Here is a 72,089-nt window from a genome sequence, read left to right on the forward strand (position 1 = left end):
ACAAAAAGTGACTAACAAAAAAAGAGTTGTGTTACACTTACCACGTTGGCAACCCACTTGAATCAAAATGCAACACTTCAAAATGTAGCGATCTGTTTTCTACAAAGGTTCCTCTAACCAGTGATGTACACATTATTCCCAGATTCCATGTGGTTTTTGAGCTGTTAGTTTAACAGGACGTGCAACCTCATCTCCCTCCTCTCGGTACAATTGATTTCAACGTGATATCGATGAGTGATGACAAATAAGTGTTGCGTTCCTTTGTTTAGCGACCCCTAAATTTAAATGCATCACTCCAAAATGTAGCTGACTGTCTTCTGCAGGTTGTCCTCTAATCAGTGAGGAAAAATATATCTCCCATTTCAATGTGTTTTTTTTAGTTGTGTTAGTTTCAACAGCACATACAACCTGATTTCCCCCATAATCGATATCAGTGATTTATTGCTACTTGTCAAAACAACAGCGTTTCTGGTGCTTGTGCAGTTTATAAGGTGCTTGTTTAAAAATATCCAAGTAATATGATTGTTGTGGCAGATGTTTGTGTACATAGCACATTTTATGTTTAGGTTTTCAATATATCACAAACTGACATTGTTGCCCTGCTTTTAGAATATCAGGGTTCATTCTCAGATGTGCCAAACCAAATGTACTAGAGCATGACATTGGGGACTGGGCCCTGATCCATCCACATGCCTATCTAGTAAACCCTGAAAATAGAGAGAAGCTCCACAGTGGTTTGCTTCCTGTCTTTAAGTTTGGTGTGGGTTCTTATTTTGTTTGCCTCTTCTTGAGCAGATTTAGTGGGTCACATGGTGGGTGTCTTTTAGGTCCCAGTTGTTGTTACTAGTCAACTTTCAGTGGACACCCCCATAGTGTCTATCAGAACCCCTCCTAAAACCCCACCTGTTTAGTTGTGGTTGTTGTTAGTTCCTCTTCTGTTTGAGCAATTTAGATTTTTCTTTCTGGGGAACGTAACAACAAACAATGTAGTAAAACAAGCTTATATTTTGGGTTGGATGTTGCATCCAATTGTTAATATTTTAATAATTTCCTTAGAATGCTCATTAGTCTTTCAGTTGTTAGTCTTCTGTTTTTTATCCTCTTATGTTTGTTGTGTACTAAATATTTCTGTTTATTTTCATTGTTTTTTCCTGTGAAGCCATTGCGTTGCATCCATGTCTGAAATGTGCTGTATAAATAAATCTTGATTTAATTTGAACATAATGTAAAACAAATGAACCCAATGACTGACCAAAGAAGACTCTTGCCAAAACAATTTACAAATATGTGCAAAAGCAACACATTTCTTGGTCCATCTTAGTATGAAAAACTATCACTTTTCCAGCCTGCTGAAGGCGTGGTGGAGTGGTAAACACCACCCCCGGCTCTTCCAGGGCTTGAGGTGGTCTCCCACAGCTCTGATTATGTCATGTTCTGTGGCCTTGCTGTTCCATTTCTTGACTGCCCCTGCAACACAGAAATAAACACATTTAATCATGTTAAATAAAACACTCAAAGTAATGGTTATGGAGCATCTATGGCCTCAGTTACACCAGGCACCTAAATGTGACTTCTGTTATCTGATCACTCTAAGTTGCATTAGGTCTGGATGCACAAAAGTCACAATGTACTGCATTAGGTTTAGATCTGCCAGGATGGGCATTGTGTTCGGAATTTGAGTCTGGTCACGAATATGCATCAGCAATGTAAAGAGATGGGGTGAATGAGTGGGGAAAGTACATTTGACACAAATGACCTTCATAATATCAAAGAACAAATGTGTGTGTCTGAGGGGAAATTAACTTTCATACAGCCAAAAGGGGTGAGAAATTACACCAATATCAGTGGACAATTTGCACTAATGTAAATAAACATAGATGATGGAACATATTCCCTTTTGCTGATGTGATGAACCGCTAAGGAGACATATCTACACCATCTAAACATTTAGACACCATCTAAACCATGTGTGACCTCTCACCTCTCTGGCTGTAGAAGTGTTCTTCCTAACCAGTCCCTCAACAGCTCTCTGACTGAGCTCCACCCTCACTGGGTCTTCAGAGGAGAGGAAGGCTGAGGAGGGATGGAAGGATGAATGGATCAGTCAGTCAAAGTGTCTCCTTCAACATGGTGAGCCTTATGAGTCTAATCTGGTCTCCTTCAACATGGTGAGCCTCATTATGAGTCTAATCTGGTCTCCTTCAACATGGTGAGCCTCATTATGAGTCTAATCTGGTCTACTTCAACATGGTGAACCTCAATATGAGTCTAATCTGGTCTACTTCAACATGGTGATCCTCATTTATGAGTCTAATCGCGTCTCCTTCAACATGGTGAGCCTCATTATGAGTCTAATCTGGTCTCCTTGGACATGGTGAGCCTCATTATGAGTCTAATCTGGTCTCCCGCAACATGGTGATCCTCATTATTAGTCTAATCTGGTCTCCTTCAACATGGTCAGCCTCATTATGAGTCTAATCTGGTCTCCATCGACATGGTGAGTCTCATTAATTGTCTGATGAAAAAGAAAACCCACACACTGATCAGTATCAATCAGGCTTTTGTTTTCTTTCAAGTTATTAACTAATGATTAACACACACAAGTTCTCAGATGTGTGAGTGCTTTACCTATTTCTAACAGTATCATTTCAAATGGAGAAAACATCTCAGCAAAATGGAAACAATGTGGGAGGATTAGCAAATCCTGTTTCACTATCGAAATTACAAACCACATGCACAAGTGCATTGGACACGCCTATGAAGCCAATACTAATCTCATCATGTCTGCATTGGACACGCCTATGAAGCCAATACTAATCTCATCATGTCTGCAGTGGACACGCCTATGGGCCGGCAAGTAGCCTAGTGGTTAGAGCATTGGGCCAGAAACCAAAAGGTTGGTGTATCGAATCCCGAGCTGACAAGGTAAAAATCTGTCGTTCTGCCCCTGAACAAGGCAATTAACCCACTGTTCCCCGGTAGGCTGTCATTGTAAATAATAATTTGTTCTTAACCGTCTTGCCTAGTTAAATAAAGCTTAAATTAATAAAATAATGTTTAAATGTAGCAGAATTAAATACCCACAACATTCATTCTGGGGGAACTAGATTGACTCAGTTCACAGACTGTCAGCCAGACAGTGATTGTGCATCAATATCATTAGAGTAACAACCAAATAAAAGAGACAAACAGGGAATGTTCAATGACCCAAAAAGACACTATAGTTGATTGTGTGAATCCACTTTATTTCCTATCATAAAGAACAGCTGTGGAAATGGGCCGTGGATTTAGACGTCCATCTGACTCCACAACAAGACATGACTGAATAGTTCAATAGTGTCTAATCCAAATAAATCAGCACAATGTCAGGTGTTAGTGCAGGGCTGGAACAGAAACCTGCACACCCAGTAGCTAGATCTCTAGCAGCAAGGTTGGCCATGCATTTTGTAGGTCTCTGCATCGTTGCTTTAACAGTATTGGTGTAGTCATACAACTTATTCTAACAGTAAACCAATAGCATATTCAGAGCATTTAGAAAGTATTCAGACCCCTTGACTTTTCACACATTTTGTTACGTTACAGCCTTATTCTAAAATGGATTAAATAATATTGTTTTCCTCATTAATCTACCCCATAATGACAAAGAGAAAAACAGAAATACCTTATTTACATAAGTATGCAGACCCATTGCTATGAGACTCGAAACTGCTTTCAGGTGCATCCTGTTTCCATTGATCATCCTTGAGATGTTTCTACAACTTGATTGGAGTCCACCTGCGGTAAATTCAATTCATTGGACATGATTTGGGCACACACCTGTCTATATAAGGTCCCACAGTTGACAGTGCATGTCAGAACAAAAACCAAGCCATGAGGTCGAAGGAATTGTCCGTAGAGCTCCGAGACAGGATCTGGGGAAGGGTACCAAAAAATGGCTGAAGTATTGAAGGTCCACAAGAACACAGTGGCCTCCATCATTCTTAAATGGAAGACATTTGGAACCACCAAGACTCTTCAAATCTACTAATTATATGCATTTTCTAGTTTCTGGGCAGGAGTAGTAACCAGATTAAATCGGGTACGTTTTTATCCGGCCGTGAAAATACTGCCCCCTATCCCAAACAGGTTAAAACATTCTACATTGTGACATCATTAAAATACTCCTTCTACAATGTTAAAACATTCTACATTGTGACATTAATTCATTGATATCATGAAACAACTCCATGTATTTTCTGATGTTTAATCAGAGATCTTTTATCAGAGTATCTCTTGTCACATTGATCACAGCTATGAGGTTTCTCTCCTGTGTGTGTTCTCTGGTGTTCAATAAGATGGCTAGATGTAACAAAACTCTTCCCACATTGACCACAGCTATGAGGTTTCTCTCCTGTGTGTGTTCTCTGGTGTACAATAAGACTGCTAGACTTAGTAAAACTCTTCCCACATTGATCACAGCTATAAGATTTCTCTCCTGTGTGTTTTCTCTGGTGTGATAACAGGCTGCCTAAGTGAGTAAAACTCTTCCTACATTGAGTACAGCTAAGAGATTTCTTTCCTGTATGTGTTCTCTGGTTTACAATCCATTGGCTAGATGTAGTGAAAATCTTCCCACATTGAGTACAGCTATATGGTTTCTCTCCTGTATGTGTTCTCTGATGAATAGTCAGACAGCTAGATATAGTAAAACTCTTCCCACATTGATCACAGCTATAAGGTTTCTCTCCAGTGTGAATTCTCATGTGTACTTTTAGTGATTTTAATCTGAAGTAACTCTTCCCACAATCAAAACAGTGGTGAGATTTCTCTCCAGTGTGAATTCGCAGGTGTACTTTTAGTGAATTTGATCTTGAGAAACGTTTCCCACAGTCAGAGCAGCAGCAGTATAGTTTCTCTCCTGTGTGTACTTGCTGGTGTATTTTAAGTTCTGATGAAGATTTGCAACCTTTCCCACAGTCAGAGCAGCAATGAGATTGATCATCTGTGGGTCTCTGCTGGTGTTTCTGGAGGTGTTCTGATGTGGAGAGACTCTGCTCTGCCTTGTCAGCATCATGATCTTGTTGAGGCTCCCCAGAGGATCCACGATAGCCACATCTCTCTCCTGTGTGAACAACAAAGTCAGACAGATGGTTAAAGGCCACAACAGCAGAAATCCACTGTAAAAGGTGATGCTGTCTTAAGAGAAGAAGTAAGGCTTCTCTCCTCTGTGTGTTCTCTGATTACCCTTTTAGCTCAGCTGTTGATAAAAAACTAAATCTACAGTCAGATCAGTGATAATGCTTCTCTTCTTTATGATTACCTTGGTGTCTTTTTAACTGGGCCAGTCGAGAGAAACTCTTTCCACAGTCAGAGCAGGAGTAAGGCTTCTCTCCTGTGTGTATTCTCTGATGAACTGTCAGAGACCTTGATGTTGTGAATCTCTTCCCACAGTCATTACAGGGATACAGATTCTCTCCAGTGTGTGTTTTAAGGTGTATTTTTAGCTTTGATAGAATTGGGAAAATCTCCTCACAATGTGGGCAGTGGTGAGACCTCTTAGCTCTGTGATCTTCCTGCTGTTGCTCTCTGGGATGTAGAGAATGGAGACCATGTTGAGACAATCTCCTCCTCCTCTTCTTCTTTAATGTTGACATTCAGCTCCAGTGTTTGACTGCAGTCTTCCAGCTTCACTGATTCCATCTCTGGATCCTGCAGTGCAAACTGGGCTCCACTGTCACAATCAGGACCCAGTGACTGTAGGTTTGGACTCAGTGTGGAAGGAGAGTGGCAGGCTGGGATTGTCCTCACTGTTGACGTTACCGACCTCAGACTGTAGTAATAAAGAGAAAAGGACAGCACAGTTGTTGCGATTTTCCTTATTCTAAAGAATGGTGTGCACCTACCGGAACTTCCTGTTCCCCCCCACTACTACAGTGCAACAGCGACATCTATTGGACTTCATCCTGAAGTGATTTGTCTGTGTTTCTAGTCTAGAGGTTAACTGATCATTTCATGGTATGACTGTAAACACTGATAAAGTATCATATACATCATGTTGGTATGACTGTAAACACTGATAAAGTATCATATACATCATGTTGGTATGACTGTAAACACTGATAAAGTATCATATACATAATGTTGGTATGACTGTAAACACTGATAAAGTACCATATACATCATGTTGGTATGACTGTAAACACTGATAAAGTATCACATCCAAATAATCTCAAAATTAAAATTAAAGTATTATATGGCATTTTAAAGATACTCTACTCGTTAATCCAATCACATTGTCTTATTTCAAAAAGGCTTTACGGTGAAAGAAAAACAGATTATTTTAGCATCTCAGCAAAAAAAAAATTAAAAAGCCATTTTCCAAGCACGATAGCCATCACAAAACCAGATATTCAGCTAAAATTAAGCACAAACCTTTGACAATCTGAATCAGATGACACTCCTAGGACATCATGTTAGACAATACATGCATTTTTTGTTCGATCAAGTTTATATTTACATCCAAAAAAACCAATTTCTACATTGGTGCGTGACGTTCAGAAAATGTTTTCTCCCCACAACATCCGGTGAAAAGGCACATTTAATTTACGGAAGAACTCATAAAACGTTGGGGAAAAAAATGACAACAATTATTTAAAGAATTAGAGATAATCTACTCCTTTATGCAACCACTTTGTCAGATTTCAAAAATAACGTTACGGAAAAAGCAACATTGTTCAATATTGTGAGTCCAGAATTTAGCCTTCAATGCTAAGCTATACAGTTAGCCTTCAACCACGGCGTCGACAAATCTCTAACAATATGTTGGAAATATTTACTGACCTTTTGCTGATCTTCTGGCGGAATGCACTCGGATGGGCTCCCACTTCCACAAGAAAAATGTTCATTTGTTCTGCAAAAGTCCATCATTTATGTCCAAAATAGGTCCGTTTTGTTGACCCGTCCAGAACTACATGTTACCATGCCAATGTGGCGTGGACGCAAATCCGTAGACGAAATGGCCAAAAAATTCCATTACCGTTTGTAGAAACACGTCAAACGATGTTTCCAATCAATCCTTTAGGGTATTTTTTAACGTCAAATGGGGATAATTTAACAACGGGGCTGTAGGTATTCAGTCATACAAGAACAAATAAAAACAACAGCTAAGTCACGTGGATGCGCGTCATAAGACACCTGTTCTCTGATTGGCCAGGGATTGAACGAGACAGAATTTTCTGCCCGGTAACAGATGACGGATTGAAAGCAGTTCCTAAAGATTGTTGACAGCCAATGGAAGAGTCAGGATTCACGTTGCACCTACGATGTCATTGTAGTTTTTTCAAGGTGATTCAAAAGAAAAACTACATTTCGAATTTCTCCCACTTCCTGATTCAAATTTTTCTCAGTTTTTTTTGCCTGCCATATGAGTTCTGTTATACTCACAGACACCATTCAAACAGTTTTAGAAACTTCAGAGTATTTTCTATCCAAATCTACTTATAATATGCATATTCTATTTTATGGGCCAGAGTAGTAACCTGAGGAGGAGAATCACTTAGCCTTTCAACTAATTTTCAAATGATAGGATGCCTATTTAAAAACACTTTTTCAACATTTCAAGATAGCAGTTAATAAGATCAAACTGAACTAAAGACAGCTGTATCATTTTTTTATTCATTTTGACATATTGTTTGGGACCACTTTTTTTGCTCTGTTTGAAGGCTGTCAGCTTCTTCTCAGGAAGAGAATCCCTTAGCCTTTCGACTCATTTTGGGTTAGTTCGACTAATTTTGGGTTAGTTCTCTCAAGAAGAACTAACCCATCTCAACACGACAGAAAGTAAGACAGGGAAACCAATCTCAACATGACAGAAAGTAAGACAGGAGAACCTATTTCAACATGACGGAGAGTCAGTCAGGAGTCCCTGACCTTATCTTCTCTCAAGATGTCTGGTAGGCCCATTTAAATACCTTTTTTGGACATTTCAAGATAGCAGATGTTTGAGTTGGGTCTATTAACACAGCTGTGAGTTGTTATTTTTTTCATTTTTTCATTTTTGACAAAATGAGCACTGCTGGAAGTGACAGATTTTGACTCATATTGAGTGATAAGACTGAGCTATTTAAAAACACTTTTTCAACATTTCAAGATTGCAGTTAGTTCAGTTTGATCTTATTAAAGACAGCTGTATATTATTTTTTTGGACCCCAAAATATTCTATGTTCACGCCCACTTTTTTTGCACTATGTTCTCCTCCTGAGAAGAAGTTGACAGCCTTCAAACATAGTGCAAAAAAAGTGGGCGTGAACATAGAATATTTTGGGGTCCAAAAAAATAATATACAGCTGTCTTTAATAAGATCAAACTGAACTAACTGCTATCTGGTATACTTTTATTTACAAAGCCATTTTGGGTTTACTACCTTTTTATTTGGGCATTTTTATTGTTCAGAAATGTGGTGGGTACTCTCTTCGTTCGCGGGACTTTATCCGAACTGAATTTGGTAAAAGGGCTTTTATGTACTCTGCGCCATCGTCTTGGAATGCCTTACAAAATACTTTTAAACTGCATGAACTTGTCCCGATTGGTATTTTTAAATCACGGATGAATGATCTGGAGACTGATTCCCTGACCTGTCAATGTTTTTAATTTGCTGTTTTTGATTTTGTTATATTCTTTGTTAATTCTATGGTTTTTACTAGATTACTTGTAGTTGTTCATGTTGTTTGTCTGTAATTTTTGTAATGACTTGGCGCTGCCTATCTTGGCCAGGACGCTCTTGAAAAAGAGATTTTAAATCTCAATGAGCCCTTCCTGGTTAAATAAAGGTTAAATTAAATTAAATTAAAAAAATCTTCAAATGTTGTAGGGAACACAGTCTATATATCCTGTTGTATATTTTATTATAGGGAACACAGTCTATATATCCTGTTGTATATTTTATTATAGGGAACACAGTCTATATATCCTGTTGTATATTTTATTATAGGGAACACAGTCTATATATCCTGTTGTATATTTTATTATAGGGAACACAGTCTATATATCCTGTTGTATATTTTATTATAGGGAACACAGTCTATATATCCTGTTGTATATTTTATTATAGGGAACACAGTCTATATATCCTGTTGTATATTTTATTATAGGGAACACAGTCTATATATCCTGTTGTATATTTTATTATAGGGAACACAGTCTATATATCCTGTTGTATATTTTATTATAGGGAACACAGTCTATATATCCTGTTGTATATTTTATTATAGGGAACACAGTCTATATATCCTGTTGTATATTTTACCAAACTAATGTTCTTTCTTTTTTTTGCGTCTTCTACTGTTTTAGTGACAGGCCCGTTTTAGTGACAGGCCCGTTGTAGTGACAGGCCCGTTGTAGTGACAGGCCCGTTTTAGTGACAGGCCCGTTTTAGTGACAGGCCCGTTTTAGTGACAGGCCAGCTTTAGTGACAGGCCAGTTTTAGGGGTGTGAATACTTTCTGAATGCACTGTGTATCAGTATATTAGACTCTCTCTTGATGCAGTGATGTTGTTTTCATCACTTCTGGTTTAACACTGCCATCAGGTGGTGATTGTCCAAACTGCATCCCTGTTAAGATATAAAAAGCAAGAGAGATTGGGGGGAGAGAGAGCAGAGAGAGAGAGAGAGCAGAGGGAGAGAGAGAGCAGAGAGCAGAGGGAGAAAGAGAGCAGAGAGAGGGAAGAGAGCAGAGAGAGAGCAGAGAGAGAGAGTAGAGAGGGAGAGAGAGGAGAGCAGAGCAGACAGTAGAGAGAGCAGAGGACAGAGATGGCAGAGAGAGAGCAGAAAACAGAGAGAGAGAGAGAGCTGTGTGAGAGAGAGAGATGACAGAGAGAGCAGAGGGCAGAGCAGATAGAGCAGAGAACACAGAGAGACAGCTGTGAGAGAGAGGCAGAGAGCAAAGAGAGCAGAGAGAAGAGAGAGCAGAGGGAGAGAGAGAGCAGAGGGAGAGAGAGAGCAGAGTGAGAAGAGAGCAGAGAGAGAGAAGAGAGAGGGCAGAGAACAGAGAGCAGACAGAGAGCAGAGAGAGACTAGAGAGTGAGAGAGGGCAGAGAGAGAAGAGAGCAGAGAACAGAAAGTGAGAAGAGAGCAGAGAGAGCAGAGGGAGAGAGAGCAGAGGGAGAGAGAGCAGAGAACACAGAGAGAGCAGAGATCAGAGAGAGCAGAGATCAGAGAGAGCAGAGAGAGCAGAGAGTGAGAAGAGAGCAGAGAGTGAGAAGAGAGCAGAGAGTGAGAAGAGAGCAGAGAGTGAGAGAGCAGAGGGAGAGAGAGCAGAGGGAGAGAGAGAGCAGAGAGAGAGAGCAGAGAGAGAGAGCAGAGAGAGAGAGAGCAGAGAGAGAGAGAGCAGAGAGAGAGCAGAGAGAGAGCAGAGAGAGAGCAGAGAGAACAGAGAGCATCGAGAGCAGGAAAAGCAGAGAGCAGAGGGAGCAGAGAGAGAGCAGATAGCAGGCTGAGAGAGAGAGCAGAGAGCAGGCTGAGAGAGCAGAGAGAGCAGAGAGAACAGAGAGAGCAGAGAGAGCAGAGAGAACAGAGAACAGAGAGAGAGAGGGAGAGCAGAGAGCAGAGAGAGAGAGAGCGGAGAACAGAGAGCAGAGAGAGAGAGAGCGGAGAACAGAGAGCAGAGAGAGAGCAGAGAGCAGAGAGAGCAGAGAGCAGGCTGAGAGAGCAGAGAGAGACTAGAGAGTGAGAGAGAGAAGAGAGGGCAGAGAGAGCAGAGAGCAGAGAACAGAAAGTGAGAAGAGAGCAGAGAGAGCAGAGGGAGAGAGAGCAGAGGGAGAGAGAGCAGAGAACACAGAGAGAGCAGAGATCAGAGAGAGCAGAGAGAGAGCAGAGAGAGAGAGAGCAGAGGGAGAGAGAGCAGAGAGAGAGAGAGCAGAGAGAGAGAGAGCAGAGAGAGAGAGAGCAGAGAGAGAGAGAGCAGAGAGAGAGAGAGCAGAGAGAGAGAGCAGAGAGAGAGAGCAGAGAGAGAGTGAGAAGAGAGCAGAGAGTGAGAAGAAAGAGGGCAGAGAGAGCAGAGAGAGCAGAGAGGGCAGAGAGAGAGCAGAGATAAGAGAGAGAGCAGCAGAGAGAGAGCAGAGAGCAAAGAGAGAGAGAGCAGAGTGAGAAAGAGAGAGCAGAGAGTGAGAAAGAGAGCAGCAAAAGCAGAGAGCAGAGCGAGAGAGCAGAGAGAGAGCAGAGAGGGAGCAGAGAGAGAGCAGAGAGAACAGAGAGCATAGAGAGCAGGAAAAGCAGAGAGCAGAGGGAGCAGAGAGAGAGCAGATAGCAGGCTGAGAGAGAGAGCAGAGAGCAGGCTGAGAGAGCAGAGAGAGAGCAGATAGCAGGCTGAGAGAGAGAGCAGAGAGGGCAGAGAGCAGAGAGAGCAGAGAGAACAGAGAGAGAGAGGGAGAGCAGAGAACAGAGAGAGAGAGAGCAAAGAGGGCAGAGAGCAGAGAGAGCAGAGAGAACAGAGAGAGAGGGAGAGCAGAGAACAGAGAGAGCAGAGAGAGAGAGAGCGGAGAACAGAGAGCAGAGAGAGAGCAGAGAGAGCAGAGGGAAAGAAAAGAGAGAGAGAGCAGAGAGAGCGAGAAGAGAGGGCAGAGAGAGAAGAGAGCAGAGAGAGAGAGCACAGAGAGAGAGCACAGAGAGAGAGAGCACAGAGAGCACAGAGGGCAGAGAGAGCAGAGATAAGAGAGAGCAGCAGAGCATTGAGAGCAGTGAGAGAGCCGAGCGAGCAGAGCAGAGAGCGAGCAGAGCAGAGAGAGAGCAGAGAGTGAGAGAGAGAGAGAGCAGAGAGTGAGAAAGAGAGAGCAGAGAGAGAGAGCAGAGAGGGAGCAGAGAGAGAGCATAGAGAGCAGGAAAAGCAGAGAGCAGAGAGAGCAGAGAGAGAGAACAGAGGGAGCAGAGAGATAGAGAGCAGAGAGCAGTGAGAGAGAGATAGAAAGCAGAGAGCAGAGAGCGAGAGCAGAGGGAGCAGAGAGAACAGAGAGCATAGAGAGCAGGCAAAGCAGAGAGCAGAGAGAGAGAGCAGAGAGGGAGCAGAGAGAGGGAGCAGAGAACAGAGAGCAGAGAGTGAGAAGAGTGACCTTGCATCACAACACTCTGTTGCTATAGTGACCCTACATCACAACACTGTTGCTATAGTGACCCTGCATCCCAACACTGTTGCTATAGTGACCCTGCATCACAACACTGTTGCTATAGTGACCCTGCATCACAACACTGTTGCTATAGTGACCCTGCATCACAACACTCTGTTACTATAGTGATCCTGCATCACAACATTATGTTGCTATAGTGACCCTGCATCACAACACTCTGTTGCTATAGTAACCCTGCATCACAACACTCTGTTGCTATAGTAACCCTGCATCACAACACTCTGTTGTACATATTTAATTGTTTTGTATTTCATTTCATATTTGACAGAGACATGATGTAAAATCAATAACTAAACTGTTTATACAATTAACACGTCTTTTCTTGTTTCAAGTATGTTTTATTATGAAAAGTACAATATAACCATGTATACTTGTACAACTATGGAGCGTATGTCCACATATAATTATACAATTTGTTATTCAACATAAAAGACAACAAATGATCACATTGGTATTTTAACAGTGTTATTGTAAGAGGTCCTGGGTCAAGGTCCTCACAATTATAGGAAGACGCGCGCATGTGTGTGTGTGTGAGAGTGTGTCCAGTGAGTGTGTGTGTGTGTTTGAGTTTGTCCAGTGTGTGTGTGTTTGTCCAGTGTGTGTGTGTGTGTGTGTTTGTCCAGTGTGTGTGTGTGTGTGTGTTTGTCCAGTGTGTGTGTATCCAGTGTGTGTTTGTGTGTGTGTGTGTGTGTGTGTGTGTCCTGTTTGTCCAGTGTGTGTGTGTGTTTGTCCAGTGAGTGTGTGTGTGTCCAGTGTGTGTTTGTCCAGTGTGTGTGTGTGTGTGTGTGTGTGTGTGTGTGTTTGTCCAGTGTGTGTGTGTGTTTGTTTGTCCAGTGTGTGTGTGTGTGTTTGTCCAGTGTGTGTGTGTGTGTTTGTCCAGTGTGTGTGTGTGTGTGTGTGAGTCCAGTGTGTGTGTGTGTGTGTGTGTGTTGTCCAGTGTGTGTGTGTGTGTGTCCAGTGTGTGTGTGTGTGTGTGTGTTTGTCCAGTGTGTGTGTGTGTGTGTGTTTGTCCAGTGTGTGTGTGTGTGTGTGTGTTTGTTGTGTGTGTGTGTGTGTGTGTGTCTTTGTCCAGTGTGTGTGTGTGTGTGTGTGTGTTTGTCCAGTGTGTGTGTGTGTGTGTGTGTTTGTCCAGTGTGTGTGTGTGTTCAGTGTGTGTGTGTGTGTGTGTGTGTGTGTCCAGTGTGTGTGTCCAGTGTGTGTGTGTGTGTTTGTCCAGTGCGTGGGTGTTTGTCCTGTGTGTGTGTGTGTGTGTGTGTGTGTGTGTGTGTGTGTGTGTGTCCTGTGTGTGTGTTTGTCCAGTGTGTGTGTGTGTGTGTGTGTGTGTGTGTGTCCAGTGTGTGTGTGTGTGTGTGTGTGTGTGTGTGTGTCCAGTGTGTGTGTCCAGTGTGTGTGTGTGTGTCCAGTGTGTGTGTGTGTGTTTGTCCAGTGTGTGTGTGTGTGTGTGTTTGTCGTGTGTGTGTGTGTGTGTGTGTGTCTTTGTCCAGTGTGTGTGTGTGTGTGTGTGTGTTTGTCCAGTGTGTGTGTGTGTGTGTTTGTCCAGTGTGTGTGTGTGTGTGTTTGTCCAGTGTGTGTGTGTGTGTGTGTGTGTGTGTGTGTTTGTCCAGTGTGTGTGTTTGTCCAGTGTGTGTGTGTGTGTGTTTGTCCAGTGTGTGTGTGTGTGTGTGTTTGTCCAGTGTGTGTGTGTATGTGTGTTTGTCCAGTGTGTGTGTGTGTGTGTTTGTGTGTGTGTGTGTTTGTCCAGTGTGTGTGTGTGTGTGTCCAGTGTGTGTGTGTGTCCAGTGTGTGTGTGTGTGTGTTTGTCCAGTGTGTGTGTGTGTGTGTGTGTGTGTGTGTTTGTCCAGTGTGTGTGTGTTTGTCCTGTGTGTGTGTGTGGGTGTTTGTCCTGTGTGTGTGTGTGTGTCCTGTGTGTGTGTGTGTGTCCTGTGTGTGTGTGTGTGTCCTGTGTGTGTGTGTGTGTGTGGGTGTTTGTCCTGTGTGTGTGTGTGTGTCCTGTGTGTGTGTCCTGTGTGTGTGTGTGTGTCCTGTGTGTGTGTCCTGTGTGTGTGTGTTTGTCCAGTGTGTGTGTGTGTGTGTGTGTGTGTGTTTGTCCAGTGTGTGTGTGTGTGTGTGTGTGTGTGTGTGTGTGTGTGTGTCCAGTGTGTGTGTGTGTCCAGTGTGTGTGTGTGTGTTTGTCCAGTGTGTGTGTGTGTGTGTGTGTGTGTGTGTGTGTTTGTCCAGTGTGTGTGTGTTTGTCCTGTGTGTGCGTGTGTGTGTGTGGGTGTTTGTCCTGTGTGTGTGTGTGTGTCCTGTGTGTGTGTGTGTGTGTCCTGTGTGTGTGTGTGTGTGTGTGTCCTGTGTGTGTGTGTGTTTGTCCAGTGTGTGTGTGTGTGTGTGTGTCCAGTGTGTGTGTGTGTGTGTCCAGTTATTATTTCAGTGACACTGAGTCGCCAACATAATGAACCCTAAACCCTGGATAGAGGGGCTCAGTGAATGTGGAGGTGAATGTGATCAGGTGGGTCAGTGTGTCAGAGGAGGCTCTATAGAAGGACAGAGTGCCGGCTGGCCAGTCCAGATACACTCCTACTCTGTGGGAGCTGGAGGAGGGGACGTCTATGGTAGTGGGATTATTATTATGCCTGGCAGAGTAACTGTTGTCAGAGCAGAACAGACTCCAGGACTTGTCATTGTATCCAAGCCAACAGTCCTTACCCCCTCCTCTCCTGCTGATTCCTTTATATGTCACTCCTATAAGAGCCCCCCCACTCCACTCTACCTCCCAGTAACAGCTCCCAGTCAGACCCTCTCTACACAGCACCTGTCCACAGACCTCAAATCTCTCTGGGTGATCAGGATACGGCTGCTCCTCTCTCCTCCATGTCACCTTTCTGTTCTCCTCAGACAGAGAGAGGAGTCTGTTCACTGTGTTTAGGTCCAGTGTGAGATCACAGACATCTGATGGATGAAACCAGACACAATATTAGAAATCATCATCATTCACATTAGAATGTTAACTCACTTTTCACTAATTCATTTAATGTAGATGTTTCTAGGTATCAAAAGGAGAAGTTAAGGTAACTTGAGACTTGTTGAATGATCATATGTTATACTGTATGGTAATATAAAACACACTTATTCCCATTAATTACACACACACACACACACACACACACACACACACAGGCACACACACAGACAAACACATTGTCATATCAACTCTTTGTAAACTTTGGTTTAACTGATTTCTGTTTCTGTAGAACTACGGCTGATATTTAATATGACCTTTAATTAATATAATAAGTCAGTAATGATGGTGGTCTTTGACTTAACTTGAATTAAGACTTATTCTTAGTCATATTCTTCACAGCAGTCAACACTCACATTTTCTAAGTCCAGGTTTCATTGTGTTCTCTCCACCATGTTCCACACTGTAGCGGTAAGCAGAAAAACAGACAGTCATTGAGGGATACACCTGAACTCACACACACACACACACACACACACACACACACACACACACACACACACACACACACACACACACACACACACACACACACACACACACAGACACAGACACAGACACAGACACAGACACAGACACAGACACAGACACACATCACTTTGTCCAAGTGGTGGTCAGAATGTTTGTCTTAACTAGCCTGAAAAGTCAAACATGTCTGATATGAACATTGACATAAACCCTCAACATACTTGAGTTTCTCCAGTCTGAAGTGTGGATCCTCCAGTCGAGCAGAGAGCAGTCTGACTCCTGAGTCTCCTGGGTGATTGTAGCTCAGGTCCAGCTCTCTCAGGTGTGAGGGGTTTGACCTCAGAGCTGAGACCAGAGAAGCACAGCCTTCCTCTGTGACTAGACATCTTGACAGCCTGCAAAGAGAAAAAGATTAACATTTTCATATATCAGTGTCATGAAACCTGCCATTTCTATTCATAAATTGGTGTATCATTATTATAAATGATCAGAATACTACTTGTAACAAATAAAAATGTAAAAATATAATACAAATATTTGAGTAGACTGACCAGACCAGTTTAAAAACAGTATCAGTCAAAAGACAGACAGTGAGGTATCAGATTTAGATTGTATTGAGTATACAGTCCACACCATATATATTTTGTCAGTGAAGATAACATTTTAAATGTGTCTCTAAACTCCAACATTTTGGATTTCAGATCAAATGTTTCATATGAGGTGACAGTATATAATGTCACCTTTTATTTGAGGATATTTTCATACATTTCTGTTTCACCATTTACAAAAATCAAAGCACTTTATGTATCTAGTCCCCCTATTTAAAGAAGTCATATGTTTTCTGACCAATTCACTCATAGTGGCTTAAAGTAGTCACAAGTTGAGTATTTTATCCGATATTCCTTGAACGCAGCGACTACATCAAGCTTGTGACTCAAACTCGTTGATCGATTTTGCAGTTTGTTTTCGTTGCGTTTTGGGTTGTGTTTTGCCCAATATTAAAATGGTGGATGGTGTAACGTCTGCTTCCAGCTCACACTCTCAAACACGTAGATCCCCCTGAACGCAGATCAGAATTCTAATCACCTGTTCACACACCTGTATGTCATTATCAAACTCTATTTAGTTCAGTTCTTTGCGCCCCCATCATTGTGAAGTGTTGTTTGTTTTGCGACACAAGGCTATTCGGAGCGCTGAGTTTCCTTTAATTTACTCCTCCCGTGTATGATGTTGTTGCCTGCCTCCCTAACAACGCCTTTTGCCTATTCCCTGCCTGTACCTTAGCCTATTGGATTTCCTGTTATCAACCTATTCCCTGCCTGTACCTTAGCCCATTGGATTTCCTGTTATCAGCCTATTCCCTGCCTGTACCTTAGCCTATTGGATTTCCTGTTATCAACCTATTCCCTGCCTGTACCTTAGCCTATAGGATTTCCTGTTATCAACCTATTGCCTGATCTCCCGGACCACGGCCTTTTCCCTGCCTGTTGCCTTTTTGGACCCTTTTTGATCTTCTGCCTGCCCCTGGACCTGTGGTCCTTTACAATAAACAACTGCTGAGCCCTGGACCTGTGGTCCTTTACAATAAACACCTGCTGAGCCCTGGACCTGTGGTCCTTTACAATAAACACCTGCTGAGCCCTGGACCTGTGGTCCTTTACAATAAACACCTGCTGAGCCCTGGACCTGTGGTCCTTTACAAAAAACACCTGCTGAGCCCTGCACTTGAAACCAGCTCTCTGTCTCCCATCGTGTTCATTTCAGATGGTTACTGGAGTCATTTTATTTATAATTGAGTAGATAACAGGTTTCTAAACACTACAAAATTAAACCTGATGATTCCATTATTCATGAATGAAAGTTACAGAGGCTACAACAAAACATGCTAACCTCTCACCATTACCAATAACAGAGGCTACAACAAAACATGCTAACCTCTCACCATTACCAATAACAGGGGATACAACAAAACATGCTAACCTCTCACCATTACCAATAACAGAGACTACAACAAAACATGCTAACCTCTCACCATTACCAATAACAGAGGCTACAACAAAACACGCTAACCTCTCACCATTACCAATAACAGAGGATACAACAAAACATGCTAACCTCTCACCATTACCAATAACAGAGGCTACAACAAAACATGCTAACCTCTCACCATTACCAATAACAGAGGATACAACAAAACATGCTAACCTCTCACCATTACCAATAACAGAGGCTACAACAAAACATGCTAACCTCTCACCATTACCAATAACAGAGGATACAACAAAACATGCTAACCTCTCACCATTACCAATAACAGAGACTACAACAAAACATGCTAACCTCTCACCATTACCAATAACAGAGGATACAACAAAACACTTGTTGACCAACTACAGGAATACTGACCTCAGAGTCTCCAGTCTGCAGTGTGGATCCTTCAGTCCAGCAGAGAGCAGCTTCACTCCTGAATCCTTCAGGTCATTGTTACTCAGGTCCAGCTCTCTCAGGTGTGAGGGGTTTGAACTGAGAACTGAGGCCAACACTTTCCAGGATGTGTCTGTGAGTTTACAGCCAGTGAGTCTGCCAACACAGAAGAAATACAATGACAGATAGGTTGTATTAAAATGATACGCTTAGCTTTCTCTGTTTACACTGTACCCGTTTACAAATAATGTGTTGGGTTTGACCCCCGAGCTGAGACCAGAGAAGCACAGCCTTCCTCTGTGACTAGACAGCCTGACAGCCTGCAAAGAGTCAAATCATATTAAAACCACACTGATATTCTTTGGTGGTGAAAATAGTGGCAGTATATTTTTTTCTACAATTTCAGATACATCCGTGTCCTGAAACCTGCCATATCTGTTCGTAAATGAATGTATCATTATTATAAATGATCATAATACTACTTTTAGATAGAGACATTTAAATGTGTCTATGTACTCCAGCATTTTGGACTTCAGATCAAATGTTTCATATGAGGTGACAGTATATAATGTCACCTTTTTTTTTGAGGGTATTTTCATACATATCTGTTGCACGTTTTGAAATTAAAGCACTTTATGTATCTAGTCCCCCATTTGAAGAAGTCATAAGTATTCTGACCAATTAATTTATAGTTTATTAAAGTTACAGGAATACTGACCTCAGAGTCTCCAGTTTACAGTGGGGATTCCCCAGTACAGCAGAGAGCAGCGTCACTCCTGAATGCTTCAGGTTAATGTTACTCAGGTCCAGCTCTCTCAGGTGTGAGGGGTTTGACTCCAGAGCTGAGACCAGAGAAGTACAGCCTTCCTCTGTGACTCCACAGCCTGACAGCCTGACAAAGAGATCATCATGACTTCACAAACACACTGTTAAAACCTGTTAGGGCTAGGGGGCAGTATTTATACTGCCGGATAAAAAACGGCTTTGGATAGAAAACACCCTAAAGTTTCTAAAACTGTTTGAATGGTGTCTGTGAGTATAACAGAACTCATATGGCAGGCAAAAACCTGAGAAGATTCCTTACAGGAAGTACCCTCTCTGACCATTCCTTGAGCTTCTTGGCTCTGTTTATTGAAAACTGAGGATCTTTGCTGTAACGGAAAAAGCTGAATGATGTAATTCCAGCCACTGGCTGAAAAACATTAGCGCCTTTGGACCTTTGGTCGATCAGAGGACCTTTAAGCTAAAACACAGATTCCCGGTCGGAATATTATTGCTTTTTTACGAGAAAAATGGCATAAAAATTGATTTTAAACAGCGGTTGACATGCTTCGAAGTACGGTAATGGAATATTTTGATTTTTTTTGTCACGAAATGCGTCGTGCGCGTCACCCTTCTTTACCATTCGGATAGTGTCTTGAACGCATGAACAAAACAGAGGATATTTGGATATAACTATGGATTATTTGGGACCAAACCAACATTTGTTATTGAAGTAGAAGTCCTGGGAGTGCATTCTGACGAAGAACAGCAAAGGTAATAACATTTTTCTTATAGTAAATCTGACTTTGGTGAGTGCTAAACTTGGTGGGTGTGTAAATAGCTAGCCCTGTGATGCCGGGCTATCTACTTAGAATATTGAAAAATGTGCTTTCACCGAAAAGCTATTTTAAAATCGGACATAGCGAGTGCATAGAGGAGTTCTGTATCTATAATTCTTAAAATAATTTTTATGTTTTTTGTGAACGTTTATCGTGAGTAATTTAGTAAATTCACAGGAAGTTTGCGGGGGGTATGCTAGTTCTGAACGTCACATGCTAATGTAAAAAGCTGGTTTTTGATATAAATATGAACTTGATTGAACAAACATGCATGTATTGTATAACATAATGTCCTAAGATTGTCATCTGATGAAGATCCTCAAAGGTTAGTGCTGCATGTAGCTGTGGTTTGGGTTTATGTGACATTATATGCTAGCTTGAAAAATTGGTGTCTGATTATTTCTTGCTGGGTACTCTGCTGACATAATCTAATGTTTTGCTTTCGTTGTAAAGCCTTTTTGAAATCGGACAGTGTGGTTAGATTAACGAGAGTCTTGTCTTTAAAATGGTGTAAAATAGTCATATGTTTGAGAAATTGAAGTAATAGCATTTCTAAGGTATTTGAATAACGCGCCACGGGATTCAACTGGCTGTTACGTAGGTGGGACGAAATCGTCCCACTGGCCCTAGAGAAGTTAATTTAACAAGTAGTGTAGAAGGACAATTAACCTTTAATTGTAATTGATATGTGAAAATTAACATAGAATATCCAGTTCGTTTACTGTAACACCCCCAAGGTCCTGTGGTGAAACGAGTATTGCTGTGCAAGGTATTGGGCAACAGCTTTTGTCCAGTGTGTGTGTGTCCAGTGTGTGACCTGTGTGTGTGTGTGTGTCCAGTGTGTGTGTGTCCAGTGTGTGACCTGTGTGTGTGTGTGTCCAGTTTGTGTGTGTCTCCAGTGTGTCCAGTGTGTGTGTGTCCAGTATGCGTCTAGTGTGTCCAGTGTGTGCCCAGTGTGTGTCCAGTGTGTGTGCGTGTGTGTGTGTCCATTGTGTGCGTGTGTGTGTGCCCAGTGTGTGTGTGTGTAAAAGTGTGTCCAGTGTGTGTCCATTGTGTATGTCCATTGTGTGTCCAATGTGTGTTTGAGAGGACACACACAATGGGCACACACACACACACACACACACACTCACACACACTCACAAAAACATCTTGTGGTGTTCTGCCCTTTTTTTTCAAAGAAGGTGTAGCAGTCAGACGTCTTTGTCTTTGTCTTTGTCTTGTCGTGTCCCTTGTATATATATTTTTATATATTTTTCTTTGCATATCTTTTAAAAAATATTTTCCTAAACCTCAACTTTTAAATACTCTCCTGCAACCCGCCTCACCCAATGTGGCGTGGATCTGTTTTTTCTAAAGTATTTCTATTTACTTCGGATCTGGAATCCCTCAACTGAAGATAGCCAGCTAACTACCTACCAGCTATCAGTCAGCAAACCATTGCTAGCGGTCATCAGCTAAACTTTAGCTCAGAAAGCTCTCGCCAGTTCGTACAACGTGACTCAAACCAGAGCATAACGGACCTATTTTTCTCTCCATATCCTCGGATTCCTACCGCAAACTCTGAAACTTTTCATCTGGATCTTCGCAACTAGCTAACCGCAATCCCGGTGACTACTCCTGGCTAGCGTTTCCATCCCGGAGCAAGCACCAATTAGCCTGAAGCTAGCCCGGCTAGGGCTCCTGGGCTACCACCGAAGCCCACTCCCGGGCTACAATATCCGGACCCCTTCTACTGCTGGTACAGGGCACGGAACCCCGCCGATCCTCTACGACTGGAATACCGACATAATCTGCCCGAGGATTCCAACAGGCCCCTCAGGCGCGACGTCCGCTGAAGGCCCATTCTGCTAACCGCGGCCTGCTAGCTATCGAGAGCTACTTGGAACCCCACCTTCCACGACTGGTCTATCGACGTCACTGCACGACATCCCCCAAAGGCCCTTCTGCTAACTTGCTAGCCCCGGTCTGCTAACTGCTAGCTTGCTAGCCCCAGTCTGCTAACTGCTAGCTTGCTAGCCCCGGTCTGCTAACTGCTAGCTTGTTAGCCCCAGCCTACTAACTGCTAGCTTGTTAGCCCCGGCCTGCTAAATGTCTGAATCGCCGTGTCCCCAGCTGGCCCAACCACTCACTGGACCCATATGATCACTTGGCTACGCATGCCTCTCTCTAATATCAATATGCCTCGTCCATTACTGTGCTGGTTAGTGATTACTGTCTTACTTCACTGTAGAGCCTCTAGCCCTACTCAATATGCCTTAACTAACCATGTTGTTCCATCTCCTATATATGCCATGACATCACCTGGTTTAAACGTTTCTAGAGACTATATCTCTCTCATCATTACTCAATGCCTAGGTTTACCTCCAATGTACTCACATCCTACCTTACCTTTGTCTGTACACTATGCCTTGAGTCTACGCTATCGTGCCCAGAAACCTGCTCCTTTTACTCTCTGTTCTGAACGTGCTAGACGGCCATTTCGTAAATCCTTTAGCCGTACCCTTAACCTTCTTCTCATCTGTTCCTCTGGTGATGTAGAGGTTAATCCAGGTCCTGCAGTGCCTAGCTCCACTCCCACTCCCCAGGTGCTCTCATTTGTTGACTTCTGTAACCGTAAAAGCCTTGGTTTCATGCATGTTAACATTAGAAGTCTACTCCCTAAGTTTGTTTTACTCACTGCTTTAGCACACTCTGCCAACCCAGATATCTTAGCCGTGTCTGAATCCTGGTTTAGGAAAACCACCAAAAACCCTGAAATCTCCATCCCTAACTATAACATTTTCCGCCAAGATAGAACTGCCAAAGGGGGCGGTGTTGCAATCTACTGCAAAGATAGCCTGCAGAGCTTTGTCTATCCAGGTCTGTACCTAAACAATTTGAGCTTCTACTTCTAAAAATGCACCTTTCCAGAGACAAGTCTCTCACCATTGCCGCTTGCTACAGACCACCCTCTGCCCCCAGCTGTGCCCTCGACACCATATTTGAATTGATTGCCCCCCATCTATCGTCTGAGCTCATGCTGCTAGGTGACCTAAACTGGGACATGCTTAACACCCCGGCCATCCTACAATCTAAGCATGATGCCCTCAATCTCACACAAATTATCAATGAACCTACCAGGTACAACCCCAAATCCGTAAACATGGGCACCCTCATAAATATCATCCTAACTAACTCGCCCTCCAAATACACCTCTGCTGTGTTCAATCAAGATCTCAGCAATCACTGCCTCATTGCCTGCATCCGTAATGGGTCTGCGATCAAACAACCACCACTCATCACTGTCAAACGCTCCCTAAATCACTTCTGCGGGGTAACCTGGAATGACATTGACCTCATCCCATCAGTAGAGGATGCCTGGTTATTCTTTAAAAGTGCCTTACTAGGGTAGGGGGCAGCATTCGACATTTTGGATGAAAAGCGTGCCCAAAGTAAACTGCCTGCTACCCAGGCCCAGAAGCTAGGATATGCATATAATTGGTAGATTTGGATAGAAAACACTCTAAAGGTTCCAAAACTGTTAAAATAATGTCTATGAGTTTAACAGAACTGATATGGCAGGCAGAAATCAGAGTAAAATCCATCCAGGAAGTGCTATTATTTTGAAATGGCTGTTTTTCCATTGAAAGCCTATCCACCATACAAAGACTTATGACCCAGTTCACGATCCCTATGGCTTCCACTACATGTGGCCAGTCTTTAGGCATTGTTTCAGGCTTTTACTCTGAAAAATGAGGGAAAAACACCACTTTCAATGAGAGGACAGTGGACATTTCTAGAAATGAGTCCAGCGCGTGACCGAGAGCGTGCCTTTCTTGTTTGTCTTTTTCTTTTGATGAAGCTATTGTCCGGTTGAAATATGATCGATTATTTATGACAAAAACAAGCTGATCATTGATTATAAACATCGTTTGACACGTTTCTACGAACTTTTATGGTACTTTTTAGATTTTTCGTCTGCATGCTGTGACCGCGTTTTGTTCCAATGGATTAGGTTTTTGGACATAAAGAGGGACATTATCGAACAAAACGAACATTTATTGTGTAACATGGAGTCTTGGGAGTACAACCATATGAAGATCATCAAAGGTAAGTGATTATTTTTATCGCTATTTCTGACTTTTGTTACTCCTCTACTTGGCTGGTTACTGTTTGTAATGATTTGTCTGCTGGGCGCTGTTCTCAGATAATCGCATGGTTTGCTTTCGCCGTAAAGTCTTTTTGAAATCTGACACCGTGGTTGGATTAACAAGAAGTTAATCTTTAAACCGATGTATAACACTTGTATGTTTTATGAATTTTTATATTGATGAAAATGTGCGTCCCACACCCCCTAGAGAGGTATAATAAGCTCCATTCAAAACATTTTGAACTAGGAATAGATATAGTCCTTGGTTCACTCCAGACCTGTCTGCCCTTGACCAGCACAAGAACATCCTGTGGCGTTCTGCATTGGCATCGAATAGCCCCCGTGATATGCAACTTTTCAGGGAAGTTAGGAACAAGTATACACAGGTAGTTAGGAAAGCTAAGGCTAGCTTTTTCAAACAGAAATTTGCATCCTGTAGTACAAACTCAAAAAAGTTCTGGGACACTGTAAAGTCCATGGAGAATAAGAGCACCTCCTCCCAACTGCCCACTGCTCTGAGGCTAGGAAACACTGTTATCAACGATAAATCCACTATAATTGAAAATTTCAATAAGCATTTCTCTACGGCTGGCCATGCTTTCCACCTGGTTACCCCTACCCCGGTCAATTGCCCGGCACCCTGCACAGCAACCCGCTAAAGCCCCCACCATTTCTCCTTCACTCAAATGCAGATAGCTGATGTTCTGAAAGTGCTGCAAAATCTGGATCCCTACAAATCAGCTGGGCTAGACAATCTGGACCCTCTCTTTCTAAAATGATCCGCCGAAATTGTTGCAACCCCTATTACTAGCCTGTTCAACCTCTTTCATGTCGTCTGAGATCCCCAAAGATTGGAAAGCTTCCGCGGTCATCCCCCTCTTCAAAGGGGGATACACTCTAGACCCAAACTGTTATAGACTTATATCCATCCTGCCCTGCCTTTCTAAAATCTTTGAAAGCCAAGTTAACAAACAGATTACCGACCATTTCAAATCCCACCGTACCTTCTCCGCTATGCAATCTGGTTTCAGAGCTGGTCATGGGTGCACCTCAGCCACGCTCAAGGTCCGAAACGATATCATAACTGCCATCGATAAAAGACAGTACTGTGCAGACGTATTCATCGACCTGGCCAAGGCTTTCAACTCTGCCAATTAACGCACTGTTATCGGCAGACTCAATAGCCTTGGCTTCTCAAATGACTGCCTCGCCTGTTTCACCAACTACTTCTCAGATAGAGCTCAGTGTGTCAAATCGGAGGGCCTGTTGTCCGGACCTCTGGCAGTCTCTATGGGGGTGCCACAGGGTTCAATTCTCAGGCCGACTCTCTTGTCTGTATATATATCAATGATGTTGCTCTTGTTGCTGGTGATTCTCTGATCCACCTCTACGCAGGTGACACCATTCTGTATACTTCTGGCCCTTCTTTGGACACTGTGCTAACAAACTTCCACACGAGCTTCAATGCCATACAACACTCCTTCCGTGGCCTCCAATTGCTCTTAAATGCAAGCAAAACTAAATGCATGATATTCAACCGATCGCTGCCCACACCTACCCACCCGTCCAGCATCACTACTCTGGACGGCTCGGCCTTAGTATATGTGGACAACTACAAATACCTAGGTGTCTGGTTAGACTGTAAACTCTCCTTCCAGACTCACATTAAGCATCTCCAATCCAAAATTAAATCTAGAATTGGCTTCCTATTTCACAACAAAGCCTCCTTCACTCATGCTGCCAAACATACCCTCGTAAAACTGACCATCCTACCGATCCTTGACTTCGGTGATGTCATTTACAAAATAGCCCCCAACACTCTACTCAGTAAACTGGATGCAGTCTATCACAGTGCCATCCATTTTATCACCAAAGCCCAATATACTACCCACCACTGCGACCTGTATGCTCTCGTTGGCTGGCCCTCACTACATATCCGTCGCCAAACCCACTGGCTCCAGGTCATCTATAAGTCTCTGCTAGGTAAAGCCCTGCTTTATCTCAGCTTACTGGTCACCATAGCAACACCCACCCGTAGCACGCGCTCCAGCAGGTATATTTCACTGGTCATCCCCAAAGCCAACACTTGCTTTAGCCGCCTTTCCTTCCAGTTCTCTGCTGCCAATGACTGGAACGAATTGCAAAAATCTCTGAAGCTGGAGTCTTATATCTCCCTATCTAACTTACAGAATCAGCTGTCGTAGCAGCTTACCGATCACTGTACCTGCACATAGCCAATCTGTAAATAGCACACCTGACTACCTCATCCCCATATTATTACTTACACTCTTGCTCTTTTCCACCCCAATCTCTCTACTTGCACATCTATCACTCCAGTATTAATGCTAAATTGTAATTATTTTCGCCTCTATGGCCTATTTATTGCCTACCTCCCTACTCTTCTACATTTGCACAAACTGTACATAGATCTTTCTATTTTTCTTTTATTTTGTGTTATTGACTGTACTTTTCTTTATGTGTAAATCTGTGTTTGTTTTTGTCGCATTGCTTTGCTTTATCTTGACCAGGTCTCAGTTGTAAATGAGAACTTGTTCTCAACTGGACTACTTGGTTAAATAAAGGTGAAAAAAAAGAAAAAAAACACTGGACACACACACACACACACACACACACACACACACACACACACACACAGGACACACACAAAACACACACTGGACACACACTGGACACACACTGGACAAACACTGGACACACACTGGACACACACACACACTGGACACACAAACACAGCACACACTGGACACACACACAGTCAACATATAACGTTGTCCAAGTGGTGGTAAGAATGTTTGTCTTAACTAGCCTGATAAGTCAAACATGTCTGATATGAACATTGACATAAACCCTCTACATACTTGAGTTTCTCCAGTCTGCAGTGTGGATCCTCCAGTCCAGCAGAGAGCAGTCTGACTCCTGAGTCTTTTGGGTGATTGTAGCTCAGGTCCAGCTCTCTCAGGTGTGAGGGGTTTGACCTCAGAGCTGAGATCAGAGAATCACAGCCTTTCTCTGTGACTAGACAGCCTGACAGCCTGCAAAGAGTCAAATCATATTAAAATCACACTGCTATTCTTTGGTGGTGAAAATAGTGGCAGCATATTTGTTTCTACATTTTCAGAAATCAGTGTCCTGAAACCTGCCAAATCTATTCATCAATTAATGAATCTTTATTTTAAATGATCATATTACTTGTAGAGAAATATGTACAGTACAAATATTTGAGTAGACTGACCAGACCAGTTTAAAAGCAGTATCAGTCAAAAGACAGACAGTGAGGTATCAGATTTAGATTGTATTGAGTATACAGTCCACACCATATCTATTTTGACAGTGAAGATAACATTTTAAATGTGGCTCTAAACTCCAACATTTTGGATTTCAGACAGAATGTTTTATATGAGGTGACAGTATATAATGTCACCTTTTATTTGAGGATATTTTCATACATATCTGTTTCACCATTTAGAAAAAATAAAAGCACTTTATGTATCTCGTCCCCCTATTTAAAGAAGTCATAAGTATTCTGACCAATTCACTCATAGTGTATTAAAGCAGTCAAAAGATTAGTGTTTGGTTGTAAACTAGTTGGTCACATTTGCAGTTTGTTTTGCCCAATAATAAAATGGTGGATGATGACTGGATAATTTTCTGTCTAAGTGAGTAGATAACATGTTTCTAAACACTACTAAATGAATCCTGATGATAACATGATTAATACAAATCATGAATGAATTATGAATAATAATGAGAGTTAGAGGCTACAACAAAACATGCTAACCTCTCACCATTACCAATAACAGAGACTACAACAAAACATGCTAACCTCTCACCATTGCCAATAACAGAGGCTACATCAAAACATGCTAACCTCTCACCATTACCAATAACAGAGGCTACAACAAAACATGCTAACCTCTCACCATTGCCAATAACAGAGACTACAACAAAACATGCTAACCTCTCACCATTACCAATAACAGAGGCTACAACAAAACATGCTAACCTCTCACCATTACCAATAACAGAGACTACAACAAAACATGCTAACCTCTCACCATTACCAATAACAGAGGCTACAACAAAACATGCTAACCTCTCACCATTACCAATAACAGAGGCTACAACAAAACATGCTAACCTCTCACCATTACCAATTTATTTATATCACCTTTATTTTAAAAGAATTAAATAATAATAAACCCCAATGACTTGTGCACAGCCCGTGTCCAAATGAAGCACCTCACATTGTGGTTACTCACGACTTGGTAGATATTCCCTCAGCGAAGTATGGCAGTTCCATGCAGGTTTCCTCACCAAGTCCAAGGCAGCACAGCTCCCCATGCAGACAGTCCTCCTTAGTAACCGATATCCCCATGGCAACACAGCTACCCATGCAGACAGTCCTCCTTAGTAACCGATATCCCCATGGCAACACGAACTCGTTAAGCTTCCCAAGCAATTATCTCCCGGTGTCACACGATGCTAGGCTAACCTCTAGGCTGGCTAATACCTCCACGACGAGACGGTAGCTTCAGTCTTTACTAAGTTTTAACTAAATTATAACAACTCTTTTATTAAATAAAACATGTATTTCCCTTCATGTCTTAGTAGCTATGGGTTTTGTTGTAGTTCTGTCGTCTTCTTTTATAATTTTTCTTCACCAACCGTCCTGAGGTAAAACGACCATCCTTTCATCAACATCTTTTTCCCTCCCGTTAACCAGGTCAACTCCCATTGGCCACAACTTAACAAGCGACCTTATTGGTCAGAACTTCAACTTCAAAGTAAAACAAACTATTCACTTATACATTAAATAAATATTTCTTCAAAAAGCATAATGCATTAACAACATTACAGTTTAGGAGCAATTCAATCATCTTTTAAATATAATACCAATTAATTATAACAAATAAACTCAATACTTGGTTCAAACAAGGGTATTACACAAACATACAGTCAATAATACAGTAGAAAAATAAGTCTATATACAATGTGAGCAAATGAAGTGAAATAAGGGAGGTAAAGGCAAAAAAAGGCCATGGTGGCAAAGTAAATACAATATAGCAAGTAAAACACTGGAATGGTAGATATGCAGTGGAAGAAAGTGCAAAGTAGAAATAATGGGGCGCAAAGGAGCTAAATAAATAAATTAATTATAGATGGGCTATGTACAGGTGCAGTAATCTGTGAGCTGCTCTGACAGCTAGTGCTTAAAGCTAGTGAGGGAGATAGTTTCAGATATTTTTGTAGTTTGTTCCAGTCATTGGCAGCAGAGAACTGGAAGAAGAGGCGGCCGAAGGAGGAATTGGCTTTGGGGGTGACCAGAGAGATATACCTGCTGGAGCGCGTGCTACAGGTGGGTGCTGCTATGGTGACCAGCGAGCTGAGATAAGGGGGGACTTTACCTAGCAGGGTCTTGTAGATGACCTGGAGCCAGTGGGTTTGGCGACGAGTATGAAGCGAGGGCCAGACAACGAGAGCGTACAGGTCTTAGTGGTGGGTAGTACAGTGGGGGAAAAAAGTGTTTGATCCCCTGCTGATTTTGTACGTTTGCACACTGACAAAGAAATGATCAGTCAATAATTTTAATGGTAGGTTTATTTGAACAGTGAGAGACAGAATAACAGCAAATAAATCTAGAAAAACACATGTCAAAAATGTTATACAATTATTTGCAATTTAATGAGGGAAATAAGTATTTGACCCCTCTGCAAAACATGACTTAGTACTTGGTGGCAAAAACCTTCTTGGCAATCACAGAGGTCAGACGTTTCTTGTAGTTGGCCACCAGGTTTGCACACATCTCAGGAGGGACTTTGTCCCACTCCTCTTTGCAGATCTTCTCCAAGTCATTAAGGTTTCAAGGCTGACGTTTGGCAACTTGAACCTTCATCTCCCTCCACAGATTTTCTATGGGATTAAGGTCTGGAGACTGGCTAGGTCACTCCAGGACCTTAATGTGCTTCTTCTTGAGCCACTCCTTTGTTGCCTTGGCCGTGTGTTTTGGGTCATTGTCATGCTGGAATACCCATCCACAACCCATTTTCAATGCCCTGGCTAAGGGAAGGAGGTTCTCACCCAAGATTTGACGGTACATGGCCCCGTCTATCGTCCCTTTGATGCAGTGAAGTTGTCCTGTCCCCTTAGCAGAAAAACACCCCCAAAGCATAATGTTTCCACCTCCATGTTTGACGGTGGAGATGGTGTTCTTAGGGTCATAGGCAGCAATCCTCCTCCTCCAAACACAGCGAGTTGAGTTGATGTCAAAGAGCTCCATTTTGGTCTCATCTGACCACAACATTTTCACCCAGTTGTCCTCAGAATAACACCAATAACAAAGGGGGTCTGATCTTTGTGCCTCTTTAACTTTCTCATTCATCATCATTCACGATTCATTCATGATTATTCATAATCATGGTAGCATCCACATGAATGTAGAAGTGTTCAGAAACATCTTCAATTCTTACTGACAATACAAATGAAGTGACTCCAAAATGACAGGACATTATTCACCATTCAGTTTCTATTAGGAAAAACATCCAAAACACAACCAAAACAAACTGAAAAATGAATTCAACAAGTTTGTAGAATCACACGCTTGATGTAATCACTGCAGGCATGGAATATGGTACAACTAATAAACTTATGACTACTTTAATACAATATAAGTGAATTTGTCCAAATAATTAAGACTTTTTCAAATGGGAGAACTACGTACCATTATCAGTGACCATCACTCCTGTGTTCCAATGGCACGTTGTGTTCGCTAATCCAAGTTTATCATTTTAAAAAGGCTAATTGATCATTAGAAAACCTTTTTGCAATGATGTTAGCACAGCTGAAAACTCTGGTTCTGATTAAAGAAGCAATAAAACTGGCCTTCTTTAGACTAGTTGAGTATCTGGAGCATCAGCATTTGTGGGTTCGATTACAGGCTCAAAATGGCCAGAAACAAAGAACTTTCTTCTGAAACTCGTCAGACTATCATTGTACAGCTTTCATTTCTAAATGGTAAAACAGATATGTATGAAAATACCCTCAAATAAAACTAAACTCAACTAAAACTAAACTAAAAGGTGACATTCTGTACTGTCACCTAATATGAAACAACTCAAATCCAAAATGCTGGAGCACAGCACCACATTTAAAACTGTAAGCTTCACTGTCCAAACACATATGGTGTGGACTATGTGTGTCTGGTAAACACATGTGGATCTGTTGAACAGTTATCACTTGTTGACCAACTACAGGAATACTGACCTCAGAGTCTCCAGTTTACAGTGGGGATCCTCCAGTCCAGCAGAGAGCAGCTTCACTCCTGAATCCTTCAGGTCATTGTTACTCAGGTCCAGCTCTCTCAGGTGTGAGGGGTTTGACGTCAGAGCTGAGACCAGAGAAGCACAGCCTTTCTTTGTGACTCCACAGCCTGACAGCCTGCAAAGAGATCATCATGACTTCACAAACACACTGTTAAATTAACAAGTAGTGTAGAAGGACAATGGCAGATTGATTTGGTTTATTCTCTCAAACAGCATACAGATTCATCTTCCGTCTCCTAGAATTGTATGGTCATATTGTTATACTAATGTGAAAATCAAAGCATTTATTCAATATGTTATTCAACATAATATTATATACATATTATAATACATATTTTTATCTAAACTGAATATTTCTTCCTGATGATTAGTTCTTAAATGTCATTTTATTTACTCACAGAGCAGCTCTGGAGACTTTGACCACTGGCAGCAGCCTCAGAAGACCTTCCTCTGATCTGGAGTATTTCTTCAGGTCAAACACATCCAGCTCCTTTTCTGAAGTTAGCAACACAAAGACCAGAGTTGACCACTGTGCAGGTGACAGGTTGGGTTTTGAGAGACGTCCTGAGCTCAGGAAGCTTTGGATCTCCTCCACTAGAGAATGGTCATTCAGTTCATTCAGACAGTGGAACAGATTGATGCTCCTCTCTGGAGAGGGATTCTCCCTGATCTTCTCCTTGATGTACTTGACTGTTTCTTCAGGGCTCTGTGAGCTGCTTCTTGTCTCTGTCAGTAGACCTCGTAAGTGCTTCTGATTGGACTCCAGTGAGAGGCCCAGAAGGAAGCGGAGGAACAGGTCCAGTTTTCCCGTCTCACTTCGTATGGCTTTATCCACAGCACTCTTGTAAAAAGTAACTTCAGACTCGTCTTTTGTTTGCAGTATGTCAATTAGATTGTCATTGTTGTTGATGAATGAGAGGAACACATATACAGCAGCCAGAAACTCCTGAATGCTCAGATGAACAAAGCAGTACACCTTGTCCTGGTACAGCCCACATTCCTCTTTAAAGAGCTGTGTGCACAATCCTGAGTACACTGAGGCTTCATTGACATCAATGCCAGCCTCTTTCAGGTCTTCTTCATAGAAAATCAGATTGCCCTTCACTAGCTGTTGAAAAGCCAGTTTTCCCAGTGACAGAATGCTCTCGTTATTCAAGTGTGGACCTGTCTCTTCTTTCCCAAGATACTTTTCATTCTTCTGTTTGGTATGAAACACCACAAGGTGTGTGTACATATCAGTCAAAGTCTTGGGCATCTCTTCTCTCTTATGTTTCAGCATGTGTTCAAGGACTGTTGCAGAAATCCAACAGAAGACTGGAATGTGGCACATGATGTGGAGGCTCCTTGATGCCTTTATGTGTGAGATGATTCTGTTGGCCAGGTCCTCATCACTGAATCTCTTCCTGAAGTACTCCTCCTTCTGTGGGTCATTGAACCCTCGTACCTCTGTCACCTGGTCAACACACCCTGCTTGGATCTTACTGGCTGCTGCAGGTCGGGAAGTTATCCAGAGGAGAGCAGAGGGAAGCAGATTTCCCTCGATGAGATTTGTCAGCAGAACATCCACTGAGGTTGACTCTGTGACGTCACAACAGATCTTGTTCTTCTGGAAGTCTAGGGGCAGTCGGCACTCATCCAGACCATCAAAGATGAACAGAACTTTGTACCTGTCGTAGTTGGAGATTCTTGATTGTTTGGTTTCCATTGAGAAGTGATTGAGAAGTTCAATCAAAGTGTGTTTGTCCTTTTTCATCAAATTCAGCTCCCGAAAAGGGAATGAAAACACAAATTGAACATCCTGATTTGCTTTTCCTTCAGCCCAGTCCAGAATGAACTTCTGCACAGAGACTGTTTTTCCAATGCCAGCGACTCCCTTTGTCAGCACAGTTCTGATAAGTTTGTCTTGTCCAGTTAAGGGTTTGAAGATGTCATTACATTTGATTGCAGTCTCTGGTCTTGCTTGTTTCCTGGTTGTTGTCTCAATCTGTCTCAGCTCATGTTCATTATTGACCTCTCCTGTTCCTCCCTCTGTAATGTAGAGCTCTGTGTAGATCTTATTGAGAAGTGTTGGGTTTCCTTGTTTAGCGATCCCCTCAAATACACATTGAAACTTCTTCTTTAGATTAGATTTGAGTTCACGTTGGCAAATCACAGCAAGCTCATCTGAATCTAGAAAAAACACAGAGGATATTAATATTACGTCTGTTTTAATGCCTACAGTATTGTAGGACTGTTATAAAGTTTAAATTATAATCATTTATTCTCTTATCTGAATGTATAAATGTGTAAATGTTTTCATAATGCATTACAGACTGGTGAGACTGATTATATTATTATTGGTATTATTGATGGTATTATTAATGTTGTCTCTCTTTCTCTCTCTCTCTCTCTCTCTCTCTCTCTCTCTCTCTAAATTAATCAACACAACACATCCCTGCTGCTACTTGTTGAGGTCACTAGGTGTTGTATTAAAACCTCTACGGGCTAGGGGGCACCATTGAGAATTTTGTTCAGGTTTGGATAGAAAACACCCTAAAGTTTCTAAAACTGTTTGAATGGTGTCTGTGAGTATAACAGAACTCATTTGGCAGGCAAAACCCTGAGACAGAATCTGACAGGAAGTGGATACCTGATGTGTTGAATTGACTTTAAGCCTATGCCATTGAAAAACAAAGGGGCTGATGAATGTTTTGGCACTTCCTATTGCTTCCACAAGATGTCACCAGCCTTTACAAAGTGTTTTGAGTCTTCTACTCTGAGATCTGACCGAACAAGAGCCTTGGAACGGTGATGGCCCATTAGACACCTGGCGTGCGAGTTCATGTTGGGTTCTCTCGTTCCAATACGTTTTAAAAGAGAACCCAATCGTCCGCCTTGAATTTTATTCATGTTCTGGTTAAAAAAGGCCCTAATGATTTATGCGATACAACGTTTGACATGTTTGAACGAACGTAAATATATTTTTTCCGTTCGTGAAGTGAAGTCCGGCTGGCATAGATCATGTGCTAACAACACGGAGCTTTTTGGACATAAATGATGAGCTTTTTTGAACAAAACTACATTCGTTATGGACCTGGGATTCCTGGAAGTGACATCTGATGAAGACAATCAAAAGGTAATGGATTATTTACATAGTATTTTCGATGTTAGATCTCTCCAACATGGCGGTTAGTCTGTATCGCAAAGCGTATTTTTCTGGGCGCAGTGCTCAGATTATTGCAAAGTGTGATTTCCCAGTAAGGTTATTTTTAAATCTGGCAATCCGGTTGCGTTCAAGAGATGTAAATCTATAATTCTTTGAATGACAATATAATATTTTACCAATGTTTTCTAATATGAATTAATTATTTTGTTGTGATGACTTGACTGCCGGTTATTGGAGGGAAACGATTTCCTGAACATCAACGCCATAGTAAAACGCTGTTTTTGGATATAAATATTAACTTGATAGAACTAAAAATGCATGTATTGTCTAACATAATGTCCTAGGAGTGTCATCTGATGGAGATTGTAAAAGGTTAGTGCATAATTTTAGCTGATTTTATGGTTTTGGTGACGCCTTTCTTTGAATTGACAATACATTACACACAACTATTGTCAATGTACTGTCCTAACATAACCTAACTTTATGCTTTCGCCGTAAAACCTTTTTGAAATCGGACAACGTGGTTAGATTAAGGAGATGTTTATCTTTCAAAGGGTGTAAGATAGTTGTATGTTTGAGAAATTTGAATTTTGACATTTATTTGTTTTCAAATTTGCCGCTCTTGAAATGCACCTGCTGTTGATAGGGTGCGCCACGGGTGGCACGCTAGCGTCCCAAATAGCCCAAAGAAGTTAAGGCTGCTACAATATCATTGAGTTACACAGCTACTTTAGCTGTACTTTAGCTACAGCTTTTAAATGTTATAAAACATCATTCAACATGAGGCAGACAGGTCTTACATTTCTCCAGTGTGTCAGCAAGATCCTTCTGGTTCATTTTCCTCAGGACGTGCAGTGTGATCTTCAGAGCCCCCTCTCTGGCACTGCTCTCCTGCTTCTCATCTTCAGCATCCACCACTTCCTCATCCTGCTTCTGACTCTCAAAGCCTTCTGGGAGTTCTGGACTAAGAATCCTCCTGAACATCTTCAGCTCGTTCTTCACAAATGTCACAATATTCTCTTCAAGCAACTGAAATAAATCAAGCAAGAGATGAAAAGCTTTCTCATTAACACATTAATAATGAATGATTGATAGAACAACTTTACTTGAGGTAAACAAAAACAAATGTACATAACAGAACCACATACACTGAATATGGAGTCCAGGTCTGTTTGATGACTCTGGGAAGACTGACCACTGAGAATCTCTGACCTCTCCTGTTGGTGTCTGTGGAAAAAAAATATGAGATTACATCTCCTCATCCAGGGGGTGCACACACACACACACACACACACACACACACACACACACACACACACACACACACACACACACACACACACGTGGAGGGAACGTTGTGTTTGTTTAATATTGTTTTAGGACTATGAAAATGGACTAAAGGATTAGCCTATGGATTATGAAAACAACCAAAAGAAATGTGAAAATGGGAGAGGAGAAATGACTAGAGACAGTGTTGTTTATCTCACTGACTCATGACCCATGAGTTCTTCTTACCTTTGTTCAGTAGAAAAGTCTCCCTCTCTAAACCATAGAGGTTCACTCATAGACCGGTCACTCTTCATGGACACACAGCTGGGTACAGGGGAGGCTGGTCTCTCCTGCTTGATTGGACTTCAACACAACAGAGACAAACATTACATCTCTCATTAACTCTGAGCTCAGATGGGAAACATAAGAACAGTTTCATTCCAAAACGCTACATATCACTTTTCAGAAATGTTCGTAAATTAGCTTTTATTTTTAAAAGAAGTTATACATGAGATTGGTGTTTTTTCACGATCTAATCATGGCATGTGGTTGTTCAATGACAGACATGTATTTGTTTATAATGTATAATTTGATGTTTTCATTTCAGAGAGTCAAATGTTTTTTTTTTCAAAATGCTACATTTCTGCCGCACTCTCAGAGAAATCAGTAGTACTGCTAGGTTTTACACAGTAATAATATATATCTGCCTCACTCTCAGAGAAATCAGTAGTACTGCTAGGTTTAATACAGTAATAATATATATCTGCTTCTCAGAGAAATCAGTAGTACTGCTAGGTTTAATACAGTAATAATATATATCTGCCTCTCAGAGAAAACAGTAGTACTGCTAGGTTTAATACAGTAATAATATATCTCTGCCTCTCAGAGAAATCAGTAGTACTGCTAGGTTTTACACAGTAATAATATATATCTGCCTCAATCTCAGAGAAATCAGTAGTACAGCTAGGTTTTATACAGTAATAATATATATCTGCTTCTCAGAGAAATCAGTAGTACTGCTAGGTTTAACACAGTAATAATATATATCTGCCTCACTCTCAGAGAAATCAGTAGTACTACTAGGTTTAACACAGTAATAATATATATTTGTCTCTCAGAGAAATCAGTAGTACTGCTAGGTTTTACACAGTCAAATGTAACAAATAACTACATGTTCATACATTCGTTCAACATAATAATAATATATTTCTTTTTTTTATACATACAGTAATATGAGATCTGTATGTAAAACATTTAGTTTTGAATTCAGCAGATGTTTTTATCCACGGCCTGGTTTCCCAAAAGCCTCTTAAAGCCAAGTTCATCATTAAAACCTTCGTAGGAGAATCGTTAAATCTCTGAGCTGTTTCCCAAAACCATCGTTATTAACGTTGAACAGCTTTTTTGCCCTCCTGCATCACTTTATACACAGAAGATCTCTGCTAAACATAGAATCACAGGGTTTCTCCATCTCTTTGTGACTTCAGAACAAAGTTGACTACAAAGTTGCAAATGTCTTCGCATTTGATAGAAACAACTGACGGACAAAATGATGTTCATATGAAAACCGAGATGACTGCAATGAAATATAAACGGTAGGCAATAGGCCTATTACAATCAGATTAAAATAAGTTTTATGATCAATTGAGTTCTATTTTGCTACTTGTAGACTACGGTCTGTAACTTGTCTCAATGTCATGGTTGTCGTAAGTTGAAGTGGACCAAGACGCAGCGGGGAAATGTGCACTCATCTTCTTTTATTTTTATTGGAAAAGAAAAAAAACAAAAAAACAAACATGAACACGGAAAAAACCACGGAAAAAACCACACCGACTAAATACAGGCCGGTAAGGCAACAAGCTATACACAGCACAAACCATTAAGACAAACACATTCCTAAATATAGGACTCTCAATCAGAGGCAACTACAAAACACCTGCCTCCAATTGAGAGTCCACACCCCAATTACCTAAACATAGAAATAGATTAAACTAGATAAAACCTAGAAACACATAAACATAGAACAGTGACCAAAAACCCCGGAATACATAAATCAACTACCCCTCTACATAGACACACACCCCGAACCACATAAACCAAATACCCTCTGCCACGTCCTGACCAAACTACAATAACAAATAGACTCTTTACTGGTCAGGACGTGACACTCAATATATTTCATGATGCGTATCCTAACATGAACCCAATTATGTGCCAAGTCTGTGATTTAGTGCTTTTTTTTGTGTAAGCATTAGAATAAGCTGCCTCAATATTTGCAGCCATAGGTGATCATATTTCTCTAGGTGCTGATCTTTTCATCAGTGTTGTGAAATAATTATTATGTTAAGGAAAGATCTGAATGAAGAAAAATGATCTGAGAGCAGCGCTCCCTTTTTTACCATTCTATCAGTATTGATACATGCTCCACCTGACGTGATACCTTGTAGTGCTGCTGATCCAGTTTCTACTGGTCTGACTGAGGATATGAACTCTGACCTGTTAACCGGACGTGCTACCTTGTCCCGAACCTGCTGTTTTGACCCTCTCTCTCTACCACACCTGCTGTCTCGACCTCTGAATGCTAGAGTATGAAAAGCCAACTGACATTTACTGTTACACCCTCTACAACCAGTGTGATTATTATTATTTTACCCTGCTGGTCATCTATGAACGTTTCGCAACTTAAAGAACGATGTACTCTCATAATCTCCACCCAGCCAGAAGAGGACTGGCAACCCCTCAAATCAAATCAAATCAAAATATATTCGTCACATGCGCCGAATAGAACAGGTCTTTACCATGAAATGCTGACTAACAAGGCAGTTAAAAAGTAAGAAAAATAAGCTAAATAAAAAAAGGAAAAAGTAACACAATAAAAAACAATAATAGCCAGGGGTCAATGTGCAGGGGTACCAGGTAGTTGAGGTAATAATGAGACTATAAGGAGTACCAGTACTGAGTCAATGTGCAGGGGTACCAGGTAGTTGAGGTAATAATGAGACTATAAGGAGTACCAGTACTGAGTCAATGTGCAGGGGTACCAGGTAATTGAGGTAATATGTACATGTAGGTAGGGGTAAAAGTGACTAGGCAATCAGGATAGAGATTACATCTCCTCATCCAGGGAGAGCACACACACACACACACACACACACACACACACACACACACACACACACACACACACACACACAGAGGGAATGTTGTGTTTGTTTAATATTGTTTTAGGACTATGAAAATGGACTAAAGTATTAGCCTATGGATTATGAAAACAACAAAAAGAAATGTGAAAATGTGAGAGGAGAAATGACTAGAGACAGTGTTGTTTAACTCACTGACCATGACCCATGAGTTCTTCTTACCTTTGTTCAGTAGAAAAGTCTCTACATGCTATATATCTGCCTCACTCTCAAAGAAATCAGTAGTACTGCTAGGTTTTATACAGTCAAATGAGACCGACTGGCTCGATTTGGGCTTATGTCGCACAATTTGAAACTGTGTTTTTCACAGAAGATAAAAACACAGACTCGGATGGTATAAAAATGGTATATCATACACTACAGTTGAGGAACAATGGGAAAGTAATTCTGCTTTGAAAGATGATAAACTTGTAACCTCACTTTTGAGAAAAAGGCCTTTGAATGTGTTGGTACCTACTGGAGAGTTCTTCAGGGCTGTTACTTTGGCAGATAATGTCACCCATCTAAATAAATATATGTATTTTTATATAATTAACTACATGTATGGTGTTTTTGGTTGATGTCAGTTTCATTGTTTGTTATGCTATAAATGGTTATTTTATGGTTGTAAGTGGTAAAATGAACTACAAAATGTTATATCTTGCAATTCTTAGTAATTAGTAGTTTTGTAAGGAATTACACATTATTCAGTACTACTGCAGTTGCTACATGATTCCAATAGATGGCAGCATAAGACCACTAATGACATTTCAGAAGGTTAGTTTAGTTTTCTCCCGGATACACCACCACTCCCCCTCTCAGGAAAACTCCTGTGTGAGCTTCTTTCTGTCCCTTTCCACACTGCTAACGCAAGAGGAAGGACAGAAAAAGCATTTAACAGATTACTGTGAACTAATATAATGATGATTCACGTTTATTATTACCTGTTTTTATGCTCATGTTTGAAATTATACTTCATTAATATAATGATTATCAATGAGCCTGAACATTAATTCAGTCACCTCTGGTTGAGAAAAACGTATTTTCCCAGTACATTCATTATCTAATTCATCAACCAGCATCGACCCGCTCTGCCTTCTCTCGCTAGTAGTCACCTCAGCCTCGCTAAAAAGCTTGTGTCGTCACTCTGCCTTCTCCAGGGGCATGTTGAGGTAAATTTCCTCACCGCGAGGGTTGCATGAGGTAATTTATTGGCGGGCTGGAAGACGCACTCTTGTCTTTTCTATTACAATGTTGTTTACTCCCAATATCAGATATTAAGATGATTTTTATAATGCATGCATTCTGAGGTTGAGGTTCTGACTAGTGATAATTTACCCGGGGTTCAGTACCTGCTATAGTCACTATTTTGTTGCTCTCCCAAAAGCAACACAGCCCTAATACGAGATATATAGCTAACTAAAGTAATGAGTGACCATTTTAGAAAATCATGGGACAAATAGTCTTTGGTTGCATGCTGTTTTACGTCAATCATATTGCTGCTTGTAGCCTGTAACTGATGCTTTGTGGTCTTATGCTGCCTTCTATTGGAAATATTTAGCAATTAAAAGTTATTAATTAATGTACAGACATTGTTGAGGCAGCTGAGAATAAAGTGTATTTTTCTTGTTAATGCCTTAGATCAGTCTCAAACCTGCCCCACCTATCCCACGCCAATTGCTGGATTTTCACATGGAGGTTACTTGGTCACCCAGTTCAAACCACATTTGAAAAATAAAACTTATGTGTCTTGTTTATCAAGTGTCCTGCCTTGCAATAATAAATATCATAAAATAACAAAACAAAAAAGCTAAATGCTTAGACAGGTTTTGAATAACAGAATAATCAAAATGCTATTTAGTACTATTATTGTATTTACTAACATAATATTATTACTAAAATAGTTTCTAAAAGTATTCTTGGCTACCCTACCCTAGAATTAGGGTTAAGGCTAAAATAGGTTATACCTCGGGTTAGGGGTTAAGGCTAAAATAGGTTATACCTCAGGTTAGGGGTTAAGGCTAAAATAGGTTATACCTCGGGTTAGGGGTTAAGGCTAAAATAGGTTATACCTCGGGTTAGGGGTTAAGGCTAAAATAGGTTATACCTCGGGTTAGGGGTTAAGGCTAAAATAGGTTATACCTCGGGTTAGGGGTTAAGGCTAAAATAGGTTATACCTCGGGTTAGGGGTTAAGGCTAAAATAGGTTATACCTCGGGTTAGGGGTTAAGGCTAAAATAGGTTATACCTCGGGTTAGGGGTTAAGACTAAAATAGGTTATACCTCGGGTTAGGGGTTAAGGCTAAAATAGGTTATACCTCGGGTTAGGGGTTAAGGCTAAAATAGGTTATACCTCGGGTTAGGGGTTAAGGCTAAAATAGGTTATACCTCGGGTTAGGGGTTAAGGCTAAAATAGGTTATACCTCGGGTTAGGGGTTAAGGCTAAAATAGGTTATACCTCAGGTTAGGGGTTAAGGCTAAAATAGGTTATACCTCGGGTTAGGGGTTAAGGCTAAAATAGGTTATACCTCGGGTTAGGGGTTAAGGCTAAAATAGGTTATACCTCGGGTTAGGGGTTAAGGCTAAAATAGGTTATACCTCGGGTTAGGGGTTAAGGCTAAAATAGGTTATACCTCGGGTTAGGGGTTAAGGCTAAAATAGGTTATACCTCGGGTTAGGGGTTAAGGCTAAAATAGGTTATACCTCGGGTTAGGGGTTAAGGCTAAAATAGGTAAAAGGGTTTCTGTATAGCACTGTATGGGTTTATATCTCTCTTTGATTGTTAGGTTCAGTGATTTAAAGAGATAAACTGTATGGGTTTATAGCTCTATAGCTCCTCCCTGTGGCCTTCTGTGGGTACTACATAACTAATTCACGACACAAGGCTCATAATCTGAGGTAGCAACTGTGTCAGATCTACAAATCAATGAGCTGGACCTGTCCATTTGGTTTGCAACTCAGTGAACCTGCGCAGCATTCACTCAATTCAATGCCTACAATCAAAGATTTTGATGCATATCACATTACCCAGCAGCCATTTAGAAAACGAATCGTAAAAAAATGTAATAATCTCAATTTAAAAATGTATTCTGGCTGTTTAAATCGGCCACATCTTGAAAAAGAGGACATGCAGTAATAATAATAATTTGAAAGATATACCCATCTATATACTGTATATATATATATATATATATATATATATATATAAAATAAAATCTATTAACTGAAAATCTGAGAACATTAATATTGAAGGTACCCATAAGCGACCATTTCTGATGAAAAAACAAATGTGATGCATTTTGGAAATAAACTTAATAAATTCTTCATAAAATTGTCATCTTACCTCTTAGCTTTGGTGTCATGTTCCCCAGAGAGACGCATTTTAGAGGCAGGTCCCTCCTCTCTCTCCCCAGAGAGACACCTTTTAGAGGCAGGTCCCTCCTCTCTCTCCCCAGAGAGACGCCTTTTAGAGGCAGGTCCCTCCTCTCTCTCCCCAGAGAGACGCATTTTAGAGGCAGGTCCCTCCTCTCTCTCCCCAGAGAGACGCATTTTAGAGGCAGGTCCCTCCTCTCTCTCCCCAGAGAGACACCTTTTAGAGGCAGGTCCCTCCTCTCTCTCCCCAGAGACACTCATTTTAGAGCACTGACCCCTAAACAGAGATCCAGCATGTTGGTTGTGGTTAACACAGTGACAACTAAACAGAGATCCAGCATGTTGGTTGTGGTCAACACAGTGACAACTAAACAGAGATGCAGCATGTTGGTTGTGGTTAACACAGTGACAACTAAACAGAGATCCAGCATGTTGGTTGTGGTTAACACAGTAACAACTAAACAGAGATCCAGCATGTTGGTTAACACAGTGACGTCCTAAACAGAGATCCAGCATGTTGGTTGTGGTTAACACAGTAACAACTAAACAGAGATCCAGTATGTTGGTTGTGGTTAACACAGTGACAAGTAATAATTTTTTCATTATCTCTTAGAAATAAAAACAGGTTACTAACAGACACATCCAAAACCAGCCCACGAGGCCTGAAAACGAGCCCAAAAAATGTGCACGCCTACATCTTATTTTGGGGTGGCAGGTAGCCACACACACACACACACACACACACACACACACACACACACACACACACACACACACACACACACACACACACACACACACACACACACACACGTGGAGGGAACGTTGTGTTTGTTTAATATTGTTTTAGGACTATGAAAATGGACTAAAGGATTAGCCTATGGATTATGAAAACAACAAAAATAAAGAAATGGGAAAATGGGAGAGGAGAAATGACTAGAGACAGTGTTGTTTAACTCACTGACCATGACCCATGAGTTCTTCTTACCTTTGTTCAGTAGAAAAGTCTCCCTCTCTAAAGTGATTAGGAGGATCCATTGACCGGTCACTCTTCATGGACACACAGCTGGGTACAGGGGAGGCTGGTCTCTCCGGCTTGATTGGACTTCAACACAACAGAGACAAACATTACATCTCTCATTAACTCTGAGCTCAGATGGGGAAACATAAGAAGAATTTCATTCCAAAACGTTATATATCACTTTTCAGAAATGTTCGAAAATGATCTTATATTGTTTAAAGAAATGATTAAACCACTACAAGGCTTTATAAAGACTTTTAAAGTGGGTAATTTCCACATGAAATGCACATTTGCTGTTATTTTCCCGACGTGAGAAACTGGGTCAAATTAACATGGCATCTGTAAGTGGATTCATCTTTAGATATCTAGGTGGGACAACCACATATCACAGTCAGATATACAGGATACAAATATTCCATTCCTGCTAAACAATGGATATATAGATATCTAGGTGGATATATAGATATCTAGGTGGATGTATAGATATCTAGGTGGATATATAGATGTCTAGGTGGATATATAGATAGCTAGGTGGATATATAGATGTCTAGGTGGATATATAGATATCTAGGTGGATATATAGATGTCTAAGTGGATATATAGATATCTAGGTGGATATATAGATATCTAGGTGGATATATAGATGTCTAGGTGGATATATAGATGTCTAGGTGGATATATAGATATCTAGGTGGATGTATAGATATCTAGGTGGATATATATATATATCTAGGTGGATATATAGATATCTAGGTGGATATATAGATATCTAGGTGGATATATAGATGTCTAGGTGGATATATAGATGTCTAGGTGGATGTATAGATATCTAGGTGGATATATAGATATCTAGGTGGATATATAGATGTCTAGGTGAATATATAGATATCTAGGTGGATATATAGATGTCTAGGTGGCTATATAGATGTCTAGGTGGATATATAGATGTCTAGGTGGATATATAGATATCTAGGTGGATATATAGATATCTAGGTGGATATATAGATATATAGGTGGATATATAGATATATAGGTGGATATATAGATGTCTAGGTGGATATATAGATATCTAGGTGGATATATAGATATCTAGGTGGATATATAGATATCTAGGTGGATATATAGATGTCTAGGTGGATATATAGATATCTAGGTGGATATATAGATATCTAGGTGGATATATAGATATCTAGGTGGATATATAGATATCTAGGTGGATATATAGATATCTAGGTGGATATATAGATATCTAGGTGGATATATAGATGTCTAGGTGGATATATAGATGTCTAGGTGGATATATTGATGTCTAGGTGGATATATAGATGTCTAGGTGGATATATAGATATCTAGGTGGATATATAGATATCTAGGTGGATGTATAGATATCTAGGTGGATGTATAGATATCTAGGTGGATGTATAGATATCTAGGTGGATGTATAGATATCTAGGTGGATATATAGATGTCTAGGTGGATATATAGATGTCTAGGTGGATATATTGATGTCTAGGTGGATATAGATGTCTAGGTGGATATATAGATATCTAGGTGGATATATAGATATCTAGGTGGATGTATGATATCTAGGTGGATATATAGATATCTAGGTGGATATATAGATATCTAGGTGGATATATAGATATCTAGGTGGATATATAGATATCTAGGTGCATATATAGATATCTAGGTGGATATATAGATGTCTAGGTGGATATATAGATATCTAGGGGATGGATATATAGATATCTAGGTGGATATATAGATATCTAAGTGGATATATAGATATCTAGGTGGATATATAGATATCTAGGTGGATATATAGATGTCTAGGTGGATATATAGATATCTAGGTGGATGTATAGATATCTAGGTGGATGTATAGATATCTAGGTGGATGTATAGATATCTAGGTGGATGTATAGATATCTAGGTGGATGTATAGATATCTAGGTGGATATATAGATATCTAGGTGGATATATAGATATCTAGGTGGATATATAGATATCTAGGTGGATATATAGATGTCTAGGTGGATATATAGATATCTAGGGGATGGATATATAGATATCTAGGTGGATATATAGATATCTAAGTGGATATATAGATATCTAGGTGGATATATAGATGTCTAGGTGGATATATAGATGTCTAGGTGGATATATAGATGTCTAGGTGGATATATAGATATCTAGGTGGATATATAGATATCTAGGTGGATATATAGATATCTAGTTGATATAGCGTTTTGCAAAAAAACACATTTTCATACAGATCTAAAATCTAGAACAGTTATATAGGTTAGAGCGTTGGGGTGGCAGGTAGCCTAGTGGTTAGAGCGTTGGGGCGGCAGGTAGTCTAGTGGTTAGAGCGTTGGGGTGGCAGGTAGCCTAGTGGTTAGAGCGTTTGGGCGGCAGGTAGCCTAGTGGTTAGAGCGTTGGGGCGGCAGGTAGCCTAGTGGTTAGAGCGTTGGGGCGGCAGGTATCCTAGTGGTTAGAGCATTGGGGCGGCAGGTAGCCTAGTGGTTAGAGCGTTGGGGAGGCAGGTAGCCTAATGGTTAGAGCGTTGGGGCAGTAACCGAAAGGTTGCAGGATTGAATCCCAGAGCTGACAAGGTAAAAATCTGTCGTTCTGCCCCTGAACAAGGCAGTTAACCCACTGTGTTCCCCGGTAGGCCATAATTGTAAATAAGAATTTGTTATTAACTGACTTGCGAGTTAAATAAAGGTTTAAAAAAAAATGATGTGTTAACCTTCAGTAGCTGTAGTATAATACTATGGTAATGAACTGAACAGGTCTATCTAATATTAATACAATGGTAATGAACTGAACAGGTCTATCTAATATTAATACTATGGTAATGATCTGAACAGGTCTATGAATCTAATATTAATACTATGGTAATGAACTGAACAGGTCTATGAATCTAATATTAATACTATGGTAATGAACTGAACAGGTCTATCTAATATTAATACTATGGTAATGAACTGAACAGGTCTATCTAATATTAATACTATGGTAATGAACTGAACAGGTCTATGAATCTAATATTAATACTATGGTAACGAACTGAACAGGTCTATGAATCTAATATTAATACTATGGTAATGAACTGAACAGGTCTATGAATCTAATATTAATACTATGGTAATGAACTGAACAGGTCTATCTAATATTAATTCTATGGTTATGAACTGAACAGGTCTATCTAATATTAATACTATGGTAATGAACTGAACAGGTCTATCTAATATTAATACTATGGTAATGAACTGAACAGGTCTATGAATCTAATATTAATACTATGGTAACGAACTGAACAGGTCTATGAATCTAATATTAATACTATGGTAATGAACTGAACAGGTCTATGAATCTAATATTAATACTATGGTAATGAACTGAACAGGTCTATCTAATATTAATTCTATGGTAATGAACTGAACAGGTCTATCTAATATTAATACTATGGTAATGAACTGAACAGGTCTATGAATCTAATATTAATACTATGGTAATGAAATGAACAGGTCGATGAATCTAATATTAATACTATGGTTATGAACTGAACAGGTCTATCTAATATTAATACTATGGTAATGAACTGAACAGGTCTATGAATCTAATATTAATACTATGGTTATGAACTGAACAGGTCCATCTAATTTTAATACTATGGTAATGAACTGAACAGGTCTATCTAATATTAATACTATGGTAATGAACTGAACAGGTCTATGAATCTAATATTAATACTATGGTAACGAACTGAACAGGTCTATGAATCTAATATTAATACTATGGTAATGAACTGAACAGGTCTATGAATCTAATATTAATACTATGGTTATGAACTGAACAGGTCTATCTAATATTAATACTATGGTAATGAACTGAACAGGTCTATCTAATATTAATACTATGGTTATGAACTGAACAGGTCTATGAATCTAATATTAATACTATGGTAATGAACTGAACAGGTCTATGAATCTAATATTAATACTATGGTAATGAACTGAACAGGTCGATGCTTGTCAACAACAGCCAGTGTTTTATTACCTGTAGCCTAATCTGACTGTTACCTTCAATCTAATGCATTCTAACATCTGATCAGCCATTGAGATAGAACTGTTACCTTCAATCTAATGCATTCTAACATCTTACCATGGTCACACTTGATAACTGTCACGACTCCTACCGAGGGTGGCTCCTCTCCCTGTTCGGGTGGCGCTCGGCGGTCGTCGTCCCTGGCCTACTAGCTGCCACCGATCCCCTTTTAGTTTTTCTGTTGGTTATGTCTTTATTAGTTGCACCTGTGTTCATTTAGGTAATTAGTGGTGTTATTTAAGCCCGTCTCCCCACCTGTTCTGTGTGCGGGCTTGTTACGTTTTGTTTCACTGTGTTTGTGTAGTGGATCGTGTTTTGGACTTTGGGTTTTGTTACGCCCTGTTGTTTTTGGGCATTTTCTCTTTTGTGGTACTTATTAAATAGTATTGTACCAAACATGTTCCTGCCTCCTGCGCCTGACTCCACACCCACGACGTCCAAGCGTTACAATAACTTCCACCTGAATTAATTCAACATGGACATTAATAGTTGCAAAATAACACAAGGCTACAACAATAATAAACTGAAGTTACAGGCTATTTATTAAATCAGTTTACCAGCTCCAGGTAGGCTACAGTAGCCTAGATAGGCATAAAGATTAATAGGCTACAGTAGCCTAGATAGGCATAAAGATTAATAGGCTACAGTAGCCTAGATAGGCATACAGATTAATAGGCTACAGTAGCCTAGATAGGCATAAAGATTAATAGGCTACAGTAGCCTAGATAGGCATAAAGATTAATAGGCTACAGTAGCCTAGATAGGCATAAAGATTAATAGGCTACAGTAGCCTAGATAGGCATAAAGATTAATAGGCTACAGTAGGTTTTACCGCCGTATCCTACTGTGCAGTGATTGGTTAAGACCACCCAGACGGTTAGGGCATAGTCAGTTGATCGTGGTTGGAGATAGGCGAACATGTAGTTGTAGCTAGTTAATAAAGAGTTATGTTAAGAAACATCCTGTAGTTCTGCGTTTTATTATTTGTACAAAGCGTACAAAACAAGACATGGTGTCAGAGTAAATGGTCTTAAAAGATGGATTTTTCTGGAGTTCCTTCACCTCGATTGGACTGGGAGTCTACAAACTTACCCGATGCATGGCGTAAGTACAAACAGCATGTGGAGCTGATGTTCACGGGTCCTCTGAAGGAAAGAGGAGAAGAGGAAAAATGTAGCTACCTGCTCCTCTGGATCGGTGAAAAAGGGAGAGATATTTACAACACATGGACACTTACCGAGGCTGAATCAAAGGTACTGAAAACATACTACGATCGTTTTGAAGCATATGTTGTGCCGAAGACTAATACAATTTTCGCTAGGTACAAATTCCATGAGAAAGTACAGGGAGCTAGCGAGTCTTTTGAACCGTTTGTGACTAAGCTGCGTCTGCTTGTGAAAGACTGTGATTATGCAAACAAGGATGAGATGGTCAGGGACCGTATCGTATTTGGAATACACTCACCGCGAGTGAGAGAGAAACTTTTGAATGTTGGGTCTGAGCTAACGCTGGACAAAGCTATCGACATAGCCAGATCTCACGAGCAAGCACAGGCTCAGATGAAAACCATTTCACGCCGCAGCACGAGCGCATCACGTGAACAAGCAGTGCACGCAGTCAGGCAGACATCAAAGCACACCTCCGGTGCCCAGAGAGCGCGTTTCAGAACGGAGAGAGACATAACTCCAAAACAGAGCGACACAGACTCAAAACGCCCCAAAACATGTGGATATTGTGGATACAAAGTGCATGGCGAACAAGGAAATTGCCCAGCTAAAGGCAAACAGTGTACTAAATGTGGTAAATGGAATCACTTTGCAAAAGTGTGCAGAGCTTACCGTGGAAAAACAGTACACACAGTGAGTGAAGATGAAATGTCAATCAAAGAGTCAAATGATGATGAACTGTTTATTGATTCAGTGACACAAAAAAGTCACATATCAGAGACAGAGCAAGCCTTTGCTGACATTGAGATAGGAACACAAGGCACAAAGCTAAAGTTCAAACTAGACACTGGTGCACAAGTAAACATTATTCCTCTGAATAAGTACCGCAGCTTGACATCTGAGTGCGAGCTACAGCCCACCATGCGCAGACTGACTGGTTATGGTGGTGAACAGCTCCCAGTAAAAGACACATGCACTTTCAAATGCAAATACAAGGAAAGTGACATGATGTTGGACTTTTACATTGTTGACACTAGAGCACCTGCAGTGCTAGGTCTTAAAGCATGTTTAGACATGGACCTCATCAAGCTAGTTTTATCAGTAACAGCACCAGTAGAGACAGGAAATGTACTGGAGGAGTTTGCTGATGTCTTTACAGGAATAGGATTATTCCCAGGAGAATGTACCATTCACCTTGACCCAGACGCAACCCCTGTGGTCTACCCCCCGAGAAAGATTCCCCTTGCTCTCCGTGCCCGTCTGAAGAAAGAGTTGGAGAGCATGGAACAATCTGACATAGTCACCAAGGTTACAGAACCGACCGACTGGGTAAACGCGTTAGTGGTGGTGGAGAAACCACGCACAGGCAAGCTCCGAGTATGCCTCGACCCAAGAGACTTGAACAAGGCTATCAAACGGCCCCATTACCCTTTACCGACGCTAGATGGCATCACACACAAGCTAGCGGGAGCACACTACTTCAGTGTCATGGACGCTAGATCAGGCTACTGGGCTATCAAGCTCACAGAAGAGTCATCTAAGCTCACAACATTCAACACACCATTTGGACGCTACAGGTTCTGTCGCCTGCCTTTTGGGATTATCTCAGCCCAAGACGAGTTTCAGCGAAAGATCGACGAAGTGTACGAAGGCCTCGACGGAGTTGTGGCAATTGTGGATGACATCCTTGTCTATGGTCGAACCAAAGAGGAGCACGACCGAAACCTCCGCGCGATGCTGCAAAGATCCCGCGAGAGAGGAGTCCGGCTCAACCCAGAGAAGAGCACAGTCGGCGCTACAGAGGTCAGCTACTTCGGACATCTTCTCACAGCGAATGGAATCAAGCCAGATCCACAGAAGATCTCAGCCATAAAAGAAATGGAGCCACCAAAAAACCGTGCAGAGCTGGAAACAGTCCTTGGCATGGTCAACTACTTATCCAAGTTCGCACCCAGCCTCTCCAATGCTAATGCACCCCTGCGTCAACTGCTAAAGCAGTCCAGTGAGTTTCTTTGGGACAAGCAACACGACATTGCTTTCCAGAATGTGAAAGACTTGATCACGAGAGAACCAGGACCAATCCTTGCCTACTACGACCCCAACAAAGAGCTCAGACTCCAAGTGGATGCGTCGAAGTATGGACTAGGTGCAGTGCTACTGCAAGAAGGAAAGCCCATCGGCTACGCTTCCAAATCTCTCACAGACTGTGAAATCAACTACGCTCAAATTGAAAAGGAGCTCTATGCCATTCTATTCGGATGTAAACGTTTCCATCAGTACGTATATGGACGACAAGTCATTGTGGAATCCGACCACAAGCCCCTTGAGTCAATCATGAGGAATCCACTAGCTGCAGCCCCGCCAAGGCTACAGAGAATGATCCTTCAACTACAAAAATACGACTTCACAATCACTCACCGTCCAGGCAAAGACATCCCTGTCGCAGACACACTCTCCAGGAAGTTTCTTACCTACAAGGACAGCAGCCTCAGTGAAGGCATGGACATGCAAGTACACACTGTGTACAGCAACTTACCAGTTAGTGACACAAAACTGAAGGAGATCCAAGCAGAAACAGGAAAGGACTCTCAACTCACACAGCTGAGGGAAGTCATACAGGATGGATGGCCTGAGGAGAGGAGAAAATGCCCTCAGAGCGTCTCAGAATTCTGGAACCATCGTGATGAACTATCACAGATCAACGGAATCATTTTCAAAGGAGAGAAAATCATTATTCCTACCAGTCTCAGAGAAGAGATTTTGACAAAGATCCATGCTGGACACATGGGCATGGAAAAGTGCAAACAGAGAGCACGGGACATTATGTTTTGGCCTGGAATGTGCAAACAAATAGAGGACATTGTTGGTAGATGCACCATCTGTCTTGAAAGACACCCCTCAAACACCAAAGAGCCAATGTTACCTCACTGTATCCCAGACCGACCCTGGCAGGTCGTGGCAACCGATCTGTTCACCTGGAACAACGAGGACTACATCGTAACAGTGGACTACTACAGCAGATACTTCGAACTCGACAAGCTTCACAGCACCACATCTGCAGCTGTGATACACAAGCTAAAAGCAGCCTTTGCCAGGCATGGCATTGTAGAGACTTTAATATCTGACAATGGGCCCTGTTACAAATCAAATGAGTTTGAATCCTTCACAAAAGCATGGGAGTTCACACATGTCACCACAAGCCCACATTACCCTCAAAGTAATGGCCTTGCTGAAAAATCTGTGCAGATTGCTAAATCACTCATGGACAAAGCAAAAGCAGACAAGAGAGACCCCTACCTCAGTCTCCTTGAATACCGCAACACTCCAGTTGACAACTTCAAATCACCAGCCCAGCTGTTGATGAGCCGCAGACTTCGCTCAACCCTTCCCAGCACCAACCAGCAGCTGCAACCTGAGGTCGTCAGCTACAATGAAATGCGTGGAAAACGTGCACAGAGACAACAACAACAAAAGCGATACTACGACAGGTCAGCTAGACCACTGCCACCACTGATCGATGGAGAGTCAGTTAGAATCCAGGAGCATGGCCTCTTGAAACCAGCAGTCGTCATCCAGCCAGCTGACACTGAACGTTCATATCACGTCCGCACAGCAGAAGGAGCAGTGTACCGCCGCAATCGTCGTCACTTACTGAACACAAAAGAACAACACACTGATGAGATGAACTGTTCCCCTGAAAGAGAACGTGATGGACTAAACACACACACAGCACAACATACACCATACTTACCTGCAACACCACAAGAGCTGTTGACTGACACAGAAGCATGCTCAACATCATATCGCACAAGGTCAGGAAGAGCGGTCAAGCCCAGAGCTGTCCTCGACCTGTGAAATGTCAAAGGGTGTAGGCGGATCGCTGCCCTAAAAGAGTTCCAGACTGTAAACTTGTTATTGAAAGTTCACTTGAAATGCTTTGGTATTGTATTTGTTTGAAATGTTAAGATGTCATTTCTACAGTGAAAGCTGAGTTGCTGAGAATCCCTTGTTCTAAAAGTAACAGTATGTTGGATCATTGTTTCAGAGTCTATGTTGATTCAGTTGGTGTGTTATGCAATATAAATGGTTACTTACCTTGAGTTCAAACTACAGAGCATGTATTCAAAAGAAAAGCTTAGAATATGTAAACATTTGTATTTTGTTTTAAAAGAAGGGGGATGTAATATTCATATGTGAATACATACTGAATTATAATTGGATGCATTTTACCGCCGTATCCTACTGTGCAGTGATTGGTTAAGACCACCCAGACGGTTAGGGCATAGTCAGTTGATCGTGGTTGGAGATAGGCGAACATGTAGTTGTAGCTAGTTAATAAAGAGTTATGTTAAGAAACATCCTGTAGTTCTGCGTTTTATTATTTGTACAAAGCGTACAAAACAAGACGGAGAGAGACATAACTCCAAAACAGAGCGACACAGACTCAAAACGGTGTCCTATCACATTGCTAAAGATATGGTCCCTGTTGCAACTGTGGAACAAGTCGGATTCAAAAAGCTACTGAAAACTATGGACCCGAGATATGAGCTTCCCAACTACTTTGCACGAGAAGCACTGCCACAAATGTCCACTGAAGTCAGGCAGAGCCTTGCTGACCGGCTCGCTAACGGGACCCATTTTGCGTTGACCAGCGATATGTGGTCGAGCAGGACATGTGTAACGATTGTCGTCGGGAGACGAGGAAGCGGACCAAAACGCAGCTGGGAGCGAATACATGTTTATTTAACACACTAGAATTAAACATGTACACAAAATCAAGGAAAAACTGCCAATACGTTACGTGCTCAAATAACGAGACAACAACCCACAAACATCGTGGGGGAAAAGGAACTTAAATGTGATTCCCAATCAGACTTCACAAGCGACAGCTGTCTGATTGGGAAATCACCCCCGAGCCCAACATAGAAATAAAACACAAAGAAAGGCTATAACCAAAACATAGAAAATAAAGCATAGAAATGCCACACCCTGACCAAAATAGCAGAGTTCACCTGGTCAGGGCGTGACAGTACCCCCCCTCCAACGGTGCGTACTCCCGGCGCACCAACCTAAAGTCTATTAGGGGGGGGACCCGGGTGGGCGCCTCACCCTCGGTGGAGGCTCTGGCCCCGGGCGTGTTTCTCCCCCTGCCTCCACCCTAGCCCTACCCCTCTGGCCCGGACTGGACCACTGTGGAGCGGCATGCTCAGGCTCCGGAGCGGAGCCGTCGACCGGAATAGGATTGGGCACCGGTGGACCAGACACGGGCCGTGCCGGACTGTGGACACGCACCGTGGGCTTGGTGCGGGGAACAGGAACGGGCCGGACAGGACTGTGGACACACACCGTGGGCTTGGTGCGGGGAACAGGGACAGGCCGGACAGGACTGTGGACACGCACCGTGGGCTTGGTGCGGGGAACAGGGATGGGCCGGACAGGACTGGGGACACGCACCACTAACCTGGTGCGGGGAGCAGGGACGGGCCGGACAGGACTGGGGACACGCACCACTAACCTGGTGCGGGGAGCAGGGACGGGCCGGACAGGACTGGGGACACGCACCACTAACCTGTTGCGGGGAGCAGGGACGGGCCGGACAGGACTGGGGACACGCACCACTAACCTGGTGCGGGGAGCAGGGACGGGCCGGACAGGACTGGGGACACGCACCACAGCCCGGTGCGTCCGGTGGACATGCCCAGCACATGCCGTGCTAGGATGGGCATCCAGCCAGGACGAGTGGCTAAACCAGCTCCACGCTTCAGGTCACCAGTACGTGTTCACAGTCCTGTCTGGCCCGTCCCTGCTCCTGAATAAACATGTGTTCGCTCCCAGCTGCGTTTTGGTCTACCTTTTCCGACGATGATTTCGTTATATCGTCTGAAGATGAAGATATTCGTTACAACATGTGAGCCTTACATGTTCACTTCATTCAACCGACTGGGGGGGATGAAAACAGCGTCGTGTCGTCTCCAAAACAAGTTATTTCCCCCCAGGATCACACCGGTGAGCATATAGCTGAGGCCTTGCAGGACGCAAGCTGGGAAACTCCGAGAAAAGCATCCGGTTGCTATAACAACCGACAACGGGAGCAACGTGGTCAAAGCGGTGGAGCTGAACGAGCGGCTGAGGATGCAGTGCTTCGGTCAGACTACACTTGGCTATTGGGGAGTGCAGTGTTTTAAGGACTATTCACACATTTTACTGATTACAATATTACTTTTTCATTATTTTCCTTTGTGTCTTGTCTGCAACTTTTGTTTTATGCTGCTGTCTTGGCCAAAAATTGATTAAGTAGATTAATAAAACATATTAAAATATTAGTTTTTCATTATTTTCCTTTGTGTCTTGTCTGCAACTTTTTTTTGTTTTATGCTGCTGTCTTGGCCAAAAATTGATTAAGTAGATTAATAAAACATATTAAAATATTAGTTTTTCATTATTTTCCTTTGTCTGCAACTTTTTTTGTTTTATGCTGCTGTCTTGGCCAAAAAAATTATTAATGAAACACAAAACATAAAGTGGTAAAAGTAAAATCACTTCCAATACAGGATGGTAGATTTCAGAACCATATTTATTAGGTTATTGGATAAGAATTAGTGATGCATTGATGTGTTTACCACTTTAATGTTACAGCTGGTAAAGGTGAGGTAATTATGACTTTAAAATGCTGGTTAGCCTGTTGATATCATCAAGGTAACATATTTAGTTATTATGATAGACTATAGTTTTTTCTCTGGATTGAAAGAGCCAACTGCAAAGTAACTAGAAACTAATGTTGACACGTAGGTCGGCCTAAACATTGTGGAGTTTTTAGTGGAGTAGAAATATGAAGTAGCATTAAATACTAAGCATAAATACTAAGAACAACAACAAGAACGAAACATGAGTAAATGTACATACAGTAAAGTCATCATTTATAAATTATACAAAAATAATAATACATAAAAATCACTTACAGGATTCAAATTCAGAAAATAAATGAATATAATATTTGATATTTATGATTAGGACTGGCGTTGAAAAATAAAAAAATAAACTATGAAACAAGAAAATATTAATGTAGAATATTTCTAACGCTTGATTTTGGAAAGCACTTAGTTGTATGAGTGTGTTAAAGTGAAAACAGAGTCAAATTTCTCGCATAAGCACATTTGTTTAATAGTTTTTTTATGATTCTGACAGGACATGGCATGAATGACAAGCGCGTCGCCCGGGCCATTTCTCTGTGCAAGAGAATTGTAAGCTGTTTTTCGTACAGCTGGAAGAAAAGGAGACATCTTGCAGAAGTCCAGATTCAGCTGGGTCTGCCAAGTCACCAACTCATAACCGAGTCTGCCACACGCTGGGGATCAAGGCAGCAGATGATAGAGAGAGTCCTGGAGCAGGAAGGAGCACTGGCCAAAGTCCTGTCTAATGACAAAAAGACCAGGCACCTTGTCCCTACCTGGCAGGACATAGAGGTCCTAGAAGCAGTCCAAAAGGTCCTGTGTGTGTGTGTGTCCTTACGTTCCACTCGAAGCCAGCTACAGCGATTCCTCCGGCGGCACCAGTTCAAGCCAGACCGATGAACAGACCAGAGCCCTCGCTGCTGGCAAACAGAGATGCTCCGATCTACACACACACACACACACACACACATACACACACACACACACCAGACACACACACACACACACACACACTCAACATAGAAATAGAACTCAAGCTTAGAAATAGAGAACATAGAACAAACACAAAAAACACCCCCTGTCACGCCCTGACCACTCAGTCTCACTCTACCATAGAAAATAAGAACTTATATTGGTCAGGACGTGACAGTAAAACAGTATAAACTAAACGGTGTACACCCGGTGTATCCAGTATAAACTAAACGGTGTACACCCGGTGTATACAGTATAAACTAAACGGTGTACACCCGGTGTATACAGTATAAACTAAACGGTGTACACCCGGTGTATACAGTATAATCTAAACGGTGTACACCCGGTGTATACAGTATAAACTAAACGGTGTACACCCGGTGTATACAGTATAAACTAAACGGTGTACACCCGGTGTATCCAGTATAAACTAACCGGTGTACATCCGGTGTATCCAGTATAAACGTCTCTCCCTCTGACCGACTCCTGGATCTGGATACGCGTTTCTATGGAGACAAGAGGTCAGGGGTCAGGGGTCACACAGAACCATCACTACCACCATCATCATCCTCCTCCTCTTCCTCACCTCCATTAGAATCCTGGTAGACGTCAGTCTCCCCCAGATCTACTCCCAGTCTCCTACAGACAGACAGGTTAGGGTTAGGAGGTGTTACTGAGCGAGCAGGCAGGCAGGCAGGCAGGCAGGCAGGCAGGCAAGGCAAGGCAGGCAAGGCAGGCAAGGCAGGCAGGCAAGACAGGCAAGGCAGGCAGGCAAGGCAGGCAGGCAAGGCAGGCAAGGCAGGCAAGGCAGGCAGGCGTTAGGAGGTGTTAGCATAGTTCACCGCCAACTAACAGGTGAGATGATTACTGAACAAGGTATTTTTGTAATTGGATGTACAGTTCACATACAAATCCATTATGCAATTCCAGTGTGAGATCACAGACATCTGATGGATGAAACCAGACACAATATTAGAAATCATCATCATTATTTATTCATTTGATTTTTCAACTGTTCACTGAAATAGCCGGTTTCAATAAAACTACTTGAGACATGTCATATCTGGCTTTGACTTTGACTGAACATTTGCTCTCACTTTGCGGAAAAAATATCAGGATATATATCTTATATCGATATTCAGCCTAAATATATCGGGATATGACTTTTGGTCCATATCGCCCAGCCCTACCTCAATACAGAGAGAACCTCATGAGAGAGCTATTGGAGGAGCACCACACCCTTTGTAATTGGATGTACAGTTCACATACAAATCCATTATGCAATTACAGTGACAATATCTCACAAACCTACCCACTGCCTCATCATCCTCTAACTTTCATCATCCTCCCCACTCCCTCATAGGTAAAGTAATTACCTACCAAAAATACAGAGAGAACCTCATGAGAGAGCTGTTGGAGGAGCACCACACCCTTCGGCGCCCCTCCACTGGGGGGGTCGCCCTGCTGTAGACAATCCCCTACGCCTCACTGCACGGCATTTTCCCTGCAAAGTCCCTCAAACTGCTGCTCAAGGTAGTCGCACACGGAGGCACTGCAAAGTCTGCCTGTCTGGCGCCAGGAGAAGTAAGCAGAGGAAGATGACAAAATACATGTGTTTAGCTTGTGATACACCTCTATGTATTTCACCATGCTTTGAGGTGTATCACATGCTCAAGCATTATTGAGCACATCTGCAGCAATAAGTGACTGACTGACCTGACAGGTGACTTGACAGGTGACCTGCCATGATACTATGCCTTTAGAGGTGGGGGTGGAAATGCAGTTGTTATTCAGTCACTGCATGAATATTAAATATGGGTTATGCATATTACATTTTTTTTGTCCTCTAGTAAAACAAGTTGTTGTTGAAGCAACTACCAATACTTCAATAAAATATCAAATCAAATCAAATCAAATGTATTTACATAGCCCTTCGTACATCAGCTGAAATCTCAAAGTGCTGTACAGAAACCCAGCCTAAAACCCCAAACAGCAAGCAATGCATGTGAAAGAAGCACGGTGGCTAGGAAAAACTCCCTAGGAAAAACTCCTGAGAAAGGCCAAAAACCTAGGAAGAAACCTAGAGAGGAACCAGGCTATGAGGGGTGGCCAGTCCTCTTCTGGCTGTGCCGGGTGGATATTATAACAGAACATGGTCAAGATGTTAAAATGTTCGTAAATGACCAGCATGGTCAAATAATAATAATCATAGTAGTTGTCGAGGGTGCAACAAGCACGTCCGGTGAACAGGTCAGGGTTCCGTAGCCGCAGGCAGAACAGTTGAAACTGGAGCAGCAGCATGGCCAGGTGGACTGGGGACAGCAAGGAGTCATCATGCCAGGTAGTCCTGAGGCATGGTCCTAGGGCTCAGGTCCTCCGAGAGAAAGAAAGAAAGAGAGAAAGAGAGAATTAGAGAGAGCATATTTACATTCACACAGGACACCGGATAAGACAAGAGAATACTCCAGATGTAACAGACTGACCCTAGCCCCCCGACACATAAACTACTGCAGCATAAATACTGGAGGCTGAGACAGGAGGGATCAGAAGACACTGTGGCCCCATCCGATGATACCCCCGGACAGGGCCAAACAGGCAGGATATAACCCCACCCACTATGCCAAAGCACAGCCCCCACACCACTAGAGGGATATCTACAACCACCAACTTACCGTCCCGAAGACAAGGCCGAGTATAGCCCACAAAGAACTCCGCCACGGCACAACCCAAGGGGGGGCGCCAACCCAGACAGGAAGACCACGTCAGTGGCTCAACCTACTCAAGTGACGCACCCCTCCCATGGACGGCATGGAAGAACACCAGTAAGTCAGTGACTCAGCCCCTGTAAAAGGGTTAGAGGCAGAGAATCCCAGTGGGAAGAGGGGAACCGACAAGGCAGAGACAGCAAGGGTGGTTCGTTGCTCCAGCCTTTCCGTTCACCTTCACACTCCTGGGCCAGACTATACTTAATCATAGGACCTACTGAAGAGATAAGTCTTCAGTAAAGACTTAAAGGTTGAGACTGAGTCTGCGTCTCTCACATGGGTAGGCAGACCATTCCATAAAAATGGAGCTCTATAGGAGAAAGCCCTACCTCCAGCCGTTTGCTTAGAAATTCTAGGGACAATTAGGAGGCCTGCGTCTTGTGACCGTAGCGTACGTGTAGGTATGTACGGCAGGACCAAATCGGAAAGATAGGTAGGAGCAAGCCCATGTAATGCTTTGTAGGTTAGCAGTAAAACCTTGAAATCAGCCCTTGCCTTAACAGGAAGCCAGTGTAGGGAGGCTAGCACTGGAGTAATATGATCAAACTTTTTGGTTCTAGTCAGGATTCTAGCAGCCATATTTAGCACTAACTGAAGTTTGTTTAGTGCTTTATCCGGGTAGCCGGAAAGTAGAGCATTGCAGTAGTCGAGCCTAGAAGTAACAAAAGCATGGATTAATTTTTCTGCGTCATTTTTGGACAGAAAGTTTCTGATTTTTGCAATGTTACGTAGATGGAAAAAAGCTGTCCTTGAAGCAGTCTTGATATGTTCTTCAAAAGAGAGATCAGGGTCCAGAGTAACGCCGAGGTCCTTCACAGTTTTATTTGAGACGACTGTACAACCATCCAGATTAATTGTCAGATTCAACAGAAGATCTCTTTGTTTCTTGGGACCTAGGACAAGCATCTCTGTTTTGTCCGAGTTTAAAAGTAGAAAATTTGCAGCCATCCACTTCCTTATGTCTGAAACACAGGCTTCTAGCGAGGGCAATTTTGGGGCTTCACCATGTTTCATTGAAATGTACAGCTGTGTGTCGTCTGCATAGCAGTGAAATTTAACATTATGTTTTCGAATTACATCCCCAAGAGGTAAAATATATAGTGAAAACAATAGTGGTCCTAGAACGGAACCTTGAGGAACACCGAAATTTACAATTGATTTGTCAGAGGATGAACCATTCACAGAGACAAACTGATATCTTTCCGACAGATAAGATCTAAACCAGGCCAGAACTTGTCCATGTAGACCAATTTGGGTTTCCAATCTCTCCAAAAGAATGTGGTGATCGATGGTATCAAAAGCGGCACTAAGATCTAGGAGCATGAGGACAGATGCAGAGCCTCGGTCTGACGTCATTAAAAGGTCATTTACCACCTTCACAAGTGCAGTCTCAGTGCTATGATGTGGTCTAAAACCAGACTGAAGCGTTTCGTATACATTGTTTGTCTTCAGGAAGGCAGTGAGTTGCTGCGCAACAACTTTTTCTAAAATTTTTGAGAGGAATGGAAGATTCGATATAGGCCGATAGTTTTTTATAATTTCTGGGTCAAGATTTGGCTTTTTCAAGAGAGGCTTTATTACTGCCACTTTTAGTGAGCTTGGTACACATCCGGTGGATAGAGAGCCGTTTATTATGTTCAACATAGGAGGGCCAAGCACAGGAAGCAGCTCTTTCAGTAGTTTAGTTGGAATAGGGTCCAGTATGCAGCTTGAGGGTTTGGAGGCCATGATTATTTTCATCATTATGTCAAGAGATATAGTACTAAAACACTTTAGTATCTCCCTTGATCCTAGGTCCTGGCAGAGTTGTGCAGACTCAGGACAATGGAGCCCTGGAGGAATACCCAGATTTAAAGAGGAGTCCGTAATTTGCTTTCTAATGATCATGATCTTTTCCTCAAAGAAGTTCATAAATTTATTACTGCTGAAGTGAAAGCCATCCTCCATTTGCGAATGCTGCTTTTTAGTTAGCTTTGCGACAGTGTCAAAAAGAAATTTCGGATTGTTCTTATTTTCCTCAATTAAGTTGGAAAAATAGGATGATCGTGCAGCAGTGAGGGCTCTTCGATACTGCACGGTACTGTCTTTCCAAGCTAGTCGGAAGACTTCCAGTTTAGTGTGGCGCCATTTCCGTTCCAATTTTCTGGAAGCTTGCTTCAGAGCTCGTGTATTTTCTGTATACCAGGGAGCTAGTTTCTTATGACAGATGTTTTTAATTTTTAGGGGTGCAACTGCATCTAGGGTATTGCGCAAGGTTAAATTGAGTTCCTCGGTTAGATGGTTAACTGATTCTTGTCCTCTGACGTCCTTGGGTAGGCAGAGGGAGTCTGGAAGGGCATCAAGGAATCTTTGGGTTGTCTGAGAATTTATAGCACGACTTTTAATCTTCCTTGGTTGGGGTCTGAGCAGATTATTTGTTGCAATTGTAAACGCAATAAAATGGTGATAAACGCAATAAAATCCGATAATCCAGGATTATGAGGAAAAACATTAAGATCCACAACATTTATTCCATGGGACAAAACTAGGTCCAGAGTATGACTGTGGCAGTGAGTAGGTCCAGAGACATGTTGGACAAAACCCACTGAGTCGATGATGGCTCCGAAAGCCTTTTGGAGTGGGTCTGTGGACTTTTCCATGTGAATGTTAAAGTCACCAAAAATTAGAATATTATCTGCTATGACTACAAGATCCGATAGGAATTCAGGGAACTCAGTAAGGAACACTGCATATGGCCCAGGAGGCCTGTAAACAGTAGCTATAAAAAGTGATTGAGTAGGCTGCATAGATTTCATGACTAGAAGCTCAAAAGACGAAAACGTCATTGTTTTTCTTTTTGTAAATTGAAATTTGCTATCGTAAATGTTAGCAACACCTCCGCCTTTGCCGGATGCACGGGGGGTATGGTCACTAGTGTAACCAGGGGGTGAGGCCTCATTTAGCACAGTAAATTCATCAGGCTTAAGCCATGTTTCAGTCAGGCCAATCACATCAAGATTATGATCAGTGATTAGTTCATTGACTATAACTGCCTTGGAAGTGAGGGATCTAACATTAAGTAACCCAATTTTGAGATGTGAAGTATCACAATCTCTTTCAATAATGGCAGGAATGGAGGAGGTCTTTATACTAGTAAGATTACTGAAGCGAACACCGCCATTTTTAATTTTGCCCAACCTAGATCGAGGCACAGACACGGTCTCAATGGGGAAAGCTGAGCTGACTACGCTAACTGTGCTAGTGGCAGACTCCACTAAGCTGGCAGGCTGGCTAACAGCCTGTTGCCTGGCCTGCACCCTATTTCATTGTGGAGCTAGAGGAGTTAGAGCCCTGTCTATGTTCGTAGATAAGATGAGAGCACCCCTCCAGCTAGGATGGAGTCCGTCACTCCTCAGCAGGCCAGGCTTGGTCCTGTTTGTGGGTGAATCCCAGAAAGAGGTCCAGTTATCTACAAATTCTATCTTTTGGGAGGGGCAGAAAACAGTTATCATCCAGCGATTGAGTTGTGAGACTCTGCTGTAGAGCTCATCACTCCCCCTAACTGGGAGGGGGCCAGAGACAATTAATCGATGCCGACACATCTTTCTAGCTGATTTACATGCTGAAGCTATGTTGCGCTTGGTGACCTCTGACTGTTTCATCCTAACATCGAGGACTATTACATATTGGCCTGTGTGTTTTCTTGCTGTGTTTCCATCCAGTAAAACTGTTAAGGAGAGAACGTTAGCATACAAAAGCTGTCCTCAATCTTCAGCTGGAAAGATGTCCAGTTCCAGTTATGATATTGGCAAATACAGTTTGTGGTTTCTGAAAGTACAGAATAAAGAGGAATTATTCATTACAATACAATATAAGGATACAGCAATAAAACAATATTACAAATAACATAAAAATAGTTTATTCCATTGACAAAATCCCAGATTTGAGTTCTAACAGTAAGAAAGTAACTTTTGAGCTCCACAAGGGGGCAAGGCAGGGCAGAACAGAGCCATGCTGAATAGACCAAATAAACAAACCATGGTCATATGTTTTTTTTTATTTAACTAGGCAAGTCATTTAACAACAAATTATTATTTACCTATGATGGCCTACAACGGCAAAACTCGGACAACGCTGGGCCAAATGTGCGCTGCCCTATGGGACTCCCAATCACAGCCAGTTGTGATACAGCCTGGATTTGAACCAGGGAGTCTGTAGTGACGTCTCTAGCACTGATGTGCAATGCCTTTGACCGCTGCGCCACTAGGGAGTCATAAATCAAATCAAATCAAATTTATTTATATAGCCCTTCGTACATCAGCTGAAATCTCAAAGTGCTGTACAGAAACCCAGCCTAAAACCCCAAACAGCAAGCAATGCATGTGAAAGAAGCACGGTGGCTGGGAAAAACTCCCTAGGAAAAACTCCTGAGAAAGGCCAAAAACCTAGGAAGAAACCTAGAGAGGAACCAGGCTATGAGGGGTGGCCAGTCCTCTTCTGGCTGTGCCGGGTGGATATTATAACAGAACATGGTCAAGATGTTAAAATGTTCGTAAATGACCAGCATGGTCAAATAATAATAATCATAGTAATTGTCGAGGGTGCAACAAGCACGTCCGGTGAACAGGTCAGGGTTCCGTAGCCGCAGGCAGAACAGTTGAAACTGGAGCAGCAGCATGGCCAGGTGGACTGGGGACAGCAAGGAGTCATCATGCCAGGCCATGTACATAAGGCCATGTAGCTTCAAAATACAACACAAGATAATACTTCTCTGACGCAATTAGCATTGTTTTACAGAGCTGATAGAAAAATGTAGCTAGCTACCTAAGCACGATTGAATATAACACCATAAAGGTTAAAAAATGAGTAACGTTACCTCACGTGTCCGCGGTTATAAAGAATATACACAAATCTATTATGCTACAATAGAAACGACATACAGAAACTATTACAACGTAATAATGCACTTACTTTGACAGAAACGCACACATTTCCAAAGTTATTATTAGTAAGGAAAACAATGAGGGCAACAGATGGAAAATGTGAACACGTGTGCAGATCCTGTTCTGACCGGAGATGAGCAAATATCTGCAGATTTGAACTGCACAAACAATTGGAAAGTGCTTGGGGAATTTTGTCCCGGTCAGAAATGTCCCAAAAATTCAATTGTCCGCAAAAGTAAAAAAAATACTCTTTTTATGTGAATGAATGAGGAGGCGGAACATACCTCAATTCAAGCTGTTCTTAGAAAATAAAAACTTGTTAGAAAATCATTTGAAATTGAAGTTTGAAAACAGCCTATAAATAAAAACAGTCTGCGTGCTTTGGTTTGAGGGCAGCGCGGATTAAATGCACTGTTACGTAACAATCACATTCTGGAATGGAGAGAACATTCTAACATCACGAGTATAAAAAACTCACGCTGGGGCGACCGATAGAGATATTAGGAACTCACGCTGGGGCGACCGATAGAGATATTAGGAACTCACGCTGGGGCGACCGATAGAGATTTAGGAGACTTCCGCTGGGGCGACGATAGAGATATTAGGAACTCACGCTGGGGCGACCGATAGAGATTATATAGGAACTCACGCTGGGGCGACCGATAGAGATATTAGGAACTCACGCTGGGGCGACCGGATAGAGATATTAGGAACTCACGCTGGGGCGACCGATAGAGATATTAGGAACTCACGCTGGGGCGACCGATAGAGATTTAGGAACTCACGCTGGGGCGACCGATAGAGATATTAGGAACTCACGCTGGGGCGACCGATAGAGATATTAGGAACTCACGCTGGGGCGACCGATAGAGATATTAGGAACTCACGCTGGGGCGACCGATAGAGATATTAGGAACTCACGCTGGGGCGACCGATAGAGATATTAGGAACTCACGCTGGGGGCGACCGATAGAGATATTAGGAACTGCACGCTGGGGCGACCGATAGAGATATTAGGAACTCACGCTGGGGCGACCGATAGAGATATTAGGAACTCACGCTGGGGCGACCGATAGAGATATTAGGAACTCACGCTGGGGCGACCGATAGAGATATTAGGAACTCACGCTGGGGCGACCGATAGAGGTATTAGGAACTCACGCTGGGGCGACCGATAGAGATATTAGGAACTCACTCTGGGGCGACCGATAGAGATATTAGGAACTCACGCTGGGGGCGACCGATAGAGATATTAGGAACTCACGCTGGGGCGACCGATAGAGATATTAGGAACTCACGCTGGGGCGACCGATAGAGATATTAGGAACTCACGCTGGGGGCAACCGATAGAGATATTAGGAACTCACGCTGGGGGCGACCGATAGAGATATTAGGAACTCACGCTGGGGCGACCGATAGAGATATTAGGAACTCACGCTGGGGCGACCGATAGAGATATTAGGAACTCACGCTGGGGCGACCGATAGAGATATTAGGAACTCACGCTGGGGCGACCGATAGAGATATAGGAACTCACGCTGGGGCGACCGATAGAGATATTAGGAACTCACGCTGGGGCGACCGATAGAGATATTAGGAACTCACGCTGGGCGACCGATAGAGATATTAGGAACTCACGCTGGGGCGACCGATAGAGATATTAGGAACTCACGCTGGGGCGACCGATAGAGATATTAGGAACTCACGGTGTGGCGACCGATAGAGATATTAGGAACTCACGCTGGGGCGACCGATAGAGATATTAGGAACTCACGCTGGGGCGACCGATAGAGATATTAGGAACTCACGCTGGGGCGACCGATAGAGATATTAGGAACTTACGCTGGGGCGACCGATAGAGATATTAGGAACTCACGCTGGGGCGACCGATAGAGATATTAGGAACTCACGCTGGGGCGACCGATAGAGATATTAGGAACTCACGCTGGGGCGACCGATAGAGATATTAGGAACTCACGCGTGAAAGGGTTTTAAGGTCAAATAACTTTTTTTATGGCCGGCGTGGGTCCAGACAGCGTGGAGCAAAAAAAAATCCACTATCATTAACGGGTTTCGAAAGGTTGATTTGCCTCCGGATGAAAATGACGAGAGCGACAATGAAAACGATCCAATATCGGATGAAGCAATTCTGTCGCTATTCAACTCCGACACCGAAGGAAGATAGTGACCAATGACTTTCTTGGTAGGCTACTGTTTAGTGCTAATTTTTTATTTTTTGTTACAAGCCGTGTTTCGTTAAAGCCTATTTATTTTTTGGAGATTTCAAGATAGCAGATGTTTAAGTTGGGTCTATTAACACAGCTGTGAGTTGTTATTTTTTTCATTTTTTCATTTTTGACAAAATGAGCAGTCCTGGAAGTGACAGATTTTGACTCATATTGAGTGATAAGACTGAGCTATTTAGAAAATCCCTTAGCCTTTCGACTAATTTTGGGTTAGTTGGACTAATTTTGGGTTAGTTCTCTCAAGAAGAACTAACCAATCTCAACATGACAGAAAGTAAGACAGGGAAACCAATCTCAACATGACAGAAAGTAAGACAGGAGAACCTATTTCAACATGACAGAGAGTCAGTCAGGAGTCCCTGACCTTATCTTCTCTCAAGAAGATGTCTGGTAGGCCCATTTAAATACCTTTTTTGGACATTTCAAGATAGCAGATGTTTGAGTTGGGTCTATTAACACAGCTGTGAGTTGTTCATTTTTAAATTTTTTCATTTTTGACAAAATGAGCAGTCCTGGAAGTGACAGATTTTGACTCATATTGAGTGATAAGATTGAGCTATTTAAAAACACTTTTTCAACATTTCAAGATAGCATTTAGTTCAGTTTGATCTTATTAAAGACAGCTGTATATTCTTTTTTTTGACCCAAAAATATTCTATGTTCACGCCCACTTTTTTTGCACTATGTTTGAAGGCTGTCAACTTCTTGTCAGGAGGAGAATCACTTAGCCTTTCAACTAATTTTCAAATGATAGGATGCCTATTTAAAAACACTTTTTCAACATTTCAAGATAGCAGTTAGTTCAGTTTGATCTTATTAAAGACAGCTGTATCATTTTTTTATTCATTTTGACATATTGTTTGTGAAATGCACTCATTACCAACCTGAAAATGGAGGTTAATCCCCTGAGTTTTCCCCCGTTCAGAATACATTGTGAGAAACTAAAATCTTTGCTCACCATTTTTGCTCCAGGCAGATATACTACATCCATAACTATCGGTTTCCTCATTAGCAGGGAGGAGTTTCTGCAATCAAATTGCCCTCGTGCCACAATTTTAGCAAACACAGAAAGGGGCCTATATTGGAGACCGTTAAAAACACTTTTTCAACATTTCAAGATAGCAGTTAGTTCAGTTTGATCTTATTAAAGACAAATGAATCCTCTGTGTCTGCCTTTCCACTGTGAAGACAGGTTCTACTGCCCCCTGCTGTCTGGTGATGGTACTACTACTAGACACAGCGGCAGAATAAATTAAACTAGACATTTGTTTTCATCTCAAAACCAGAGAGCAACCGCTGTCCGGGGAAGTCCACACAAAGCTTATTGCATGTAACCAAACAGTTAGGTGACCTGCAGCACGGTCAAAGCAAAATATATGTTTCAGACGTTTTAGGGACGACAAAACGACTATTGCTTTAAAACGACACAGAGAGTTCAGCACCTACAGTTACGATCTGTCTTTAATTTTGCCCTTTTTTAAAACCATAAATTTGGATTAGAACAGCTAACAGAGCTAGCACAGTTAACGCAGCTAGCACAGCTAACACAGCTAACACAGCTAACACAGCTAGCACAGCTAACACAGCTAACACAGGACTGAGACAGACTGTTTCACTGTCCAGACAGCATCAGACAGGACTGAGACAGACTGTTTCACTGACCGGACAGCATCAGACAGGACTGAGACAGACTGTTTCACTGACCAGACAGGACTGAGGCAAACTGTTTCACTTATCAGACAGGACTGAGACAGACTGTTTCACTGACCAGACAGCATCAGACAGGACTGAGACTACCCCAAAGACAACGTGTGTGAAGCAAGAGCTTCCTGTGACAACCGGAAGTTGTTAAAAACAGCCTAGAGCTATTGTCATATGGCCACCTGCAGATAGTGAAAATTACGCAACTCAACCATATGTCATTCAGTCAATTATTAAGGTAGAGACTTCTTATTCAGGATTCTGTTTATGTCTACCCCAAAGACAACGTGTGTTGAGTAAGAACTTCCTGTGACAACCGGAAGTGGTTAAAAACAGCCTAGAGCTTTTGTCATATTTCAACATGACGGAGAGTATAGTCAGTCAGGAGTCCCTGACCTTGTCTTCTCTCAAGAAGATGTCTGGTAGGCCCATTTAAATACCTTTTTTGGACATTTCAAGATAGCAGATGTTTGAGTTGGGTCTATTAACACAGCTGTGAGTTGTTATTTTTTTCATTTTTTCATTTTAGACAAAATGAGCACTCCTGGAAGTGACAGATTTTGACTCATATTGAGTGATAAGACTGAGCTATTTAAAAAACACTTTTTCAACATTTCAAGATAGCAGTTAGTTCAGTTTGATCTTATTAAAGACAGCTGTATATTCTTTTTTTTTTACCCAAAAATATTCTATGTTCACGCCCACTTTTTTTTCACTATGTTTGAAGGCTGTCTGTCAACTTCACTTCGCCTTTCAACTAATTTTCAAATTAACAGACAGGAAAGGGCTTACTGAAGAGCTCAGTGATTTTCAACGTTGGCACTGTCATAGGATGCCACCTTTCCAACAAGTCATTTAATGAAATTTCTGCCCTGCTAGAGCTACCCCCCCCCCCCCCCGCCTACCGATTAACTCTAAGTGCTGTTATTGTGAAGTGGAAACGTCTAGGAGCAACAACGGCAGAGATCGATGTGGAAGAACTTGACTGGCCTGCAAACTCAACCCACCTCAACCCCATCGAACACCTTCGTGATGAATCGTAACGCCGACTGTGAGCCAAGACCTAATCGCCCCAACATCAGTGACCCGACCTCACTAATGCTCTTGTGGCTGAATGGAAGCAAGTCCCCCCACAGGAATGTACCAACATCTAGCAGCAAAGTGGGGGACCAACTCCATGTCAATGCCCACGATTTTGGAATGAGATGTTCGATGAGCACGTGTCCACATACTTTTGTAGTGTATTTTGATCTTGCCCATTCACACTCTGAATGACACACACACACACAATCCATGTCTCAATTGTCTCAAGCATTTTTTTTTACCTGTCTCCTCCCCTTCTTCATCTACACTGATTGAAGTGGATTTAACAAGTGGCATCAATAAGGGAACGTAGCTTTCACCTGGATTCACCTGGTCTGTCTAATGTCATGGAAAGAGAAGGCGTTCTTAATGTTTTGTACATTCAGTGACGCTGTTATAATAACCAAACAGTTGGAAAAAAACAAATATTGATGATGTAAACTGGGTGCACAAAACATTAAGAACACCTTCCTAATATTGAGTTGCACCCCTTTTTGCCCTCAGAACGGCTTCAATTCGTCGGGGCATGGATAAGGTATTCCATGGGGATGCTTTCCCTTGTTGACTCCAATGCTTCCCCACAGTTGTGTCAAGTTGGCTGGATGTCCTTTGGGTGGTGGACCAGTCTTGATACACACTTGGAAACTGTTGAGAGTGAAAAACCCAGCAGCGTTGCAGTTCTTGACACTCAAACCAATCTTTTGTGTTGCCCATTTACCCTCTGAATGGCACACATACACAATCCATTGTCTCAATTGTCTCAAAGCTTTAAAAAAAATCCTTCTTTAACCCGTCTCTTCTTCATCTACACTGATTGAAGTGGATTTAACAAGTGACATCAATAAAAGATGAAAGCTTTAACCTGGTCAGTCTGTCATGTTCATAATGTTTTGTCCACTCAGTGTATGACAGGATTGGATGTTTATATATTTTTTAAATGATTTTAGTCATTTAGCAGACGCTCTTATTCAGAGTGACTTGCAGGAGAAATTATGGTTAAGTGCCTTGCTTAAGATGATTTTCCTTAACTTCTCTAGGACCGGCGGGACGAATTCGTCCCACCTACGCAACAGCCAGTTGAATCCTGTGGCGCGATTTTCAAATACCTTTCAAATGCTATTACTTCAATTTCTCAAACATATGACTATTTTACAGCTATTTAAAGACAAGACTCTCGTTAATCTAACCACACTGTCCGATTTCAAAAGGCTTTACGACGAAAGCAAAACATTAGATTATGTCAGCAGAGTACCCAGCCAGAAATAATCAGACACCCATTTTTCAAGCTGGCATATAATGTCACAAAAACCCAGAAGACAGCTAAATGCAGCACTAACCTTTGATGATCTTCATCAGATGACACACCTAGGACATTATGTTATACAATACATGCATGTTTTGTTCAATCAAGTTCATATTTATATCAAAAACCAGCTTTTTACATTAGCATGTGACGTTCAGAACTAGCATACCCCCCGCAAACTTCCGGCGAATTTACTAACAATTTACTAAATTACTCACGATAAACGTTCACAAAAAGCATAACAATTATTTTAAGAATTATAGATACATTACTCCTCTATGCACTCGATATGTCCGATTTTAAAATAGCTTTTCGGTGAAAGCACATTTTGCTAAATTCTAAGTAGATAGCCCGGCATCACAGGGCTAGCTATTTAGACACCCACCAAGTTTAGCCTTCACCAAAGTCAGATTTCCTATTAGAAAAGTTTGATTACCTTTCCTGTTCTTCATCAGAATGCACTCCCAGGACTTCTACTTCAATAACAAATGTAGGTTTGGTCCAAAATAATCCATAGTTATGTTCCAACAGCGACGTTTTGTTCGTGCGTTCTAGACACTATCCCAATGGTAAATAACGGTCATGCACACGGCGCATTTCGTGACAAAAGATTTCTAAATATTTCATTACCGTACTTCGAAGCATGTCAACCGCTGTTTAAAATCAATTTTTATGCCATTTTTCTCGTAAAAAAGCGATAATATTCCGACCGGGAATCTGCAATGAGGTAAACAGACGAAAGAAAATAAATCACTGGGTCAACTCGGGCACGCGCCTAAGCCCTTTGTCCTCTGATAGACCACTTGGCAAAGGCGATTATGTGTTTCAGCCAGAGGCTGCCTCGTCATCGTTCAGGTTTTTCCCGGGCTCTGAGAGCCTATTGGAGCCGTAGGAAGTGTCACGTTACAGCTAAGATCCTGACTCTTCAATAAACAGAAGCAAGAACAACAACACCTTGTCAGACAGGCCACTTCCTGCATGAAATCTTCCCAGGTTTTTGCCTGCCATATGAGTTCTGTTATACTCACAGACACCATTCAAACAATAATTATATGCATATTCTAGTTACTGGGCAGGAGTAGTAACCAGATTAAAATCGGGTACGTTTTTTATCCGGCCGTGTAAATACTGCCCCCTACCCCCAACAGGTTAAGGAAGTGATTGAGGTGGAGACTTGGTTTGGGGATTCCAACCTATGGCTGGAATGGATTCAGTATACAGCTAGATCAGTAGCTAAAGAAGAAGGTTATGCCTGCACAACCGCCAAACTTCAGTTGACAACCATCCCCTTTTGACTCGATGGAATTAATTTACCAAGGGGAATGGCCTGTATGGTAAAGCTGTTCATGAAGGCAAGGAAGCCAGACAGTTGCACTGATCTGCATTATCTGTATCCTATGTGCCCATTAGATCCAGACTTCCCCCTTTCACAGTCGCAGGAGGAGACTATTATTGTGTGGCTCGACACAACACACACGGATGGAACGTAGGGGAAGTAAGAACATGCAATAGGACAGAGAATGTTACAACTGACGAGACAATGAGGGACCTGACTGGGTGGTTGAGTTCCGAGGACTTTAGTAAGATAAAAAGGCCGAGAGCGAATGTCTGGTGGTTGTGTGGAGGTATGAAGCTGTGGCCAAACCTGCCTGCAAATTGGACTGGTATATGTGCATTGGTACAGTTAGGCATGCCCTTCACCCTTATACAACACAAAGACCTAGTGCCAGGTGAAAGAGAGGGGAGGAGTGCTCCGTCAGGGTCCTTTGACGATAGAATTTACATTGATAGCATTGGGGTTCCAAGGGGGGTGCCTGATGAGTTTAAAGCTAGGAATCAGATATGGGCTGGATTGGAAGCAAGTATTTTTTGGTGGTCGACTCTCAATAAAAATGTGGATTGGATAAATTACATTTATTATAACCAACAGCGTTTCATCAACTATACCAGAGAGGCAATTCAAGGGTTAGCAGAACAGACAGCTGTGACCACTTTGATGGTATTGCAGAATAGAATAGCTTTGGATATGCTTCTGGCTGAA

At 41.9% G+C, this 72,089-nt stretch overlaps 1 protein-coding gene and 2 long non-coding RNA genes across 3 annotated transcripts; all 3 read right to left on the reverse strand.

Annotated features, from left to right (window-relative positions):
• Positions 1 to 5,046: 5,046 nt before the first annotated feature.
• LOC115186625 (uncharacterized) lies at positions 5,047 to 7,368 on the reverse strand. The gene is made up of 3 exons (XR_003875808.1): positions 6,820 to 7,368; positions 5,300 to 5,809; positions 5,047 to 5,101 (listed from the first exon to the last, which is right to left on the reverse strand). It is a non-coding gene; the product is annotated as an uncharacterized LOC115186625 (long non-coding RNA).
• A 19,373-nt stretch (positions 7,369 to 26,741) lies between these two features.
• On the reverse strand, positions 26,742 to 31,122 carry LOC115186626 (uncharacterized). The gene is made up of 2 exons (XR_003875809.1): positions 31,063 to 31,122; positions 26,742 to 26,834 (listed from the first exon to the last, which is right to left on the reverse strand). It is a non-coding gene; the product is annotated as an uncharacterized LOC115186626 (long non-coding RNA).
• Positions 31,123 to 31,515: 393 nt separating this feature from the next.
• LOC115186627 (NLR family CARD domain-containing protein 3-like) lies at positions 31,516 to 33,252 on the reverse strand (the record flags this gene model as incomplete). Its single annotated transcript, XM_029746198.1, has 1 exon — positions 31,516 to 33,252. A coding segment is annotated over one exon (1,737 nt), but the record flags the coding sequence as incomplete, so codon positions are not given.
• Positions 33,253 to 72,089: the final 38,837 nt, after the last annotated feature.

The sequence above is a fragment of the Salmo trutta genome, unplaced genomic scaffold (genome assembly GCF_901001165.1).
Source record: "Salmo trutta unplaced genomic scaffold, fSalTru1.1, whole genome shotgun sequence".
NCBI lineage: Eukaryota > Metazoa > Chordata > Actinopteri > Salmoniformes > Salmonidae > Salmo > Salmo trutta.